Source organism: Ambystoma mexicanum, chromosome 2q, assembly GCF_040938575.1.
Source record: "Ambystoma mexicanum isolate Mex_15411 chromosome 2q, UKY_AmexF1_1, whole genome shotgun sequence".
Lineage (NCBI taxonomy): Eukaryota > Metazoa > Chordata > Amphibia > Caudata > Ambystomatidae > Ambystoma > Ambystoma mexicanum.
Window position 1 is genome coordinate 1,371,235,172 of NC_090924.1, and position 72,089 is coordinate 1,371,307,260.

A 72,089-nucleotide genomic window follows, 5' to 3' on the forward strand; every position below is an offset into this window, starting at 1 on the left:
GATGCTGATCATAAGTTGAGTGACGCTGATCATAATTTACAGAAGGCATGCTATTTACAAGTGCACGTAACTTGAGTGCACTCCTGTAATTGTATGTATTAGCACCTGCATGATCAGCGTTTTGCGCTTGTTGTTTCCTATGAGCCTTTGAACTTTACGCCTGCTACCATGTGGCGTATGGGTTCTGGGGTTTGCGTGTGATTTGTTTCATGTGACGTTCCAAGTTCAAATCCATGAACATGGTTGTATTTGCGTTGGTATAGGCGTGTGATTGCTTGGCTATGTACTGTCCCTCAACACGCCAACATTTTCACATTTTCTCCCTCCTTCTGCATGTTCCGCCCCCTAGTTGGGTTGCTGCGTAGCATACACTCTGCTTGTAGTCTCGCGCAAGGCTCTCGTCCACTTGCAGAGACGTGACGGGACTAAACGGAATCCGCGCAAGTCCCGGAAAAGTCCAGTGCATTCGGTTCTATGACTCACCGAAGGGGGCTTTGCATGCATATTAGCACACAAAGCTACGATTTTCCATGCAAATATTTCCATGAATCAGGGCCTTAGTCCACATTGAAGGTCCCAGATATTCTCTGGCCTGTTAACTTGGACTGCTGTGGATTGTTGCGAAAGTTGTTTTTTAAAATATTCTTCCTCAAAACTAATGTGACCCTGAGCTGCATGCCTTTGCACCGTTTTTGGAACCCGTCTATAACCTCTACCCCTACCCAGCATAGGCAATGGTAGAGGTAGCTGAAGCTGTAATATAAAACCTCTGGAGATCGAAAGATTGCAGAATCCCGCTGTATTGTTGTAGATTCATGTGTGCAAGACCAACTTTCTATGGTTATTCTTCCATTATTTACAAAGCTTGAAAATGCAGGTTGAGGCGACCTGAGAGTGCAATCCATTCAGCACGGCCGCCATTTAGAGATAACTTCCAGGCTGTTCACTTCATGTTCTGTATGTAAAGGTGAGGCCATTGCACATTAGGTAAATACACTGAAAATGTCTTGATATGAAACATTTGAATTCATTATCCACGTGTAGCATCACCTTTGCTGGCTACCACGTTAGTGCTTTGACGGATAAAGGGATCCGATAGTAGCAACAGGAAATACTAATATTCCCAGATAAAAGCTCAGAAACCTAAGAGGCAAAAGGAACTCCAAGCCTCCAGTAAAACCCTGGTGGACACCCAGTTCCTTCCATACCTCCGCTTTTAACTTTGTTGTGCATAGCTGCCCGCGTACCTCTGCCTACTGATTGATGCCACTAACCTCTCTCAGATCAAACTGACTAGAGCACAAACCCCCATGGCTATTGTCTTGTGTTTACTAACATTCAAACAGAAATGTTTAATATGTGGTTTGTTATTGCTAATGTTTAAATGGGCCTCTTTGGCCTAGTCTCCCCCATTCATTTGAAGTTAGGGTTAGCCTAATGGTTTAGTACTGCCTTCAGAACAACACATCTTTATCCCTTTAAAAGTGGACCCATTGCTTTAGACACCTCATGAGCTTATGTGTTGAGTGGAGTAATGACTAGCATGCAGGGGTGTTGCTAGGTCTGGAAAAGACCTGGGGCTAGGCTAACGTCGGGGCTCGGGCTAGCTAGCCTTTTGGTTGTAGCCCCTGAGCTTCTATCGGGGGCTACAACCAAAAGACCCGGGGCTTTAGCCCCTTTGGCCCCCCCAGCAACGCCTCTGCTAGCAGGTTTTAAACGTACGACACCCCATATGTTCTGTTTCTACTTATGTTCTACTCGGCTCTCCTTTAAAGATAGTGGACAACGCTGTTGCTACTTTCACCTCCTTAGCTTATCCTTTCCTGCCTCTTAGTTCGCTTATTTTCTTCAATTATTGTCTGAAGAAAAACATGTATTTAGAATTTGATTGTTCACTGACTTTGGGCAGCCACCCCATGTAGATCTTTTAAATGATGTTTACAACAGGTTATTCCCCAATATCCTGTTGCGGGGGGCGGGGTTTAGTGGTATACTAGGGACCAATATATTCAATATTCACAGAAAACCACAGACTCCCCCCTCCTTCTGTCTATCCGATTCGTAGCCTATCGATGCCCTACCCAGCAGCCAATTGGCTTACTCAGTTGCAATTTCCAACTCTTTTGATACAAACGATTTAAGACTGCTTTTTACTTCTGATGGCCTATATTCATCTTTTTATTTCAAAATATTTAAAAACTTGTTTCTGTTAAGAACCTTTTATGTAAAAAAAAACTTTTGTAAAAACCATATATCACATGTCTTATTTTAAAATGCAATGCGTGCAAATGTGCAATGAAGGGGTTAGTTAAAGTGCCACATACCGTTGTGCAAATATGCAAAAAGAGAATTCAAAACATTGTTAAACCATTCTATGAACATTGAATTCAGGGAGTACAGAGGGTTTTAAAAAGCATAATACTTTTCTATATTCTCAAAACAGGGTAGTGGGGTCCCGGAAGACAAATTGGTCCATGTTGTTTCTATTTTCACCAGACTCCCACTGTTTGTTATAACATCCATTAAATCCCTGTGGGATTCTGGTTATACACTATCCCTTGTTTTTCGATTGCAAGGTGGGGAAATGACACTCAACGTTTTGGCCTTTCTTCGGGGATTCGCCTATCCGTAATGAATCCCAGGAAAAATGTGATAGACCTTTGTCAGGACAATAAAATGTAATTTAAAAGAGATCAAGAGGCTTCTCTAACCCCAAGGAGTCAATGTTGTCTTATTCTGTAGTTAGACAGAGGGGAGACCTTTCATTTCTTCTAGCTGCTTACTAATTCCACTGCGTCATCTTTCAACCGTCACCAAATTCTGCCAGGTAGACTACATCTCTTCTCAGTCACCGTGTATCCGTAAGAGTATATGATCTGATTGTTTATTTATATAGCGCCTATACACAATGTGTTTCAAAGCGCTTCAAGGCAAGGGAGGGAACAAGGGACAATACAACCACATTCTGACAGGCCATGAACAGTAAGGATGCGAAATTAACTATCGTACTCGGCCTGACGACATTTCAGATAGTGCAAGAGCTAGGACATAGATAAGGAAGGGAGGAGGAGAGTGGGAAGGAAATGGAAACAGACAGGCGACTACCGTACTAGGCCTGATGACATTTCTGGTAGAGCCAGAGAAAAACAAAAGGTGAGAGAGAGGGGTGCAGAAAGGGAGGGGAGGAACAAAACAAGCGACTATCATACTAGGCCTGACGACATTTCAGATAGTGCTGGAGAGGTGGTGGGGAGGAAAAAAACAGTAATGGGAGTTGGCAGATTATTTTCTGGCAGTGTGGGAAGAAATTGACAGTAACGGAATTATCTCCACTTTTCCAGCACCGCCATACTACAAGTAAGGGCCTGGAGTGGTGGATTTAACTACAGCATCATGCTGGAGGTAAATCCTCCCACTGTCCACCAAACAATCTGAAAAATCGTCAGAATTACTGTGGTGGTAATTCCGCCGGCGGTAACTCCACTGAAAAAGCCCCACAGAATCCAATAGACTCTGAAAAAATTGGAATTTACTCAGCCACCACCACTTGTATTCAAGCAGCAATTCCGATAGACCAAGTGTCAGTAACAGCAAATCAGTTGGACGGTATTCCAGTGAATTTACTGCCAGAATACCACCCAATGAGGCTCACGGTCTATGCAAGGGATGACCCGGTAAACCTTGCCCACAACATACTTAGGATAGTACAAGCACATCTCGAGCCCCTCATGCGTCCAGACTATATATATGTTACCAAACAATGGTAGGGTCTACAAATACCTAAAAGTCAAATACATACATTTTTCAGTGGGAGCATTTTGTAAACATTCCATTTACCTTTTACATACAAAGCAAATCACAAAAGTGAAATGCATTAATGCATCGAATCAGAACAAGATAATTATCATTTTAGTCATACGTCAAATTCCCTAAATTGGTGGAATTGCTACCCGTGTGTAGAGCCAAATGCAATTGAAAAACGTGTTTACAGCTTATTGAATCAGTAGAACACCATATGTTACGGATATACAGAGTTTTCCCTGCGGTCCCCGGGCGGGACTCAATGCGCCTTTACTCAGATAAGGTTGCGCGCTTTTAGACGACTACGGAACAAATGCCCCAATAATGCCGCCACAGCCTGTGGTAGTCACACTATGCCATCATCGTATGCTAAGTGCAGCCCTGAAAGCCCCAGTAATGATTGAATGTGCCTGCTAGGGTCCCACACGTCACTATTTGGCATTTGCTCGGTTTTTTGTTGATTTTCAGCTTTATATATTTGTGTTTTTAATGATTTGCCTCTATGCAATGGAAATATTGAGTTTTATCGTTATGTGTAAAAATCAAGTTTTTCTGTTGGCTAATGCACAATAAAAGTAAAATATATATATATTTGTTTATTTATTCGTCTTCCACCTTACATTTTTTGACATTATGCAGACTTTCTTATTCAAGCTTGTTATAATACAGTGGGGGTTATTTTATCATTAATTGCATGCATGGGATCCCCAAAGGTGAAATGTACATGATGCTGGTCCCCCTGTGTCGGATTTGAACCCTCTCAAAGCAGAGTATAAACGTAAAGATAGACTCGCCTTTACGCTTTACTTTTACTCTTCGCTTTTAGTGAAATAAAACACTGCCTATAATTACGCTTTGCCGGCCGCATTCTATGATGGATTCACAGGAATCCGCCTGCGCATTTGCAGGGGCTAGGGTGAAGCGTATTCCACTGCAAACTATTCGTTTTACACCTCCGTGAAAATCTCACGCCAGCGCAGAACGAGGGGCTCTCCTGAGACGGAGGAGGGGTGCCTCTGCTTTGCAGTTTTCTTGCGACGGCTGCAAATTAGGCGGGAGCTGAAATCGAAAGCCTAATCAAAATGGTAGGATTTCATGTTATTCGACGCTCACTGTAAAGTGACCGCACTTGGGCGCCGGCATGTTATGGTATGGCGTGTTCTGTTATGTCGTTTCCTATTAATGTTGTGGCTAGCAAAGTGGCATGCACCACTCCACAAAACAACCCAATAAATACATGGGAACATAAGCCCAGCACTCGATTCATGAAAAGGGACATAACCCCCAAAGTAGGCCTGCAGATGGAAAGTGCAGTACTTTTACCCAAAGAACAGAATAACTGCAGCCTCTCAGTGTGCTTAGGACTGTACATCAGGTGCCTCGTATAGTGGTGTAGCTTCCAGCACCTGCCGAATTTCAGGGGTTTAGTTGCATGAAGTTGGCTTCTTAATTCCACTTCTAGTGACGTTTATCTGCGGTATTTCAAGGGATTTGTGGCACTGCATTTATTCATCTTCAGTGTCCCTTAACTTAAGCTTTCCACTGAATTTCAAGGGCTTGGTGGCACTGCATTTATTCATCTTCAGTGCCCCTTAACTTAAGATTTCACTGAATTTCAAGGGTTTTGTGGCACTGAACTTATTCACCTTGTGTGTCCCTTAACTTAAGCTTTCACTGACTTTCAAGGGTTTTGTTATGCTCTACCTCCCACCACCTGTTAGTCTATCCCCCTTTCTTTCGATGACACAACTGATGTAATTTCCTTTGTTATCAATATGTGTTCATCAGTTAAGTTACATGGGGTTTACAAGTATTTCATCTTTTTCTGTCTTCTAGATTAGAATGGATTCTAATGGTGTATTGTGATAAGGAAGAGGGAGGTGGGGTAATTCAATGGATTACTAATGGGCATCAGGGGTGAGGAAATGGCAGTGGCGGTTATGCAACAAATAGCTAATGGTTTATTGTGATGAGCAAAAGTCAGGTGGGGTAATAGAGAAATGGACAGGGAAAAGAGAGGTGGGGTAATTGGGTACTGGGACAAGGAAGAGTGAGTTAGCGGTAATGCTATGGATTACTAATGGGGTATTGGTATGAGGAAGAGGGAGGCAGTATAAGGTCACGGGTTACTATTGGAGTATTGGGATGAAGAAGACTGGGGCAGGGTAATGCAATGGATTACTGATGTGCTACTTGGGTGAGAAAATTGCGGTGGGGCAATGCAAAGGATTACTATTGGGGTACTGGAACGAGGAAGAGTGAGGCGTGGATAATGGAGTACTGGGAGGAAGAAGAGAGAGGTGAGGGAAATGGGGTACTGGGACAAGGAAGATGCAATAAATGTAACAGATCTCAAATGGGGTACTAGGACGAGGAAGAGGGAGGTGGGGTAATGCAATACTATTGGGGTACTGGGACAAAGAAGAGGGAGGATGGGTAATTCAATGGATTATTAATGAGGTAAAGGGGACCAAAAGGATGAGTCTGGGGTTATGGATTAGTAAAACAAAGAAAAGAAAGGCAGAGTAATGGGCTACTGGGATGAGGAAGATGGCGGTGTTGGTAATACGCTGGATTTCTAACTGAGTACTTGGATGAGTAAGAGGTCACTGGGTAATGGAACAGATTACTAATGGGGTAATGGGACGACGAATAGGGAGGCGGGGTAATGCAACACATTACTAATGGGGTACTGTGATGAGCAGGTGGGAGGCACGTAATGGAGTACTAGTATGAGGAAGAGGAAAGTTTTGACAATGCAACAGATTACATTTGGGTATTGGGATGCAGAAAAGCGATGTGGAGTAATGCAACAGATTTCTAATGGGGACCTAGAACAAGGAAGAATGAGGTGGGGGCAATGCAATGGATTATGAATGGACTACTGGAACGAGGAAGAGGGAGGTGGTGGTAACATAATGAATATGGCAGTACTGGGACAAGGAATGAGAAGAAGTGTAGGTACTGTCATGGATTAATAATAAAGTATTGGGATTAGAAAGAGATACGAGGGTAATGCAACAGATTAATATTGGGGTGCTGGGATAAGGAAGTGGGATGTGGCAGTGATGTAATGGATTAATAATGGGCTACTTGGGGCTAACGCATCAGCCTACTATTGGGGTACCGGCACGAGAAAGGGAGATTTGAAGGTAATGCAATGGATTACTATTAGGATACTGAGACAAGGAGGCGGGAGGTGCCGGTAATGTAACAGATTAATAATGGGGTGCTGGGGTGAGGAAGAGGGAGGTGGAGGCAATGGAGTACTGGAGTGAGGAGGATGGAGGCAGGAGTAATAAAGTACTAGCATAGTATGAGGAAGAAGGAGGTGGCGATAAAGTAACAGATTACTAATGGGGTACTGATAGAAAGAAGAGGGATGTGGGGGGTAATATAACAAATTACTCATGTAGTAGTGGGACAAGAAATAGGGAGGTGCGGGTACTGCAACAGATTACGAATGGGGTACTGGGACGAGGAACAAGGAGGTGAAGAATTGTAATGGAATACTAATCGGGTACTGGGACAAGGAAGTGGGAGGTGGGGTAATGGAGTAATGGGAGAAGGAAGAGGGAGGCAATGATAAAGTTACACATTACTAATGGGATACTGGGACAAGGAAGATGGATTTGGGAGTACTGCAATATATTTCTCTTGGGGTACTGGGACAAGGAAGAGGAAGTTAGGGGGAATGAAGAGATCTTCACTGCTGATGTGCTGGGAATATCGAGATCTTCTTTGTTAAACCACATGAAACCCTTGTCCAATAAAAGCGAAGGCCAACGAGAACATGTATCAGCACCATTCACACTTCGGTTGCTGAAAGGTCAATACGCAAATTAAAGCTTTCAAAGCTAATCCAACATCTCCTAACAATAGTAACACCCCCCTAATGCCACCCTCTCCCACACCTTTTAGGTTAATTTAAGCAGCAAATCCCTGGACCTTTTAAATCATTCTGACATATATAAAGAGTAACTTGTGTTCTCCTAGAGCGCTTAATGCCAGATACCCCCACTTTTATGAGATGTAACAACATGTGTCTTTTATCACCCCAATTAATGGTACTCAATTACTAAACTCATATCGCCATTATTATTGGAGAGAGTTTTGCATCATCATGGTCTATATCAAGATTATGAGCTACACAATGGACTCGCACCTGGGCATCCATACAAGAAGGTCAAGTGCACTCCCATCTGTGCTGTGCCCTTTGAGACCCATGGGCGAGTAGCGCTATACAAGAATTACAAATAAATAAATAAATAAGGCACCTGGGGGTTAAGGAACATTTACGCACTTCATTAATTAAAACCCAATACAAAATACCAAGATATGTGGCTAAACTGGATGAAAATCTGTGTGCCGCTATAATGCCGGGCTCTTTCACCAGGCAAGTCGCCTGTTGGGCTAGAGCGAGGGAGTTAATAAATCAGATTTCTGACGCTGAACGGTATTTACGGACCTTTATGAGCTTTTCTTTGTCCGCTCCCAGTCTGGGAGGACGCTCCTGTTTTATGATTATGAGAATTGTCACTCCTAATCTGTACCTTTCGCAGGACCTGCTGCCAGACGAGGCATCTCAAGGTTGGAGATTCTATAAAGGAGAAATGACTGCGGCGATGCGAGCCCGATAGCCTCGAGAGTAGGCGCGGGCTGGCGGTAGAGTGAGACACGTACCGCTTATCGCAGCCCAATATGTGGCGTGGAACTGGGAGCCGGGGGGGGGGGTATTTCTGATTTGTCCCCGTGGGTTTTCACTTGTATCTTGACATTGCTATCCGTCAACACTCCAAGAGTTTGAGTTGATGCTTCTTTCTGCGGTGACCTCTGAATGCCATCGACTCAAGAAATCCCACTGCAGAGGAACCCTTCATGATCACATTCGCGAGGCACCCAAGCGCTTGTGTAAGAGCGCATTGATTGCGTCTTGGAGTGTTTCTGTGGTATAGCTTAGCAAGTAATAGCCGTTTAGTTTATCACCTACATTTCATTTTAGCTGGTCACATCCAAGTTGGCCACGACTGGTCCATGTAGCTTCGGACCGCGTTATTCACAGATTCGATTGGTCTGGCATAGTTAGCAGGTCTTTACCTGCCTAACCTTTAATCAGACCTAGGGTATTGTGCCCTACTATGGCCAGACAGGCATTTTGTTATGGAACTGAAGCTCTGAAAATCACTCTATGAAGTTCTGAACATCTCTCCCTGATGTTCTGAAAATCACTTTTGACAATTCTTAGGTGCAAATCAGGCTTTGTTCTGGTAGGTTGTCTCTAGAAGACACACGTGTTTAGTGTGGGCTCCACTGTGCACTTATAAATATCATAAACAGCTACTGATGAATGGTGTAGAGATTACCCCTATGGGGTGGGCGGACATTTTACATTAAAACGAAATATGATTACCCTCATCTTGTTTTCTCAAGTGGCGCGTTCCTTGTTTTCTCCGAATGTCTTTCTGATAGGTCTTTTACATCAGCTCATCTTAGGAGAGTTATTTCTCATTGTCTCCCTGCTACTATTTCTCATTGTCTCACTGCTACTTTTGCTCATTGCATTGTCTCACTGCTACTATTTCCCATTGTCCTCCTGCTACAATTTCTCATTGCATTGTCTCCCTGCTACTGTTTCTCAGGTTCTCCCTGCTAGCAATGGCTGCAACAATGAATATTTCACAAGGTCTCCCTCATAAACAACAGCTTCCTGCTCATTTCCCCGTGGACCCTCTGTCAGCCTCCCCCCTTGTTTAATTTAGTGTGGGGTAATGGGGCACATAAGTGAACCACCTGTCCTCCTGCTCTCTCCCACAGCTGACCAGCCCCTGCTATGCAAGCAATGTGTGCATATATAGTGGAACAGGTAATCACTTCAGCTGCCTCCTTGGCACAGCCAAGAGTTTTCGCCAGAGTGTGCAGGGAAGCCCACACAGACCTGATAGCTGCAGCCAATGCCAAGGCGCTTGTGCCAGGGAACGTCCTGCATCTCCAGAATTGCCGGCAGTTGCGTCCTCCGCAGTACCGAATGAGGGTACCATCGAGACTGGCAGGTGGATGGCACATTGGTGTTTAAGGCCATTTCATGACACCACCAAATGTGGTTACGCATTGCATTTGTGCCCAAAGCATAATGATCAGTATGCTTGCCATGCAACACATGATAATTGCAAAATTAGTACACAACCGTGCCATCCTCTCCCTGCAGGGGGAAGAACTCCTGTGGAAAGTGATGGGGCAGTACCCTGTTGTTTGTCCCTTCCTCTGCCCTGCCCTGCTCCCTCCATAGGACAGGAGTCATCACCTTAGTCAGCCTCTTCCTCCACCTTCCCATCCTGTGGCTGCCACTCCTCTTTCTGCTTCACATGCATGTTCTTTCCTCAATTCACCTGCCATGCTTCCGCCTTATGTTCGACCCCCAGGTCACTCTCCTCCGAATGCCCCGTATGCACCCTTTGATGTTCCCCTTCCTCCTCGTGTTCCACCTGCCACCACACTTTCACCTACTTGTGTTCTGCCTCAATTCTATTGGCACCTGCTGTCTCACATACACCGTCTCATATTCTACTGACACATATCCACCTCCTTGAGTTTCACTTCAGCCTTGTGTTCTAACTTCTGCCCACACACATCTCCTCCCGTTAAACCTGCTGCTCTACATCCGCTTCCTCGTGATCCTCCTCTTCCTGTCCTGCATCCACCTTTTCATTCGCCCCATCCTGCTTCACCTCCATCTCTTTCTTTCCGTCTCACTTCCTGCTTCCCCTCATCTTTTTCTTTGCGTCTCACTTCCTGCTTCCCCTTCAGCTCCTTTTTTTGTGTCTCACTTCCTGCTTCCCCTCCATCTCTTTGTTTGCGTCTCACTTCCAGCTTCCCCTCCATCTCTTTCTTTGCGTCTCATTTTGTGCTTCCCCTCCATCTCTCTTTTTGCATCTCATTCCCTGCTTCCCCTCCATCTCTTTCTTTGTGTCTCACTTCCTGCTTCCCCTCCATCTTTCTTTGCGTCTCACTTCCTGCCTCCCCTCCATCTCTTTCTTTCTGTGTCGCTTACTGCTTCCACTCCATCTCTTTCTTTGCATCTCACTCCATGCTTCCCTCCATCTCTTTCTTTGCATCTCACTCCATGCTTCCCTCCATCTCTTTCTTTGCATCTCACTTCCTGCTCCCCGCGATATCTTTCTTTACATCTTCCCTCCTGCTTCCCCTCCATCTCTTTATTTGCGTCTTCCTCCTGCTTCCCCTCCATCTCTTTTTTAGCATCTCACTTTCTGCTTCCCCTCCATCTCTTTCTTTACATCTTCCCTCCTGCTTCCCCTCCATCTCTTTCTTTGCGTCTGACTTCCTGCTTTCCCTCCATCTCTTCCTCTGCGCCTCACTTCCTGCTTCCCCTCCATTGCTTTCTTTGTGTCTCATTCCCTGCTTCCCCTCCATCTCTCTCTTTGCGTCTCACTTCCTGCTTCCCCTCCATCTCTTTCTTTGCGTCTCACTTCCTGCTTTCCCTCCATCTCTTCCTCTGCGCCTCACTTCCTGCTTCCCCTCCATCTCTTTCTTTGTGTCTCATACCCTGCTTCCCCTCCATCTCTTTCTTTGCATCTCACTTCCTGCTTCCCCTCCATCTCTTCCTCTGCGCCTCACTTCCTGCTTCCCCTCCATCTCTTTCTTTGTGTCTCATTCCCTGCTTCCCCTCCATCTCTCTCTTTGCGTCTCACTTCCTGCTTCCCCTCCATCTCTTCCTTTGCGCCTCACTTCCTGCTTCTCTTCCATCTCTTTCGTTGCGTTTTGCTTCCTGCGGACCATCCATTTCTGCTTCCTGGTGTTTCACCTCCTGCCTCTCCATCCCCTCCTTTTCTTGTCCCACATCCACCTCACTATCTTCCTTCCCCTTCTGCCTCCATTATTAGCCTCCCACTGCAACATCTCGTCAGTTACGGCTACTACCTTTTTCTCCCCACAACTACCATCTCCTCTATGAGAAACTCAGACTCTGACACCACATCTCCCCACATCGACTGTGTGCTCCTGTTCTATGCCGGCAACCTTTCCACTGCCTCCTCTCGCAGTTTGTGCCGACCTTGAACCTCCGCCAAGGCTTCCACATCGATGATCTCGCTCTAGGCGCTGATAAGAGCTCGGAGGATTTCGAAGAGTATTAGGATTTTCTTGATCATCTACTGGGAGATACATTGTTTCCTAGTGCTATAGAGACTGGACGGAATTAGCCCCCATGATGGACCACCGTCCGAAATGCATTGGCCGGGGTCTCTGCCTCTGTAAAAAGAGAACAGAAAGCACCATAAAATGGAATGTTTGAAGAAACCCATTGGGCCTCATTCCGAGTCCGGCAGTAACCGTACCGGAAATTCTGGCAGGTTACCGCCGGACTCGTATTACCATTACCAACCCCGGTGACCCGGTAATTCTGGAGGCGGAATTCTGTTCATCCCCATTCCCATGGAGTCCCATAGGACTCCATGGGAATGGGGAAGTGGAAACACCGGCACCATGCTGTAATGGTGCCAGTGTTTCCATGTCCGCCTGCAGGCGGGTGGTGTTAAACCCAGCAGGTCAGACACCTCCCGCGTGCAGGACTCTTAATGAGCCAGTCCGGAAAGATCGGTGGTGGCGGATTTACCACCACCGTTCTTTCCGGACCAGCTGACTTGTAATGAGGCCCATTGGATTTATATGAACTGATAGCAGCAAACATGTGTATACTTTGCAGTAGTACAACCTGGTGTCCCCAGATCTGATGATAGTTTCTCCAGATTTTTTGCATTATGCTACCAAAGACATACAGTAATTCCTTTTCTTAATTCATCGTACCATCTGGGGGAGGGGCTAAGAGAAATGGTGTCAGAAAGCTTATTTCAATGTTTTTTTTCAGTTGAAACGAAAAGCGTTTTAGAAATAAATCACAAAGGGGGTGTCACACAATGATCACACAATGGTCTGTGGGCACCTTCCTATTTTCCAGCCCTTTTTTCCTACTTAAGCAGCCCTCCAGCCTCTTTGCAGTTGGTGAGCAAGTGCAGGAGGATCTAAGTCCCCTGACCTATGCCCCGCCCACCTGTCAATCACCTTAAACTGTTGCTGCCTTCCTGTTTCCCCACCCTTTATTCCCTAATTAAGCAGCCCGCCAGCCTCTTTCCTTTGCAGTGGGTGAGCAAGGGGAGCTAGGTCATCTGGCCTAAACCACACCCACCTTCTTAGCCATGCCTCTTCCTTTCTGCTGTTAACTCTTAGATCAAGGACGTCCACAGCAAAGGGCACATGAAGAAAGGGGTAAATCCTGTGTGGACCAGGCGGACCGGCAGGACCCAGGGCCCGAACCACTGCTCAGACAACACATTCTGCTCTGCTTTCCTTGTGTGCTGGTGAGTGCCTTCCTGCAGTGAGCCTTGCTCACGTTCTGAATTAGTGAAACCCAATTTAAACTGTTGATTTGCCAATTACAGGGACCCTTGGTCACATTCTAAATTGTTGATTAGCCAATTGCAATGAGGCTGGCTCATGCTCTAAATTAGTGTAACGTAGTAAATTTTATTTGCCTAATTTGCATTGAGCGATGCTCACATTCTAAAATATTGAAACATTTATACGTATATTGTGGGATTGCCGCTCCGCAGTGTGTTGAGCCTTCCAGCCTGTTGTCTATTTCTACTCCCCGCCTCCCTCTCCTCCCCTGCGCCCTGATTGGGCTGGCTGCCTGAAACCAAGGAGAGTGTATTCACCCTGTCTGCGTACATCGCAGCATTCTACTCTGCTTTCCTTGTGTGCCAGTGAGTGCCTTCCTGCAGTGAGCCTTGAACACGTTCTAAATTAGTGAAATCCAATGCAAACTGTTGATTTGCCAATTGCATTGAGCCTTGCTCACGCTCTAAATTAGTGTAACGTAATTAAAAAAAAAGTAAATAGTTTTATTTGGCTAATTTGCAGTGAGCCATGCTCACATTCTAAAATAGTGAAGCTTTTATAAGAAAATTGTGGGATTGCCACTCTGCGGCGTGTTGAGACCTCCAGCCCATTGTCGCTCTGCGGCGTGTTGAGCCTTCCAGCCCGTTGTCTCTACCTGCTCCCAGCCTCCCTCTCCTCCCCTGCCCCTGCGCCCTGATCGGCTGGCTGCCGCTCTTTAGTCAGATACGCAGGGCAGCCCATCTTCCCGTTCAGCCCCTTCTAGCTAAGGGCCCAGAGGCAAAGGGCAGCTCCCACAGTAGAAGCTCCAGAGGGTGTTAGCCGGTGTTCGCTGTGGGAGCATGCAGCGCAGCCATCAACCAGCAGCAACTGGCAAGGTAAGAAAGGTGCGGCCAGTGGGAACAGCCATTACTGCTCCCGATTTATCTGTCTCTCCTCTCTTATTACTCCAATTAGCTAAGTTTATGTTATCCATTTCTGGCACTAGGTGATTTGTGTTAGCCATTGGGGGCTTACCCCTTTTCAGGAAAGTCAAATCTGTATGTTTTTACAGTGCTGTTGTGTTTAAATATTAGGCTTTTTCCCTCTTACTAGGAAAGTTGAACCTGTGTGTTTTTATAGTGCTGCTGTGATTAAAAAGTAGGTTTTACCCTTTACCCTCTATATATGATGTTCCCTCTATCCTGTTATCTTGCTTTGGGTTGCCTTTCTTTCTATTGTATGATGTAACCTAGGCCTTTTGTTCCCCTTTCCTGGACACTTGATTCCCGAATGGTGTCTTCCGTCTCTCATCAACTTCCTCCCTTCTCCTGCCACTCCTTCTTTGGTCACCCCTCTGGCCCCTCTGCCACCTCCGACGGGTGTATCACACTCCTGTACCCATTCTCGGAAGGCCTTCAAAAGTGCCAACCTGCTCCACTTAGCTACCCTCAACTCTCGCTCTGCGTCAAACACTCCTCTGACATATGCCACCTCCTTGAAGACCTTGACCATGACATCCTTGCTCTCACCAAAACATGGTTCACCGCCAGCTCTGTCACAAGTTTTGACACTCTCCTCCCTGAGTGCTTCAAGCTCCTCTCTAAGCCCAGGCCTAACCCGTCCGAGGACCGAGTGGCTCTGATCTTTCCTCAGTGGGTCCCTGCTACTATCATATCCACTCAGGCCTACTCCTCTTCCGAATTCCTCGTCTGCAGACTGGGTGTTTTTTTCTGTCGTCTCTCTGATCTGGCCAGCTTCTACAGGCCCCCTGGCCAGGTCTCCCCCTTCCTCTCATAGTGGGCTGATCTCACTTCCTCTCTCCTGCCATCTACCCCCAGGCTTCTTCTCCTCGGAGACTACAATATTCACCTTGACTCCCCTGATGCAGCCTCTGGACTCTACTGCAACCTCTGTGACTCCCCCTTTCCATTTTCCCTCTGGTCCAACCCACTCAGCCGGACACACCTTGGATGCTCTAATCTCTGCAAACATCCCCATCTCCAACCCTCTCCTTACACCTCTCATTCTCTTCTTTCCTCTCACCTGGACCTTCTAGGTACCCCGACTAAGCCCCTGCCCGCACTGCCAGTCTCCTTCTCTGTCATTCAACCAATGAAGCGATTCTCACTTGCTACTTTTGATGCCACCTTCACTTCCCCTCCTACTCCTGCCACTGACTCTCACTCTGACACAGCCCTTACTAACCTTCAACTCTCCATCTCCAACACTCTGGACATCCTTGTCCCTGTCATGAGGATCTGCATGAAACCTGCCTCCTCTAAATATCCTTGTTAGCTATGTTATTTATGTAAGTATTCTTGTAACATGTAAGAATGTAAACATCCTTGTAACCTATGCCGTGATACCTCAGGGTTTGGGCGTATAACTAATTACAATAAATAAATAAATAAGTGAAACTCCTGGTATAACTCCGACCTGGCCTCTCTGAAGCGCAAGTGCAGAGCAGCTGAGCGGAAGTGGCAGACTTCAAGCAGATTCTCTGGCAAACTGGCCTGCAGCTTATTCCAACGACAATACAGACTCTCCATCTGCTCAAAGAAGAGGGCTTATATCCACGCCCACATCTCTGGGGCCACTACCAACACGGCTGAACTTTTCGAAATCGGCAAGGAGCTCGCCAATCCTACTGCAGTCTCCATTTCTCCTCTGCCTTTCCTGGCCCTCTGCACTACTCTGGCCTCTCACTTCATACTAAAACTCAGGACAACCTGTCCTCTATCTCCTCTTCACCCCACCCTTCTTCGTCACCCACTCTTAGGCCTCCCTTGGCCCCCTCCCTCTTTCCTGCCTACTCTCCTCTTTCCCTCCCATATCACCTGATGAGGTTTCTATGCAAGTCTGTTCTAATGATATGATATATGATATGATATGATATTATATGATATGATCCGATTTAATATGGCATTTATAACGGGCCTATACACAAGTGTTTCAAGGCGCGACGAGGCAAGGGAGGTGGAACAGAGGGAGGACAAAAAACAACAATCTTACTAGGCCTAGGGACATTGAGATTGCACAAGTGCAGAGGAGCAGGGAGGAGTGAAGTGCCGGGGCATGGGGGAGATGGGCAAGTGCATGTCCTGGAATCAATATAACAAGTAGTGCAGCCAACAGGTGGCAAGTGTGAGAGTTAAAATTGCAGGAAGGGCACTGTAGGGTTACAGATACAGACCACATTGCAGGGGATGCCAGGAGGTAACTGGATGGGCAGGGACCTGGGCCCAAGTTCAGAGGGTAGTCAGGTGACCACTGCAGTATCAGACAAGAGATCAGCAGGGTAGAGGAAGAGAGAAGGCAGAAGCAAAGAGGACGGTCTTGAGATGCTTCCGGAACCGGAGATGGTTCTGCTCAAGTTTCAGAGAGGCAGGGAGGCTGTTCCAGAGGGAAGTGCCAGCCGAAGAAAGAGGTCTGCCCCCAACTCATTGCTTGGATAAGCGACTGACCCTCAAGGAGTTAGAGGTGGAGGAGCAAAGAGCTTTAGTAGGAAGATATTTCCGAAGAAAGAGTTGGAGGTATTGTCATCCCAGGCCCCAGAAGACCTTGTGGACAATGCAGAGGATATCAAACTTGACCCTTGCCGCCACTGGGAGCCAGTGGAGAGATTTCAGAGGTGGAGAGATGCAATCCCTGGGCTTGAGGCCAAGGACAAGTCTTGCAGTCCTGTTCTGGATGAGTTGTAGAGGACTGAGAGTAGAGGCAGGTAGATTTAGAAAGAGGCTGGTGCAGTAGTCCAGCCTAGAGAGAACCAGAGCTCTGGAGACAGTGAGCTTCTGGGTGAAGGCGAGGAAAGGAAGAATACCTCTTAGGAGGTGCAGCTGGTAGCTTGACTTCTTAGAGATGTCAGAGATGTGAGGAGAGAAGGAGAGTGTGAAGTCAAAGATGACCCTGATGTTCTAGCCTCACAGGTGGGAGCAGGAAGAGGCTGGAGATTGACAGGGTGGGCGGCCAGAGAGTGATAGGAAAGGAAGTTGAAGGTGAGCCGATGAGGAGGATCTCTGTCTTATTGGCACTAAGGCAGAGATCATTGGCAGCACACCACTCCTGGATTACAGACAGACGCAGCACACTCTCTGGCATCTCTAGCACAAGGATGCAGTTCAAGACTTCAACATCAGGGCCTTCTGTGTCAAAGTCTCTTAGCCATTCAAAGTCTCTTATTTCAGAGGGCCTGATGTAAAACCGACAAAACATTCAAGTTCCTTTCCTCTCAGGATTTTTACCTATACAAGTTCTCGGGCGATTTACTGTTCACCCCAGGCCCACCTCTGCCGGGCACAGAACCACTTTAACACAAAACCGTCAATTGGTCTTCCTCTGCCTGGCTTGGACCAAATTCATGTACTTTTTGTTTTGCTGCTTGCAACCTTGGCTTCAACACAGACCTGTCTTGTATCGGTCTCCCCAACTCACCGGCTGTGTTGCTTTCACTGTAGCGGTTTTGTTCTAGCGCCAAAGACGGTACCACAGGGGCTGGGGATTCTCCACGCCTATCAAAGTCTCACCCAACAGGTGCTCCCCTGCCCCTCCAGAACTATCAAGGACAACATTGTCTCCCTTGCTCCAGCCTTGGGTGATTTCAGCAATCACTCCTTTGCCTCTGGAACGTTCCTGTCACTCCTCAAGCACTCCCTTGTGCACCCTCTCCTCAAAAAACCTTCTGCCGAACATTCCTGTCTGGCTAACTCTCTATCCCTAAATACCCCTCCCTGCTAGATCCCTTCAGTCTTCTAGCCCCAACTCTCTGCAGATCATAAGCTTCTGCAAGCAGTGAGTGGGGGGTAGATCTCTATTCTACGCAGGTGCCTCCCTCTGGAATGGCCTGGAATGGCCTGCCCGCCCCTCTCAGACTTGAGTCAGATCTCCTTAAGTTCCCGGAGCTTCTCAAGACCGTCCTTTTCTCTTCCTTCTTCCCTCTCCCTCTCCCCTTCTAATCTATCCCCCTCTGCCTCTTGACTGGCTGCCTGGTTCCTTCAGATTCTCACAGGGCACCATGCCCTCCCCTACCAGTCTACCCCTGCACTTGGTCTCCTCTGACCCAGCCTCCAAACTGCATTTACCATGCTGGGCTCCCTTCCCCTGCGCTAGCCTGGCTAGGCCTGCCCCCACTTAGCCCTTCCAGCATGTTATCTGCACTTAGCACGTGGACCTTCTACCCCTGAACCCTCTTCTTCCTGGGCTCTGTCCACCTGGCCACTCGCTTAACCCTGCAGCACCCCCCCACCCCTGCACTTCTATTACTGCACTTGCATGATCTGAATATCACAAGGCCTAGTAGGACCGCTTCTGTTTTATCATCCCTGCCCCCCCTTGTCTTGTTGCGCCTTGAAACACATTGTGTATAGATGCATTATAAAAACCCAATACATAAACAAATAAATAAGCACACGCTGCCTGTGTTTTCTCTCTCCTTCCCTGTAGGCCATCCCCACCATCACCAGGCAACGCCAGCGACATCACCCCTCCTCTTAGCATGGACTTCTCAATGCAGCAACCTCACACACATCAGCCTCAAGCCCATCAACCCTGCTCACCATCTATAACACAGAGGTTGATGCTCGCCAACGTCCACTAAGCTATCCCCCATGTAGCAGACATCGCCGACCTCATCACTCCACATGAGCTTGACGCCATCTTCATCAACGAGACCTGGATGACACCCATTTCCACCCACGTCCTTGTCCCTGACGGCTACAGCATCCAACACAGAGACCGGCCGAACAAGAAAGGCAAGACATTCTGGCCTTGCATGTTACGCTCACCTGGCTCCCACAGGGGCGTCGATCTGAACTGGACAGCTGCGGTCTCCACTAATGTGACGCGTAGTGCCGAGATGACGGACTGGACTGGCCCACCCAGCTTCGTTTGCTTGGCCCGTAGGAATATTCTTCTGCAAATGGAGAAAGGGAATTAACCACCCGTGGAGTTGAGCGTTAACCCCCCCCCCACTCCTGCTGTTCTCCCCACTGATCACCTTTGGTGTCTCCTCTTATAGTCTCACCTGATGGTTTGAAAAGATGAGTTCTCCATCCGGCCTTGAGTGCAGGGGCACGTAGATAACCAGTTGCTTCACTGGTTCAAAAGAATTGGTGAGTTCCAGAACAATATTGACTATGTAGTTCGTAAGAGTTCAAATGTCTGACTTTCACTCATGTCCGATTCCTTGCAGGTTGCAGCTTGACCCTAGCGAAGAGTTCCTCGTGGCAACCGGTAATATTCAGGTAAGGATTTGTATTACCCAACACAGTTCGATAAAATAATGTCAATATGTAATCTGTTGCTTTCTCCCTTATTCAGGCGCTGAGAGAAAGTATGAAGTTTCGGGGAATAAGGCCTCCGTCGGTAAAATCAGGTAAGTCTATTGTGGTGAGGAGGTTTCCCCTTGTTTGTCCCTTTGTTTCACCTTGCTGTCCTTTTGTTTCCCCTTAGGGGCCGGGGTTCGGCGAGGATGCAGTGGAAGCTGCACCGACCCGTGAAGAGGAATAGTACCCCCGGTGGTAAAATCAGGTAAGTCTAGGGGGGGTAACTAATATTGCCTCTGTGTATTCCCTTGGCTCACCTTGCTGTTCTTGTTTTCCCCTTAGGTGCCGGAGTGCGGCGGGAGCATGCAAAAGGATGCGGTGGAATGTGAAGATGCTGCGAAGGCCGGTGAGTTCAGCGCAGCGCTGCTGCAGGCGAGGCGACGCGCATAAAATAACTTCTTTCTTCTAGCTCGAAGGCACGATGGATCGGGAATTCAGGTAAGGATCAAAGGTATTGCTCTTGTTCTAACCTTTTCTCCTTCTTTCCCCTTTTTCTAGGAGCTCCGGACTCGAGGCGGGCGTGGCAGAAGACTGGATGCAGACTTGCAGGCACGGTGAGCGTTACGCTGCTGGATGCAGAATAACGCGAAGCGTGTGCTGCTCTTCGGGCGTGGTTTAAATAGCCTCCAAAGTAGTCCCAGGTAAGTATTCCTCCCCAGCCCCGCCCGAGTGAAAAAATAGTCCCTTAGGTAAAGTAGTCCCTTCCAAGCCTCCTTGGGCTGGGAACTCTTGCAGCATGGTCTGCATCAGGTGAGTTTGCAGCATGGTCTGCATCAGGTAAGTTTTAATCTATGAGCCTGGCGCCTGTGGCGCCAGGACTGACTCTCCATATGAGCCTGGCGCCATAGGCGCCAGGACTGCACCCAAATAGCCCCTAGCAGGGGTTGTTGGGTTTGCTTAGTATAACTTGATGCCTGCTTCCGGGGTTGCTGGACTTGGTCTGGGTCCCCGGGGTAGGCATCATGACACTGCACTAGACTTGCCATCGACAGCATTAGCTCCTTTGAAGTCCTCTCCTGTCACTTCCCGCTCTCCCCGGCAGTCACAGTCACCTCCCATCTCCTCTACAGACCACCCAAATGCAACACCACCTTCATCAGAGACTTCACCGACCTGGTCACCACCATGCCCCTCACACACACAAACAACATCTCCCTAGGAGACTTAAACCTTCCAGGCAACAAGGCCACAAAACCGATGAAGGAAGCTCGCCTCAGCCTTCTTGGCACCCTCAGTCTCACAGAGCACATGAAAGACCCAACACACGAGAAAGGTAACATTCTCAACCTAATCATCACTGCACTGGCTTCCATTCACTACAGCTCTCCTCTCCTGCTTGACTGGTCTGACCACCTAGCCATGCCTTTCAACATCCTGCACACCGCCCCAGGCAAGGACTACCAGAAGAAACCCAGCAGACAAACCTTCAGGACCTTCAAGAACTTCCCAGTGGAAGCCCTTACAGAAGACCTCACCAACCTACATCTTTCATGGACTGAACACCCCAATCGAACTGCAACTCTCTACGGGAAGCATTCAATGCCACCCTACCACCCGCCACTGACCAACCTGCACCTCTGAAACAATGCACCCGCAAACTGAAACCGTCAGCACCCTACTACATGCAAGAACTCAACTTCAGCAAAAGAGTCATAAGGAAACAAGAGAAAACCTGGTATCGCTCCAGGACTTCATCGACCTGGTGCTCCTCAAGGAACTCTGAGCAACCCGCCGACAACTAATCAACACAGCCAAGGCCTCCTATTAACAGAATACCATTGCAGAAGCTGACAACAAAAGCAGAGCCCTCTTCAAAGCGGTCAAGCAGTGCATCAACCCATTACCAAACCATGCCATACCACACTCGAAAAATCCACAGCCATCAATACCTTCTTCATCGACACAATCAGCAAGATTCACCAGCACATAGACGCCAGCTCTGCATCCACAGACCCACCTCACGTCCGTCATCGCAAAATCTCCACACCCTGGACACCATTCAAGACACTCTCTACAGAGGACCTGGTTGAAACCCTGGCTGCCTTCAAAGCCATATTATAAACAGACAACATCCTCCCAGAAGACATGGTTACAAGAAGACAGATAGTTCATAGTCCGTATTGAGGCCATGTGCGATTGTACGATATTGGCAGATGAGGCAGGCAATGCCCCAATTGGAAAAATACATATCACATGGGCCGCATATCCTTTTTCTAAAAAATTGCTTTACTTGTCACCATGCACTAATTTGCACAATCTTTATGACAACCCATGGTCTTATTGTTTTTTTTGTATTGGTCGAAATTAACCACCCAACTGCCTTGTTGTGTGTTTGGATATGTTATACGCATTATGTTTAACACTTGTTGCACTTTATTATTCATCTGTATATTTAATATGCAGACTCAGTAGAAGAGCTTGTTGCTCGAAACACGTGTCAGGCTGCACCATCCTTTGATTAAACTGCAAATCAATTAATCTCTATATTGTTTGTGTGCACAGTGTATTTGCAAACCACTTCTTCAAGGAGTCTCTCGTCCTCAACACCAAGGCCATCACATTGCCCTTGGCACTACCTGGCTCACTAGACGCCACTGGACCCTCTCCTCCCGACCACCCAGTATAGCTGGATGCCTCCTCGGTGCCCCTTTGTATCATACCCACCACTGTATATCTGTTCTGTTGTTACCACTGACAAGCACTCCGTTAAGCATCTGTAATGTTGTACACCTCTGTAAAGTGCCCCGTTATGTATCTGCATTGGTGTATAGCTCTGTAAAGCACAAAACTAGGACCGTGCTAAAGAAAATACCACACAAGTAATAATAATTATTTTTATTTAAGGATTTCTACAAAGGTTTTCACAAAGTGTTTCTTTTCATCATAATAGTTTCTTTTTAGTGCTAGCGGCCATGACCTTTGGGTATCATGAGAACAGCAAAGGGTATTTTTAGAGGAGCAGATGTATACATCCGCAGGAGATCCCGCCCCCTACATCTCCTGTATTGGTGATATGAAACCATGCCTTGCCCGACACCAGCTATCGTGCCAATAATGCAGCGAGTATTCGGAAGGCGGTACCCATTGAGACAACCCTATCGAATGTATCCTCGAAGTGATGACAGCCTACAGGAAGAACTCCCTGAAGTAATACAAGAAAGAGCTAAGCAAATGAACAGATGATGTCATAAGAAAGTGAGCACGACCTCTCGAGATACTGAGTACTGAAAATGTACGGATCCTAGAGGACAAATGACAAAGGAAAGAATTGAGCGAACTATCAACTTGGATAAGAAGAAAATTGCATGTTAACAAAGTGCTGCAGAAAACAGAAGTTCAATAAATGTACAGACGCTGAAACGCAAGGTAGATCAAGTCATCATATAGGCTAGCTATGAGTAGTGAATAGAATGCAGCCGAAGCCGCCATTGTACAGAAACTAGACATTAGTATCATGAAATATATAATCCAAAAACCATGAAGGGAGAATGGAAACCTTGTCACAGCAGAATAGTACGCTCGTGGAAGTCGTGTTTCAAGGCTGCCTGGCCTGATGTCAAGATTCTAGAAATCAAGGTCAGTTATATACTCTGAAGGGAATTAATCTTCTCAAGTTAAGGTGCAAGAAAGAACACAAAGGACACCAAGTTTTAATTCATTTAGAGCATTTAAAAACTGCAAAATGGACCAAATCGTAGTCTCCTGTCATGTGAGCCAAGGATGGGAATAGAGCTTTACTTGGAGTTCCAGGCACGATAGCGAGTGCCCTCAATCCTGTGCATTCCCAAGACAAGAACAATCTGAATGACTAAGTACAAAGACAATTTCATGGCAGAAGGCATGGGTGATGAGAGATGCTGGGCTAATTAGGTGGTGAGGCAGCTTCATGTCCTATCTGTCCCTGGACCTGAGTCTGGGTTTACGTGCTGCTAAATTAACCGAATGTTCCAGACATGGCACACGCGTGCCGACCAATTGTATTAGTCCATATAACGAAGCACCTTATAGCTTGTAAGACCAATGAGAAACTATCTACCTGATGTTTCTGAAATAACATGCTTTAAGAGGTAGACATAAGTTGTCCACCTGATATCGGACAGCCAATAACAAACCTAGATCCTATATGATTGTACATCTAGATGATTCCCTTAACCAATCCTGACCCTTGATAGGTTTTTCACTATTGCCACATAGTATGACGCCACTCTGACACATAACTGAGTATAAGAATCATATTTTTTGTGGAAATCATTGAGAGACTTTGCATACGTCCGTTGATGTACGTTCAAACCTCACTGTTTTAGATAATTGTTAATAAAACGGTAACTTGCCATCTTCTTGAGTTTGTCTGGTTATTTGGACTCAGAATTATTCTGGTGTAATCCCATCCATTACCATATGCACATTCCAAGGGCCATGAGCTCAAGTGGTAGCAGTGCAGATGGTTCCAGATCCAAACTAGTTTGACTTCAGAGTTACGGACGATCAGGCATCCTCCACCATTAGCTGGATGATCGTAGAATTTCCTGTGGAGAACGGCCCATAGAAATAAACTTGCAAGAAGAATCGAGATGGTGGGCAGGTCCCTCTTTGAAGAAATCCCTGCTCGGTTTCCACAGGCTCTGCGGACGAAAGACAAAATTGTCGAATTGGACGAGGAGTCAATACCGAAGGCTTGAGTTGATTAACGGAAAATGGCAAAATAAAGGGGTGGGATTGTGTTATTCTTTGGCAACAGGAAAGTTTGTGTAGATAAAGGAATGCCTAAGTAATCCTATTTCAAGGGAGATAGAAGAAGACCTCTCAAATTCCAGTCAGAATATTAAGAGAGAGAACACGCACAGACAGGACTATGCAAGGTAACATCTTAAACCCTGTACAGGCAAATACAATTGGAGGCGTGGGAAGTACACCTCTTACTATAAATGGTTATAGGAAAAGGGAAGGTGATCACAAGGGTTATTAATGTGTATTGTGTTATTGTTTTCGAGTGTCATTGTTGTGTAAAGTGTCAAGAGGTAATAAGCTGTGAAGGTTGGGAGTGACGTTAACAGATAAGGTGTAGTAAACGATTGGCGCCAATCAGAAGGCAGATAGGTTGTTGAAGTAAAAGAGGATTGAGCGGTGATTGATGGTGCTTTCTCATATTTGTTGTTTTTAGATTAAAACTGGTGAAGCAATAAGCCTTGAGATAGCTAGAGATTTATTAATGATCTGGTAAGTATCGACAGTCAATTGCGACTTGTCATTATGGAGGATACTCCTCTTATGCACCTTTGTAAAACATTACCATGGCATGCGCCCAAGCCCAAACAGCACAGTGCAGAATGGGCGAAGGGCACAGCCGATAAAATGTTCATTCCATGGCCACAAGGGGGATCATTGTCAAAAGCGGTAGTATAACACATGACCACATACATAAACGACGCGTACAGAGGAAAGAAGTTGGAGAAAAGACTGGCAGTTTTAGAACTTTGGAAAATGTACCAAGAGGAGAAACAGGACATGCCACCAGAGGAGTGGATGCTGAATCAGCATAAAGGGGAGGGAATTGAGCCCTCAGCTCCTCTTAGTTTGTCCGAGATGAAGAGTGTAGATACAGAAGAGGTAGGTGTTTGTCCTTTAAAGGAATTAAAAGCAGCGGCAGGGTATAGTAACCCAATTTATGAACTCCCTGCTTATGGTAGTGATGACAGTCCAGAAGTGAGTAAAAGGAAGAAAGATGCCTGTAGGTTCGTACGAGATAAAGAAGAAAGAGGCGAGAGATCGAATATATTGACAGATACAGACAGAGAAATTAAGAGATGGAAAGGAGAAACGGATAGGGCTGATTACACTCGTACAAAACAAATGGATGGGAGGACAGATATTATTCAAGTTAATGGGAAAAGCATTGAGGTGGAGCAAAGAGAAGACAAGGACGATCAAGAAAATAAGGATAGGGAACGAGAAAAGTGGTTAAGAAAGGATGAGCAAGGAAGAAAAAGCAGGGAACGACAGGAACAGATATATGGAGAAGAACAAGAAACAGAAGAAAAAACGGGCAGAGGAGCAAAGGAAGTATGACACTAGAAAGAAAGAGATAGAAGAAAGTGATAGGAGAGAAAGAGAGAGGAAGAAGAGGCACAACAAGTGAAGGACAAAAGATTACAGAGAAGGAGAGAAGAAGAAGAATGAAGACAGGAATTGAGAAGGGAAGAACGTTGCCTACCTCCAAGGAGCCAGGCCCAGCCCAGCAACCCCAGAGGCAGACATCATTTTCCCCAAGGACGTCTCAGCAGGCCCAAGTTGGGGCCTTTTGGACGCAGTCCTGGCGCCTTTGGCGCCAGGCTCATTCTGGACCCCAGTCCTGGCGCCTTAGGCGCCAGGCTCATAAAGCAAGACATGTGTGTAAGTGTTTTAATGTGCACTTACCTGAAGCAGACCGTGCTGCTACATCCAGGCCCTCTTGAGGACTGAATGGGACTACTTTATCTTTTGGACTACTTTATCACTCGGGTGGGGTCTGAGGAAGAATACATATCTGAGTGGAAGGATACATACCTGGAACTACTTTACAGGCTATTTAAACCACACCCGAAGAGCAGCACATGCTTCGCGTTGTTCTGCATCTAGCAGCTGGACGCTCACCGTGTTTGCTCCTGCATTCGGACTTCTGCCACGCCTGCCAGCATCCTGATCACCTACAAAGGAAGAGAAAGAGAGAATAGGAGAAGGAAAAGACTTTACCTGCAAGATCCGCATTCCGGAGTCAGCTCGCCGACGATCCTGCAAAGGAAGACACTTAATTTAAAAGCACATCGCATCGACCGCCGCAGCGCCGCATTCCACTCACCTTCACAGGGCGCCTCCATGTTCAGCAGCGATCACCCGGATTCGCAGCCACGCTTCCACGCCTAGGGAGAAAAAGACAAGAGCAAAGGTGAGAGAGAGAAGGGAATGAGGAAACCTAAACCTCCATGTTAAGACTTACCTGTTGGGTCATTCCCTTTTCATTTCGGGTCCGCGCCGCATCCAGGCGTTTCCGGACCCCGGCCCCTATGGGGAAAAAGACATTAGCGTCAATGAGCGAATGAAAAGACATTACCCAAAAACGCTCATCAAGACTTACCTGATTTCTACAGGGATTGCACCTCGCATCTCGGGTCGGTGCCTTTTCCCCGGCATTCCGTACCCCGGCCCCTATGGGGAAAAAGACATTGGGCCTCATTACGACCCTGGCGGAGTGGGTTTACGCCAGCGGTATTCGCGGCGGACCCGTCCGCCCTACTACGAGTTCCCGTAGCGCCATGGAGCGTTTTCCGCCTGGTTTTTCCGGGCGGAGAAATCCATGGCGCTACGGGACCTTGTTGTTAATTACGCCACCGTATTTTACGGTGGCGTAATTAACGCCTTCCCCACTCCCATTATACCCTATGGGGCAAAAATGGGAATGGGGAAGGGTAAAATGGGGGATGGGGATTTACCGCCCCGCCAAGGTCGGAATGGGGCGGAAAATCCGCCAACCCCCATGGCGCTATCGGCAGCTTTCCGCCGTGCTCCATGGTGCATTTTGCACCACGATTTCCGCCAGGGTCGTAATGAGGGCCATTGACATTAGCATATTGATGCAAGGACAAAAGGGGAAACTTTCAAGGAACTTACCTGGAAGCCAAGCAAGTTTGGTTCTCACAAAACCAAGAATCCAGTGAAGTAACTGGATACCAACGCGCCCCTGCATCAGAAGCAGGAAGGAGAGCTCGCCCTTCAAGACCCTAAGGTGAGACGCCACGGGAAGCACAGAAGGGTTTCGAGGAGGGTGAGAGAGGAAAGGGGGAGGCTGGTAGCATTCCCCGCAGACAGTTAATCCCTTATTCTCGCCTACAGAAGGATACTTTTGCAAGCCGGACAAGCAGGAGTTGGGAGTCCGGTCCAGTCCATCTTCTGAGCCCCGCGCAACACCTTAGAAGAGGTCACAGCAGCACGATCCTGGCCAGCGCCTCCGTGGGAGTCAGGTGAGCGTAACAGAACGCGAAGCCTACCCACAATTTCCCACCCGGGCGCTATGGAGACTTCTGAGACAGACCAGCTGGCCCAGCTGTTGGGGGAATTAATGGCAGAGGTACACTCAGCTCGCCAAGAGACTAATGCCCTCAAAAGAGAACTCATTCTCTCCAAGGAACAAACTGATGACCTGGCCAAACGATTGCTACAGAGTCAGGCTGGACAAATTCCTTTACCTAGTCCCGGGGGAATTTCCACTTCGTTGGGTTCGAGTAACCCTGTTCAGATCAATCTGCCGGGATCCATGCCTTTAGCACAGCCTGAACGTTTTGCGGGGGACCCAAAGAAATATGCCATTTTTATGAACCAATGTCGCTTACATTTTATATGCAGACCAGGAGCCTTCCCTGATGATAGGACCAAAGTGGCCTTCGTGTTATCGTACCTAAGTGGCTGTGCTGCCGATTGGTCTGTTCCCTTGGTGAACCAGAACGATCCAATTCTCCAGGATTTTCAGGGCTTTCAGGCCAGCATGGAAAGGTTGTTCGCTCGACACTCGCAGGGACAGGCCCTTGACAACGAACTGCTATCTCTACGACAAGGTAGTCAAGATCTTTTGTCTTATATAGCCTCCTTTAACAGACTAGTGGTGGAAACCGGATGGCCTGAAAATAAAAGGATCACTTTATTTCACCGGGGTCTGCGCCGAGAGCTAAAAGACATTCTGGACCAAGTAGTGAATCCACCCCAGGGCTGCGCAGAATATATTGACTTTGTGGTACAACTGGATCACAGACTTCAGAATAGGAAAGCAGATCGGTCCAAGTTTGAAACCCGAGTACCGATCAGAACCCTCGTAAACCCCAGGAATACCGAAGCTTCGGAACCTATGCAAATAGGGGGCCGTTAACTCAGAAGGAACGCGAGAGAAGGCGACAAAAGCAACTATGCCTCTATTGCGGGGCTTCCGGTCACTTTCTTCGTGATTGTCCGGTAAAACCACCTAGGAAGGTGGTTGGTGCCTCTGACAACAACTTAATGGAACCTGTTTCGGGAAATGACCTGGCTCGACAAGCGTAGAGGTCCGCTTGCCGAGCTTGAAAACGAACTCTCTGACCTCGCATTTTGTCTTGCCAATGGTGCTCGTGGATCCAAAAAAGCCCCAACGGTTGCATGCCATCAAAGCATACGTCGACAGCGGAGCTATCGGAAACTACGTGGACCGTGAATTGGCCTCCAGGATGAACCTTCCTCTGCATCCAAAAATAAACCAGGATGTCATTACTACGGTTGATGGTACCGAAATAGCCTCTGGGCCGGTAACGCATTCCACCACAGAAGTGACACTTGTGAGTCAGGATGGACATCGGGAAGCAATAGTGTTTGATATAATCAAGGCTCCACAATTTCAAGTAATCCTCGGAATTCCTTGGTTAGAAACACACAATCCTCGAATAGACTGGCGAGCAAAGAGAATAACTTTTCCAAATTGTGGTCCCACTTGTTATCCTAGAAATCCAGCTATTGGTTTAGCCACAGTAACCCCCGCCACTGTTCAACTACCGGCAGAATACCTTGAATACCAGGACGTTTTTCAGAAAGAACAGGCTAACACGCTACCCCCTCATCGTTCTTACGATTGCCAGATCGATCTAGTTCCCAATGCTCAACCACCGTGTAGTAGGATTTATGCTCTCACTGAACCTGAAAACCAGCATTTGCGTCAGTATTTGGATCAGTACCTTGCCAATGGCTTTATTCGCCCATCAAAGTCCCCGGTCTCTTCCGCTTTGTTCTTCGTGCCTAAAAAAGAAGGAGACCTTAGAACTTGTATTGACTACCGCACTTTAAAACAGATAACGATAAAGAATCGTTATCCCCTGCCTCTGATCCCTGAACTTCTTGATCAAGTAAAAGATGCTCGTATATACACCAAGTTAGATCTCCGGGGAGCTTATCACCTAGTGCGAATAAAAGAAGGTGACGAGTGGAAGACAGCTTTCCGCACCAAATACGGGCTCTTCGAATATCAGGTTATGCCCTTCGGTTTGTGCAACGCGCCTGCAGCTTTTCAATTCTTCATGAACGATGTTCTGCGAGAACTTATCGATGTTTGTGTCATCGTATACATCGACGACATCCTGGTGTACTCATCTTCTGAGTCAGATCATCGAAAACATGTTCGAGCAGTTCTAGAGAAATTGCGCCAGCACACACAAACTATTTGCAAAGCTGGAAAAGTGTGTCTTTGATACCACTGAGGTTGAATTCCTCGGATTTGTTCTGACTCCTAAAGGAATTCGAATGGATTCACGAAAGGTGGACGCCATCCTCAAATGGCCATCTCCGGTTCAGTGAAAGGGGTTCAGAGTATGCTTGGCTTTGCCAACTTCTATCGAAGATTCATCCCGGAGTTTTCACGAATAGTCCAACCCATTACTGCTCTTTTACGTAAGAATAAACATTTTGAATGGACTCCAGAGGCCGAACAAGCCTTTCAAGAGCTAAAGACCAAATTCACTTCCGCACCTGTGTTGAAGCACCCGCGTCCTGATCTCCCGTATATTGTTGAAACTGACGCATCCAGTTTAGCCATGGGAGCTGTCCTGTCGCAAAGGGATCCGAAAACTAACCAGCTACACCCTGTAGCCTTTTGGTCCAGGAAATTCTCAGCTCCTGAAATTAATTACGCAATTACCGACAAAGAGTTACTGGCCATTAAATCTGCTTTTAAGGCTTGGCGTCATTACCTCCTTGGTGCAAGACACACCATCACTGTAATTACGGATCACAGAAATTTGCAGTATTTAAAGACGGCCAAAGCCCAATCTTCACGACAACTCTGATGGGCTTTATTCTTTGCAGAATTTGATTTTATAATTACCTATCGCCCTGGCTGCAAGAATGGCAAAGTGGACGCCTTATCCCGGATTGGCATGGAAGAACCCAATTCGTGTTTAGAACCTGTGCCGATAATACCTGAACAAAGAATCTTAGGTTTCACTTCATTGCAAACCATCGAGGACGTTGAAACTCGAGTCAAACTACTTTTTGACCCTTCAGCCTTACTGGAATGGACTCAAAAGGGTCCCCACTTCACCGTTAAGGATAACTTACCATATTTCCAAGAGCGGTTATTTCTGCCAAGTAAGGAATTGCAAGAACTAGTTATTGCTCATTATCATGAATCGTTAATGGAAGGACACCCTGGTATCGCTAAAACGGAAGAAAAGATCAAACGCCAATTCTGGTGGCCTTCTTGGAGAAAAGACATTGGCCCTCATTACGACCCTGGCGGAAAGTGACTGACCGGACCGCCACAGCGTAAATAGCGTTTCCGCCATTGCACGAAGGAGCAAATTGCGGCCCATTCCGACCCATCGGGCACGAGCACCACGGCATGGCGGAAGTGCAAAGTCCGCGATGGCGGAAATGACCCCAAAACGGCCCACACCGCCGCCGTACGGCGCCCTAGGTGCAATACCGCCACCCATCACAGCGGGCACCGCAGAGTGCGCCTACCGGAAAGTACGGTGACCGGAAATATACGGAAACGGAAGTTAAAACATGGGCCCGGAACGGGAAACATCCCGCCGTGCACCCATAAAACCACTAAAACCACACAACCACTAAAATCACTACCCTGAGACACACCCCAACCCGTCATCCACCCTAGCGAAACCAAGAAAAATGGGAAAAGTAGCGAAGAAAGCGTGCGACCGCAAGCGGCAGGTCCACTTCTCCCGTGAGGAACTCACCGTGCTAACAGAGACCCTCCAGGAGAATGCCGCCGCCGTCTTCTCCACGCAAATGACCAGGACGGCACTTGCCAACAAGAAGGCCATATGGGCTCTGGTGGCACAGCGGGTAAGCGCGGTGGGGACCGCACCCCGCAACCCACAGCAATGCAGAAAGCGGTGGGACGACCTGCGGATACGCGTCCGCAGCATACTCTCTGCCAACCGCAACATTGCCACAGCCACCGGGGGAGGTCCTGAATCACCCATCAAGTTGACCCCCTGGGAAGAAATCTGTGCCTCCACCATCGGAATGGAGAGCATAGAGGGAGTCGGAGGGATGGAGAAAGGAGTGCAGACATCAGAAGAATCAGGTAGGTGGCCCAGATAAAACAATGCTAAATCCACAATGTCCAATCATGTGAAGTACCATGTGTCCACATAGTGCAACAGAAACACATGTCCAGGAGAACGTCCACACACATCGCCCTGATAGTGCACCTTAAAACCACAATAAATACATAAATAATTAAAAACCCCTAAAACACCCACCACACGTCCAGCAGGCACACCCTAACTGCAGGCTGCCAAACAACTGCACCCTCACCCCACACACAAATAAAAGCACCTCCAAGGCACCGACCCAAATCACCCTCATGTACCACCCCAATGCATGTGATACAATGCCATTCCAATACCCACAGACCCATTAATAACCCTCGCCCTCCTTTACTCCACCACAGGCTCCGATCCAAACGACGAGCATCAGGACACCCCTACCAGCACACCTGCAAAGAGGGCCAAGACCAACGGCCAAAGACCCTCCACCTCAGCTGCACGCATCAAGACACGGCAGCAGCACAAATCAGGTGGCAGCACAGAGGGGGGAACATCAACAGGCACCCCAGCAGCCAGCATGCCCACAACACCACCACCACAGGTCCCCCCAACGGATGCCACAGAAGGCACTGCCTCTGGTGGCAGCAGCACCATAGGTGACACCCCATTGATGGCAGCATGCTCCGACACAGAAGACGGGGATGTCGAAGTCAGATCCATCCATGACCTGTCCCATTCCCCCTGTCTGTCCCATCCCGTACAACATGAGGATACCACGCAGGGGCACCCACAAGACGACGACTGGCCATCCCCCCAAGCCCTGTGGCAAGGCAACATGAGGTCAACAGCCCCTCTGTGACACCCCCGCAAATGGCCATGGCCCAGCAGAGGCAACAGTCCCTCGACCAGTTAATCGTGCAACAGCAGCAACTGGCCACGCTCCTCAAGGACCATGCCGATGAATGTGGGGGCACTAAGGCAGACATAGAAACATCAACTGAGACACTCAGGGCACAAATGGAGAGTAGCACCGAGAGCCTGAGAGTCCAAATGGAGAGTAGCACCGAGAGCCTGAGAGTCCAAATGGAGAGAAGCACCGAGAGCCTGAGGGGGGAACTGCATGCGACGTCCAAAGACGTATGTGCCGAACTTGCCGCAGTGCACCGTGTGCTCACTGAGCTCTCACAAACCCTTAGGGACATGCATGGACGTGAGCAGGCAGAGACGTCATCCGTTGCAAGTTCCGTCCAGGGCAGCCCCCAACGTAGATCTGGGAGGAACCTGCGCTCCACAGGCAGGGGTGCCCCTGATACCCGCAGAGGGGGCTTGCAATAGCGACAGCCCACTGACAATGAGCTTCTTTGGACACTGGTGTTCGGGGGGGAGGTAGGAGGGTGGAGGGGGTGTGTTGGGCTCACTTGGGTGGCGGGTCGATAGGGTGTTCTACATGATATCACATATGCCATAAACAGTGCACGATCAACCAATGAGATGTGTGGACAATGATCTTTGTGTACTAGGCCATCATAGGCGTACAGTCCATATTGTGCATGTACCAGACACACACAGTGCCACGAGTCCCGTGTCCATGTATCAGCCACCAGGCGTGAGTGCTAGAAGCATGCATCAATGAGATGCTGACGAATGTCACGGCCCTCCGGTGCCTCGCAGACTCCTTGAGGTGCTGCCACATCCCCACCCTCATCATGACCATCATCAGGTGCTTGCAGTTCAGCGTCAGGGGGCATGGGCACATTTCTACGTACGCACATGTTGTGGAGCATGACACATGCCATGACCATCTTTGCAACCTTCTCATGGCGGTACAGGAGTGCCCCGCCAGACCTGCTGAGGCAGCGGAAACGAGTCTTCAGTAGGCCGAATGCCTGTTCAATGACTACACGGGTACGTGAGTGGGCATGGTTGTAGTCCTCCTCATGCTGGTCCCGTGGGTTCCGGACTGGTGTGAGGAGCCATCTCTTCAGTGGATACCCAGCATCACCTGTATGTGGACGAGAAACGTATGATGTGGAATGCCATTGCTACGTACGCACCCCCCCCTTCCTGGCAGTTCATTGCCGCATCACATACCCCACATCATCATGCATGAAATGAGACTCACCGAGTAGCCAGGATCTGTTCCCTGCGTGTCGCTCCATGTAGCGTGGTATAGTAGAGTTCCTCAAGACCATAGAATCATGGGTTGATCCAGGGAATCTGGCACAACAATGTGTAATGATCCTGTTGGAGTCACACACCATTTGTACATTCAGGGAATGAAATTGTTTTCGGTTGCGGTACTGGGCCTCCATGGCATGTGGAACGACCAATTCCACATGGGTGCAGTCGATGGCACCAATGCAACCCGGTATGCCGGCAAGTGCATGGAATCCCACTTTTGTGTTGGTAATTTCCTGCTCCGAGCGTGGTAGAGAGATGTAGTCATCTGCGTGCTGCAGGAGGGCATCGAGCACTTGCAATAGTGTCCGTGAGAACAGTGGCTGTGAAATGCCATGCAACTGTCCGACTGTGTGCTGGTAGGTGCCTGTGGCCAGGAAGTGTAGTACAGACACCACCTTCAGTAGGGGTGGGATGGCGGTTGGGCTATCTATCATGCTGACAAGGTCAGCCTGTGTCATGTCCACGATGGCGGCTATGGTGTCCCGGTCCAAACGGTAGAGGGTGTGGATCTGCTCATCAGTGAGGTTGAACGGATGTGCTCGGAGGCGTGGGATTGCGGGCTGCCTGCGTGGTGGTAGTGGCTGTGCTGGCGGCCCTTGCTGGCCCTGCCTTGCCCTCCTCCTCCTCCTCCTGCGTCTCCTCCGTGCGGCCGGTTGTAGTTGGTGTTCGTCTTCTTCTTGGAGTTGGAGCACTTGCAGTGCTATCAGGTCCCCCAGGGCCAACATCGCGAGTCCTGCCGGTAGCATTTCGGAGTGGGTGTGGTTGTGGGAGGAGACTGGGTGTGCAATTTATGTGTTTTCAGGCTGTATGGCCTCCACCTGTGGTGATTCATTCCACCTGTGCAAGCTGCTCTCCCCTTTGGCCGAGCACGTCCCGCACACAACGCTGCAATGTGACGCATGGCATCTTGCTCTTGCATTCATGTATTTGTACCCGATGGCCGTGTAACATTTGTTGATATGTACATTCGGCTATGGTCCCATTGTTTCACATACAATCTTTGCAGTCGCGAACAGACTTGTGATGGGTCAGTGGGACGTAGTACTCGAGTAACGGTGGGCCCTCATGCATCACTGTACCGAGTTGCAACGACGGGCGGGGCGTCCCATTCGTGGGTGAAGGCAGTTGCCATTTTCACACACAGCCGCACTCGATGGATTAATTAGTGATTTCAAACGGCCACAGATGCCTCTTCGACGTGATGTTGCAAATGAGGAATTCGAAGGCCGGCGCTTTCGGTTTTCAGCTAGCGCCGGGGAGATGCCCACAGGTCTGACTGCAAATATAACGTTCTTTTGTTCGATGTCCTTGAGACAGGGGCCATGGCGAGGAAGCAATGATTGATATGAATAGTTTTGGATGCGCAATAGTGACGTGGGCGATGAGGCCGGACGTTCCCAAATACATGTAACTTCACAACACTGGAATTACGGGCTGGGGCACTGTGGATTTTGCAGGCTGCATAACGCACAGACTCAATGGAAAGTTCGAATGTTTTGTGAGTAAATATTCAGGCGTTTTTATAACAGGATGAGGGAATGATGAATGGATGCATGGGCAGGTGATTTGATACAGGGTTTGCCATGTACAGGGCTTCTTGGAATCTATCCGCCTCCCCTGCGCTATGTGATGCAGGGCTGCCATAGTGGGACCATCGTCTATCTGGCCTTGTTGAGCCCTCCCTGTCTCGACGCGCCTTCAGACACTTGTGTCCATGCACGTTAACATTCCCATCTGATGGAATCTGTTCTGACAGACGCATGCACAGGTACACTCGTTTGTGATGGTGTTTACACCTCGATATAGATAGTTATGAGTCGCTAGTGGTTTCGGGGTGGTGATGATCCTTTGGAGTGGGCTAGCATGCATATGGCTGTGGATTTAGTGTGATCATTGAAGTGAGTTGTTCGAATGTAGTTCTGATGGCCATTCTGTTCTTTTTCTTTTCTTTTGGTTGACAGGTATCTCCTCCCCTTTTGCCACTGCCATCTGTATGCCACTCCTGCAGATGGCGTTTACTCCCGACACCTGCTGCTTCGTGTTAATCAGTGGAGCAGCATTACGATCTTATGGGACGATCGCCAATGGGCCACATGCCCTTACGCAGTACTAGTGGCTCGGAGCAACATTTCGGCCTTCAGCTGGACTAGTGCCTCCCCATTGGGACGGCCCTGCGGGTCTGTGCGCTTCCATGTTGCCTTTTCGTACGTGAATGTGGCTCTGTGTACCATGATGGAACAGGGCGTCACACAAGTAGTAGCTGGTCATTCCTTGCGGATGCAGCCCACAATGGTGATATGTGTTTTGGAGTTCATGGACTAATGGCTGTATGGGCTTGGTGATTTAGTTGTGCATTAAATTTCTATTCTGATATGGGCCGTGTAGCGTTCTTCTTTGCGAGTGATGTGGCATATTCCTATTTGGGGAGCGATGTATTGTGAGGAGATCTGCATTGGGTTCCAGCTTCGGAGTTTAGTCGCGTGGTACTGTGCTGGGCGCGTTTGCCTACGGAGCCCAGTGAGGTCAGGGATGGGGGCTGCCAATGTGACTGTTTGCATGTTGTCATGCTCAGGGGCGGGGGAATGGGTTTTGTGTAACAGATGCCGGTCAGCCAGGTGGACTGGTGGCATGTTGTGATTTTCGGAATATTGCTGGTCACAGGTGCCTGTGTTTGCGTGCGTTTCGGGGGGGGGACTGTGGTCATGTCCATTGGAATGGCTTCTGTATTCGTGCCATCTGTGCCCTGCAGCTCCCATTGGCCCCTCTTGTGTTTCTTTTGTTCGTTGGCATGCATGGGTGACTTGTACATTTCACTGGTTGCATTGTGACTTCATTGCACCTACGGGGAGTTGTACTTTGTGGGCAGGGAGCGGTGTACAGGCACTCAGTGGGGCCGTTTACGGTTGATTCGCGATGCCGTACTTCTCACCATGGCGGATTGGTGCTTTCCGCCATGCTTGATGGCGTTAGGTACATGTCCGCTAGGGTCGAAATTCGCGTACCCTTGCGCCATGGTGGTATTTACGGTTTGGCATGGCGCGCGCGCGCGTACTTGGTGCAGTTAGCGTTGGCGTTCACTACGGTGTCGCTAATGGCTTCGTACTTTGCGGTGACGGGTCATAGTCGCACCGAGCGGTATTCGATGGCGGTATTGCATTTCCGCCATCGTTTTTCGGATTCCGCCAGGGTCGTAATGAGGGCCATTAAGTCTTTTGTGATGTCTTGCGGAGTTTGCGCCCAAAATAAAGGTCAAAGGAACAGGCCAGCCGGCCTACTTCAACCCTTGGAGATTCCACCGGCACCTTGGCACACCTTGTCTATGGACTTCATTACGGACCTGCCTCCGTGTGGTGGTTACAACACTATCCTAGTAATCGTGGATCTGTTCTCCAAAATGGCCCACTTTATCCCTCTAAAAGGATTGCCTTCAGCTTCCATCCTGGCCAAGGAATTCCTGGAGAATATAGTTCGAATACATGGTTTCCCTTCCGTACTAGTCTCAGATCGTGGAAGTCAATTCATTTCCCATTTTTGGAGGAAGTGTTGCCAACTAGCACAAATAGATGTGCGATTATCCACCAGCCACCACCCCCAGACCGACGGACAAACCGAGAGGACAAATCAGACTCTCGAGCAATATCTTCGGTGCATGTTGCACCAATCCGAGTACAATTGGAAAGACATTCTTTGGATCGCAGAATATGCATACAACAATTCTATGCATTCCGGAACCGGTCAAACTCCTTTTTATACTTTGTATGGTCACCATCCTCGAACCTCTGACCTAGATCCACCTCTGACCCTGGAAATGCCCGCAGTAAATCATCTGCATTCCACAATAACCCGAGCCTTCAAAGAAGCTACAACTCATTTACAGCAAGCCAAGAAAAAGTACAAAGAAAACGCTGATTTGCACCGAAGTAAAACACCTCCTTACCAAGTAGGAGACCAGGTTTGGCTAGCAACTAGACATTTATCTCTCAAGGGCCCACGGACTTTCAATCCCAGATTCATTGGGCCTTACCCCATCAAAGCCATAATCAACCCAGTGGCCTTTAAATTGGATTTGCCTTCCAACATGCGTATTCATCCCGTTTTTCACGCATCACTTTTGAAACCGGTACAACCAGGAACCCGACTGTCCAAGCCTCCAGATCCTATTCAAATTGATGGGGAATTAGAATTCGAAGTGAAAGACATTTTAGACTCCAAAATGTTAAAGTCAAAGCTCTTCTATCTTGTTGACTGGAAGGGTTATGGACCTCATGAGAGATCGTGGGAGCCTAGTAACCATATTCACGCACCTCGATTAATACGAAGGTTCCACCGTAGATTCCCGAACAAGCCAAAACCCCCGGAGGAAACAACCTTGGGAGGGGCCTTGTGGGGGGGTACTGTCATGATGCCTACCTCCAAGGAGCCAGGCCCAGCCCAGCAACCCCAGAGGCAGACATCATTTTCCCCAAGGACGTCTCAGCAGGCCCAAGTTAGGGCCTTTTGGACGCAGTCCTGGCGCCTTTGGCGCCAGGCTCATTCTGGACCCCAGTCCTGGCGCCTTAGGCGCCAGGCTCATAAAGCAAGACATGTGTGTAAGTGTTTTAATGTGCACTTACCTGAAGCAGACCGTGCTGCTACATCCAGGCCCTCTTGAGGACTGAATGGGACTACTTTATCTTTTGGACTACTTTATCACTCGGGTGTGGTCTGAGGAAGAATACATATCTGAGTGGAAGGATACATACCTGGAACTACTTTACAGGTTATTTAAACCACACCCGAAGAGCAGCACATGCTTCGCGTTGTTCTGCATCTAGCAGCTGGACGCTCACCGTGTTTGCTCCTGCATTCGGACTTCTGCCACGCCTGCCAGCATCCTGATCACCTACAAAGGAAGAGAAAGAGAGAATAGGAGAAGGAAAAGACTTTACCTGCAAGATCCGCATTCCGGAGTCAGCTCGCCGACGATCCTGCAAAGGAAGACACTTAATTTAAAAGCACATCGCATCGACCGCCGCAGCGCCGCATTCCACTCACCTTCACAGGGCGCCTCCATGTTCAGCAGCGATCACCCGGATTCGCAGCCACGCTTCCACGCCTAGGGAGAAAAAGACAAGAGCAAAGGTGAGAGAGAGAAGGGGATGAGGAAACCTAAACCTCCATGTTAAGACTTACCTGTTGGGTCATTCCCTTTTCATTTCGGGTCCGCGCCGCATCCAGGCGTTTCCGGACCCTGGCCCCTATGGGGAAAAAGACATTAGCGTCAATGAGCGAATGAAAAGACATTACCCAAAAACGCTCATCAAGACTTACCTGATTTCTACAGGGATTGCACCTCGCATCTCGGGTCGGTGCCTTTTCCCTGGCATTCCGTACCCCGGCCCCTATGGGGAAAAAGACATTGACATTAGCATATTGATGCAAGGACAAAAGGGGAAACTTTCAAGGAACTTACCTGGAAGCCAAGCAAGTTTGGTTCTCATAAAACCAAGAATCCAGTGAAGTAACTGGATACCAATGCGCCCCTGCATCAGAAGCAGGAAGGAGAGCTCGCCCTTCAAGACCCTAAGGTGAGACGCCACGGGAAGCACAGAAGGGTTTCGAGGAGGGTGAGAGAGGAAAGGGGGAGGCTGGTAGCATTCCCCGCAGACAGTTAATCCCTTATTCTCGCCTACAGAAGGATACTTTTGCAAGCCGGACAAGCAGGAGTTGGGAGTCCGGTCCAGTCCATCTTCTGAGCCCCGCGCAACACCTTAGAAGAGGTCACAGCAGCACGATCCTGGCCAGCGCCTCCGTGGGAGTCAGGTGAGCGTAACAAACATAGGCAAGAAGAAGATAGGGTAAGAAGGGATGGAAAAAAGCAAAGGGAAGTGGATGAAGAAATAAAACAGAATAGAAGGCAGCAATGTCTGGATGCCAGTCTCATTCTTAAAGAAAGAATGAGGCTGAGAGAGGAAATACGATGGGATAAAACAAAGAGAGATTCTCTATATAAAAGAGGTAGCGCCAGAAACACTTAGAGTAGCACTAGAAGAGGAAAGATATGATGCAGAAAATATTGGAGAAAGGATCGATAAGATATACCAGCAAATGAGACAGGATAACGACTATGGAACTCGAAGAGGTGGTAACCAATCCCTGATACATAAACCATGGGATGAGGAGGAAAACATGTGTAGTGATGAATGCAGAGCATTGTCCTTAAGCAGATTAAATTTAGATAGGTCGAGAGTGCTAATCACACCAGTTGGGGTCTTGCAATGTCAGATGAGGAAAGAGAGTCAGGTTGTCAGACAGTCAGAGAGGGCATATGCATCCCTCTGGGAAGTCAACAGATGGATAAAGAGGTAAGATGGTCAGATCTGGAACACCCTAAGGAATGGACAACAGACCCTATACCATATCCTGAGCTTCCCTGAAGATGATTGTGTAGTGAGAGAGGAGAATCTCTGCCTTATGTGAATACGTTAAAGTTGTTACCAGCACAAAGACGAATAGGGATCATCACCCATACATTAAGTAAATGAATAGGGGATCCAACTATGGGATGAGGTTCTCACAGTTCCACTTGCTTGAGAAGGGGTGGGGGTGCAAGGCCAAAATATATTCCATGGCCCCAGATGGTTAAGGGTAACTTAAAATGGAAGCTAGCTAGTTTGACTTTGAGGGCTGGGAAATGGATATATCAATTAGAAAAGATGACAGGGGGAAATACGCTGGCCATAGGAGACATAAAAGCTCAACTGGCAGCTATTGTTGGAGGGAGAGCTGATGACATTTAGAGGCGAGCGGGATATGCGGGCCTGACAGCACAAAACACAGCGCATGATGGAGCACCATTTAATAATTGCAGGACAGATGTTTGGAGAGCTCTCAGGGTACAGTATCCCAACACATCAGAAATGGGTGCAATTATGACACGTAAAATGAAAGAAGATGAAGACCCTTTTGCGTATATTCAGGATATTCAAGGGAAATGGCAGCTTAAAACGTGTGAACCATGGGAAAGAACAGCAGAACTATTTTATCATATTTTGTGTCAGGAATTGCCAGAACCGGTACAGAGACAAATGAAAAAACAAGTAGGGATGGAATCGAAGCCATGGGCTGAGATACAGTTAACTATTGTGCATCATTGTCGGTTATTACAAGAGAAGAACAAAAAGAAAGATGAGAACAAAAAGATTGAGGAAGCCAAGTTAGTTCAGAAGAAATTGTCAAGGTTTACAATTGAAGGGGCAGTATTGACAAGCAGAGAATGAGTAAGAACACAGGAAATAATGAGCGCATCACAGGTGAATAATATACACCCAGTGGATCAAAGTGGGTATGGGTTTTGGCCATGAGGTAGAGGTGTAGGCTTCAGAGGAAGGGGAGGTGGATTTCAGAACATTTCAAAATGCTCAAAATGGAAGTCAGAATATTGAAGGAGGTTATAATGGAGGGTCACGCCCTTTATGTTGGAATTGTGGGATGACAGGGCATATTGTGTGTATATGTAGAAGCCAAGGAAACGTGCAACAAAATGGACAACCTTTAAGAGGGGGGACAGCTTATCCACCACCATACAGTACACAAACATGAGAGGGCTTTGCCATGGATCATACATCCTATCAGACACAGGTGCCTCAAGCACAACAGGTGCAGCAACAGAGGTCAATACAAATGCGCCCACCACAAGGGCAGTCACAATAAGCACCTATGCACCTATGCAAACACAACAGAATGCGAATATAGGGCAGAAATTAACACCTAGGATATGGGGTGTTACTGTGGTAGGAGGAAATGCTTTTACAGGGATTCATGTATACCCTCAATAGGACAGATCACAGGATCCCTTGATGTGTTCAGTACTATCAGTAACACCAGACCCCCAAGTGGAACAAAGGGTCGATATGAGGATAGGAGGAAAATCATTTTCTTTTCTTGTAGACACTGGGGCGACTCGCTCTTGTATACGGAAGGGAAAATATCCAATGTCAGGTATTGCCATGAATGCTCAGGGGTTCTCTGGAGCTACAAATTTAGTTCCTATTACTGATAAATTACCTGTTTCTATAGGGGAATGTGACATGTCTGTCCCCTTGCTATATTCACGACAGATGCCAGTTAACACCTTGGGAAGAGATTTAATGATGAACCTTAACATGATAATTTCATTCACTGATCAGGGAATAGTGTGCTCTGCTCCAGGAATACATTATTTAAATGTAGGAGAGTGTATGCTACCATTTACAGGGCAAGTGGCTCTACAGGGAGTCTCAGTAGATCCGGAAGTCGTCATGTATGGGGTGAGCATTTTATTGAAATGGCTACCTGGATTAGTAGGGAAGAGTGTGAGGATACCTGATGATTTCTTATTCAGACCACAAGTACCTATGGATGAGTAAGAGGGACTGACTATTCCTATAGAATTGGAAGCAGCTATAGTATGAGGGGAAATAGCAATGCTTGAAGGAGTAGATGACGAAGGCAGAGCATGACGGACAGTGATAGCACTTGAGGAGGGATACGGATTGACTGACATAACAGATAAAGATATGTTCAGAGGTGAACATATAGACAATGAGTTTATGTTTTTATAAGCATTGCATATTGGATAAAGATCAAGAAGAGGGAAGTCCCACAGCGAATGAGGCTAATGTGTCAACAAACAGCATTCTTTCAGGAAGACCTAGAAAAGGTGCCAAGTGTCCTTTGGATTTAGGGCCCATATGATGTAGACATATTGAAGGGAATGGGAGAGATTAAAAGAAAACTCAAGAAAGGAGCAATTTTACCACAAGCAAAACAGTACCCTATGTCTCGAGACGCTGATGAAGGAATATTGAAGACTATTTCAGCATTGATGAATCAGGGAATCCTAGTGCAATTGGAATCCCTGTGCAATACTACAGTATATCCCATTAAGGAATCTAAAGGGGGGTCCTGGAGATTTATCCAGGACTTGCGCCCTCTTAACCAGATTGTAGCTTCTATTCGTTCCTAATCGTGTGACAATATAGTGTAGTATCCCAGTTGAAGCTGAGTATTTTACGGTGATCGATTTGAAAAATGAGTTTTTCTCAATCCCATTGCACAAGAACTCACAAGACCTTAGTTCCTTTACGTTCAGACAAAAGAGATTAAAACATACTTGTTTACCTCAAGGGTATTGTGAGTCCCCATCAATCTTTAACAGGGTCCTACAGATGGATCTAGGCAACATTGAACTCAAGAGTTTTGTAATTCAGTATGTAGATGACATACTAGTCTGCAGTGAAATTGAGGATGAATGTAGACAAGACTCTTTTCAGTTAATTTCTATATTGGCAGATGAGGTATACAAGGTAGACAAGGAGAAATTAGAGTATTGCCACGAAGTGGTAGTGTACATAGGCCAGTTAATTTCACATGAAGGAAAGGAAAGAAAGTGACACCTGAAAGAGCTGAGGCTATCATGAAGACACCAAAGTCAAATACAGTGAGGCCAATATAGCAGTTTCTAGGTTTATGCAATTATTGTAGGGCCTGGGTGTTCGATTACAGCACCTATACCAAACCGCTTTTACAAGCACTTAAGAAAGCACAAATTGGTAAGGATAAGATAGAATGGACTGAAGAAATGGAGGAAGGATTTGAGGAATTAAAAATAGCAATCTGTACAGCTCCAGTTCTAGGAAGGCCCAACTTTAACACACCAATGGGTCAGTAATGACAGCGGTACTCACACAAAGAACAACATTAGGTTATAAACCTTTGGCTTATTACAGTGGGATTCTAGAACCAGTTATGAGAGGACATTTTCCATGCGAACAATCTTTGGCTGCTGCCACCTTTGCAGTTGAGAAATCCACAAGTATTACAATGGGCTGTTCCATGACTCTTTACGTGGAGCATGCCTTATTTGACATTTTTGAGAAACTCAAGGGTACATTGATGTTGCAAAGAGCTTCAGTTTACGAGGTGATGATTTCTAATCCAGCAATTAAGGTAGTGAGGTGCAAAATAGTAAATCCAGCCACATTTGTAGGTGAACATGTAGAAGAAGGTGATCATGTGCATTACTGATCAAATTATGTCAAATTCCATGATGATAAACCCTGTGTGAAAGAAAATGCTCTAGTGGGAGAGGAGATTCTCTTTATCAATTGTTCTTCAAAAATTGATCTACCTAGTGGGGAGAGGCATTCAGACTTCGCAGTTGTAAAACACAGATTAAATGATGAATTTGAGGTAGTGGTGAGTGCTAGACTACTGTCTCATTTTTCAGCACAAGTGGCAGAATTGTTAGCACTTATTGTTGCGCTTGAGAACCACGACCTCCATGACATCAACCGTACTTGCAGGCTTGTCACACTGGAAAAGGAGGGGTTATCTCCAAGCAGAGGGCACTCAAGTGCAACATGTGTCTTTATTGGACAGACGTATTAAGGCACTAGAACTCCCAGTAGCCATAGCGGTCGTAAAATGTGCAGCACATACTAAACAAACTGACTTTATCTCTCACGGAAACAAAGCTGCAGATTTGGAAGCCAAAAGAGTTGCATATTCTTCAGAAATTTTGAATATACTAAAGAAGTATTGAATAGAAGCATGCTATTACAAGAGGGGTTTAATATGCTGTCAATTACACAACTAATAGAAATGCAGGATAGAGCCCCACAAGAAGAGCAAGAGCTATGAAAACATAGGGTGTGTTCTTTATCCCCCACAGAAGCATTATAGTGAAAGGAAAGCACTGAAGAGCCAGTAATGCCAGCTGCATTGTTGAAAGTTGTACTTGAGCAATTGCATTACCCCGCGCATATAACTAGAGAGTCTTGCTGCTACCATTGCAGAAGACTGGTTTGTTCCCAATTTATTGGAACATGTTGCACAGTTCATTGTGAATTGTATCGTGTATCAGATGTTTACTGCTGGGCATACACTGAGAACAATTAGAGGAGTAATATCTTAACCAAATGGTCCTTTTCAACATTTGCATATCGATAACTTTGATATGCTGCAGGCTGTAAGGAACTCATGGTGGCAACAGTAAAGACAGACACAAGTGATCACAGTTTAAGGGTGTTTATTGAACTTTAAAATGGGTCAGATAAATGCCTAATTAAACCTAAATCTAAGATGGGAGCAAGCTACGACCATCAAATATAATAAGGCAGTCCTAGTGGTATCTTGTCAAATAAAAAAGGGCCTATAAGCAAAAACAAACTATTGCCAATCCTTACTGCTAAATTACAAAAAGAGTGTAGGATAATGTTCACCAGAAAGGAAAGAAGTGTTCACCAAACGAAAAGTCAGTATGGCATGGCTGTGTCTCCCTTCCCCACGTTTTAAGCACGGGAAAAGGCTAAACTTCTGAGCACAGCACACTCCTGGTCCTTGCCAGCACGAGGTTCTTTCCAGTTCAACGATATCAAAACCTTCAGAGGCTGTCTCTTTCCTGACAAAGTCTCTTGCCTTAGAAGTCCTGCTTATTCACAACAACAAACAAACAAAAGTTCTCTCTCTGATCTTGCACCATGGGCAATTGCTCTTTACCTCTAGGATCTCCCTCTGCTGGGCTTGGATACTCTTTGCAGTTTGGGCCTCCCTCCATCAGGTTCACTATGGTCTTTCTTTAACACAGTTCATGTATTGTTCCTTTTCATCAGAAAGCAGGGTTTTCCTTCTCCTAGCTTTCTTTTGGCATCCCTCTGTCAGGTTAACACTTGCCTCATTCCACAGTTCACAATCTTATAGGAAAGCAGGGTTCCCTTCCCCTATCTTTCCTCTGGCAACAGGTCAGAGACATTCGATTGTACAAGGGATGTGACGTGACCCTTGTAGGACCACTCTGATGCCTCTCGCCACCCCTTTCTAGGGTCTTCTGGTTCTTGTAGTTTCAAAACAGGAATCGTCAGAGTCTTTCGAAAGAGCGCCGACGTGGCACTCTGCACCTAAACCTAAACTGGGTTTTCTTTAAAGTTCAAACACACACACAAGTTCTTTCTATTTCAAATTCCTTGCATTAAAAATATTGCTACTTGCAACCTTGGGCTCAATACAGTTTCGGTTTTCTATCAGCGTCCTCCGACTCACTGGCTGTGCTTTACCGGTTGGTTTCTTTTATCTTTTTATCTCTGGATTCAAGGATAGTATCACAGTAGCTAGTTTGCCTCTCTGCCTGCGTTATCATTGCAGGAGGCCCCCCGAGTACTGTTGACATCTGCTGCTCCACATGCCAGCTGTAACTCCTGGTCTTACAATTTCCCTTTCGGAGGTTTCGCAGGTTTCAGTTGAAAAGGGCAAGGGTAATCCCCCATTCGTCATCCTTCCATGTCTCGCCACCTTTCTTCTCCATTTGAACTGCCGGTTTGGTGTAGCTTTCTGCTCGTGCTTTCGGCCTTGCTTTCGTGCTCTGCCTTTTATCCCTGTGGGGAAGGTAAAGGGGCGTCAGGTGTGCGTTGTTACTGTCAATTGCCTGACTCTGCCTGACCCATGTGTTGGGACATGTCAGGTAAACAGCTCTGGTGTTAGTCCATTGTCTGTTACTGTGTAAGAAAGTGTTTGTGTGGGAAAAGGGGGGTAGAGCTTCTAAATATCTTACAGGGTAGGATCAGAGAGGTGTTACAGGGAATGGGATACTGCGTCTTAAACCTCAGTGTCCCACTTCCACTCCTCGAAGACCCCATCGCCCAGGTGATCCTCCCCCACTGGTCAATGCCCAGGACCTGGATCCAATAGCGATGGCCGTGTCCTGGCCACCTGGTTGACAGATCTCCAGGGACTAGCGGATGAGACACCTTCAGGTTTCTCACAATACAGGTATCTATTAGTCGTGGTGTGTCCCTTCTCTAGGTGGATCGAAGCCGGTCCATGTACACACCCTGATTCCATTTGCGCAGCAAAGTTTCTAGTGTGCAAAGTATTTCTAAGATGGGATGTGTGCAAAGCAGTAAGATCCGATAATGGGCCACATTTTGTTAATGAGCTAGTTGAACATATATGACTTCTATTAAGTATAAAACTTATGTTTACTTCTGCTTATCATTCATACACAAGCAAACAAGATATGTGAGCTACTCAACAGCCTCTTAAAGGAGAGGACAGCCAAGATCAAATTAACTCTGAAGAAGGGAGGGCTATATTGCCTACCCTTAGCCTTATATGCCCTTCGAAATCAGCCAGGTTATGACCACCTTTTTACGCCCCACGAGTTAGTAACAGGGCGTCACATGAGGACATCTCTTACGCCCCCATCTGGAGTCAGCAGTGATACCCAGAGTGTAGTGAATGCTCTAAGTGATTAAATGCACGATTATTTGACATGTATGACTACCAGTGTTTCTTTCATTGCAGATCAAGTCAAGCATCGGCGGGAGGGGTCACGGAACATGGAAGAGGAAGGCCAAGTAACTAACCAGGGCAAATTATTGCCCCCCCCAAAATGTTATATGTTGGTGACCAAATCCTTATTAATAATTTCACCCAGAGATGGCACAAACCTAGGTTTAATGGTCCCTTTTGTGTTTAGGGATTTTCCCCTACTGCAGTTAAGGTATCAGGAACAAGAACATGGTTACATTCGGGAGATGTAAAAATCTACAAAGGAAAGACCCTCCCTCCAGCACTCATTGACCAAGAAGCAAGACAAGAAGAAAAATGTACAAGTGTGCAGACTTGATGGATAACCAAGAAGGACGATAAAACAGCGTGTGGTTAGCACACAGTTCTTTTGGATTGGAATTCAGTGGACACTCCTTAAAAGCTTTTAGCAGAAAGTGCATGGATTTTCAGAGAATTCCAGTGGCTAATATGTACTTTCTAGAAATTCTTTGAAGGAATGCATATTGCATCAGTACTATATCTGTTTCAAGGATAAATATATGATACCCATCGACAGTGACACACATCAGCTTGTAGTTGCTATCTTTGTGTTTATATTTCGGTCATACCCTGCCCTTGTTAGGAGAGATGTTAATATTCACACCTTTCGTCATACTCGAACAGTCGTCTTGTCATAAGAAGACTCCTGATTACGATAATTGAGCAGATTGTGCAACTACGGATGTAAATTGAATACCTGTATTAAAATGATTCGTTAAGAGGATAATGTCATTATAGATAGAGCACAAGTGCAACAAGTATTGGGATGGCACACCAAATATTTCTCCAGACTTCTATGCCTGATATATATATGCTTGTGTATTTTCTTCATCTTTCTGTACCTTACATTTCAAAGTCTTTATTTTCCTAATGGTCCCATTGAAAAAACTGCTCTCATGATTTTTCCTAGTAAGAGTACAAATGATGATAATTTCTTTAACCTCTATGGGCATGTCAGGCAACATAGGAGGGATGCAGAGGAAGATAACCAGGGGATACATACTTATCTTGATAATTCAACTCACCTGGGGAATAATATGTGGTACCAACACATGAAAAAAGTGGGGGAGAGAGCATCTGATGAGAATGGCTATGTCTGCTCTCTCATCCCCTATGCCCCCTTGCGATTGAGATCAAGACAGTAATTTCCATATCATGCTGATTATATCAAAACCACACAAATGGAGAAAGAGCCTGGATGGACAGACAGGATGCTTGTGCATTCTGCTGCAGGACAGGGAAAGGTGGTCATTGAAGAAATGAAGAGGAAGAACTGTTCTGACATGACGGAAAAGTATGAAATCCCTGGACGCTGGGAACGGTCATAGCTGCTAATCTATGGATGAGCAAGTACAACCAAAGGATGGGCAGATGGACTGATGTCCTGTGCATCTCATCTGCTGAGGAAGGAAACAGTGCAAGAGGTACAGAAGGTGAATGATGACTGCCTTCATTCATGGGCAAAGTATTCTAAACTTCTGACATGGGTGGAAGATGAAGCAGGACCAGTAGCTGTAGTCCCATTGGTTAATGCAACACTATGCGTTCGGAGCAAGGGAAGAAATCACGTCCGGCATAGTAAAGGGTGCGAGAACACAATTGACATTCCAGGAATGAGGAGAGGGACGTCTGTCTTAATGGATCGATATTAGGCTTGCAGATCTAGAGTTCTAGTGTTCTTCCCAACCAACTGGGGACCGGAAGGCTTGTAGCCGGCCCCCTCATCCTGGTTACTGCCTTGCTGTATGCATCCTTCTTCTGACACACGGAGCGCGAGGTTCCAGCCCTCCATTCTTCCTTCTAACAGCTGTTCTGTCACACCTGAGTCCATGTCTGCCATCTGAGGTTCCCTCTTGAGGTATACGCACTGATTTCCACCAATTGCACCTCATGGGGAATTATGAAATCAAGATTGGAGGATAAAAGAAACATTTTGAAAACTTTTTTAAAAAGTTTAATTTTGCCAAAAATCAACGTGACTTTGTGCGCATTTTACTGCGCCGCCCTGCATATGTTTGCTGCAACTTCAAAGTGAATGCCTAGCAGCATATAGGCTTTTTGTGTTCCTGCTGCCTACTTTCTCTGTGTTTTCTTGGGTGAATTCCAAGATGGCGTCCGTTTTCCCTTTGTGCTGAAGGCATTGTGGCTGGCCTCACAGGTTTCCACCTGTACTCCATTGGGCACCGGAGTGCCAGTTCTTCCCAACCAACTGGGGACCGGAAGGCTTGTAGCCGGCCCCCTCATCCTGGTTACTGTCTTGCTGTATGCATCCCTCTTCTGCCTCACGAAGCGCGAGGTTCCAGCCCTCCATTCTTCCGCTTAACAGCTGTTCTGTCGGACCTGAGTCCTTGTCTGCCATCTGAGGTTCCCTCTTGAGGTATGTGCAGTGATTTCCACCATTTGCACGTCATGGGGAATTATGGAATCAAGATTGGAGGAAAAAAGAAACATTTAGAATTTTTTTTTGAAAAGTTTAATTTTGCCAAAAATAAACTTGACTTTCTGCGCCTTCGAACGTGCCACCCTGCATATGTATGCTGCAACTACAAAGTGAGTGCCTAGCAGCACATAGGCATTTTGTGTTCCTGATGCCTACTTTCTCTGTGTTTTATTGGGTGAATTCCAAGATGGCGTCCGTTTTCCCTGTGTGCTGAAGGCATTGTTTCTGGCCTCCCAGGTTTCCACCTGTACTCCCATTGGGCACAGGAGTGTTCTTCCCAACCAACTGGGGACCGGAAGGCTTTTAGCCGGCCACCTCATCCAAGGACCACTTCTAAGGGCCCTGTCAGCTTCCCGGGACGCATGATGCCGCTACTACACCAGCCTGACCCTTTCCCGATGCCGCCATCTCTTTCAGCTATGTAACTGGACTACCAAGACACTCCTACTTTCCTCTCCTGGGTTCAGCTCCCTCTTCCTTCTGCCTACCCTTTCTCTTCACTTCCTGAACCTTCACTCTCCCCTCAGCCTATTCCAACCTTTATATCTGCTCTGCTCTTTCATGTTCTCACTCCAACACTCTCCTCTACTCCTACATCATTTCACTTACCTTTGTTACCCCAGCCTATGAATGTCAAATTTGGGTGTGTAAAAAGTCAAATCTGGGTGTGTTTTTGTAAGCATATTTGGGTGTTTTAAAAAGTCAAATCTGGGTGAGTTTTTGTGAGAAAAATTGGGTGTATTTTTGTGAGCAAATTTGGGTGTGTTTAAAAAGTCAAATCTGGGTGTGTTTTTGTGAGCAAATTTGGGTGTGTTTAAAAAGTAAAATCTGGGTGTGTTTTTGTGAGCATTTTTGAGTGTGTTTGAAAAGTCAAATCTGGGTGTGTTTTTGTAAGAAAATATGGATGTGTTTAAAAAGTCAAATATGGGTGTGTTTTTGTAAGCAAATTTGGTGTGTGTTTTCATTTTTGTTTCATCTCATTTTGGTCCTTAACTTTAACCTGCTAGCCCATTGATTGTTCCCTATCGTTGTACTTGAATTTTTCTCCCACTCCAAAAAGGTTGGCATCAAAATCTCTGTATTTCACACACAGATCGTAATCTGTGATCCAATCCCAGTAGTAAAACTTTTTTTTTGCACGAACCGGATTTTCAATAAGAAACTGTAAAGAGATGTTGGTTTCGACTAGGGTGTCCAAAACAAGATTTCGCCATTTTGAAGGAAAAACAGCAGTGGAAACAGACAGATGGCGAGCTACCGTGCTCAGAATGTTATTGTTGGACAGTCCAAGGAGGCTTTTGCGAAAAAAGGAGCACATTCTCCATTTGACTCTGCTATGCAGAGAGTTCAAACCCAGCTCGAACCGTAATATGGGCAGGGGCGAACAGTTCGGAAGACGCAAGACCCTTTTCCAACAGGTGGCCTCAAATCTATTCCATGTGCTGTCATTCGAATATAACTTAGATTCAGCACCATAGAGTATAATGGGAACAACCTTTTGCTCATAAAACATCAGAATATGTTTTATGGGTGTTTTTTGTGGCGACATTATTGCATGGAACATGCGGGGGACACCCCCGCAACTCCGAAACTTTTTTTTCTTTTTTTTTAAAAACATTTTTTTTTTTGCCCCTGTCCACATATATATGGTCACCCATATAATATTGCTGCGACCTTTTCCCGGCGATATTATTTACGGCGACCATATATATGGGGATAATATTACCTGATACCCTTCCTCTCATATCCTGCTGTACCCGACTCCTCTCCCTTGGCTACCTTGCTCTTTTCTCCTTCCTCCGCTGCCTCATCTCATACTCCTTCCACACCTCTGAAGGGCATACCTCTAATATGTACCCCTCCCTGGTTCTTTAAGGCTGGCAACCTTCCTCATCTTGCCTCCCTCAATCCTTGCTACGCTGTCAAACACTCCTCTGACATCTGCCACCTCCTTGAAGAACTTGACCGCGATGTCCTCGGTCTTACCGGGACATGGTTCACGGCCAGCTCTGTCACGAGTTTTGACACTCTCCTCCCTGATGGCTACAAGATCCTCTCTGCCCCCAGATCCACCCAGCCTGGAGGTGGTGTAGCCCTGATCTTCCCTGAGTGGATTCCTGCCTCTATCATCCCCACTCAGACTTACTCCTCTTTCGAATGCCTTGTCTGTAGGCTCTCCCTCTCTTTGAGCCACTCCCTTACTGTTGCTACACTTTACCAGTCATCTGGTCAATTCACCTCTTTTCTCTCTGAGTGGGCAGATCTCTCCTCCGCCCTCCTTGCCTCTACCTCTCAACTCCTCATCCTTGGTGACCTTAACATCCATCTTGATTCTCCCTGTTCCTCATCTGTGCTCTTTCACGACCTCTGCGATTCACTCTCCCTTTCTATCCTCCCCTCCGGCCCGACTCACTCTGCTGGCCACACACTTGATGTCTTGATCTCCTCTGGTCTCCCCCTATCTACTCCCCTCACCACTCCCCTTTCCTGGAGCGATCACTGTCTCCTCTCCTCTCATCTTCCCATCTCCTCCCCTCAAGCCAAGCCTACCCCAAGACTGCCACCCACCTTCTTGGACATCCGACCCATGAAACGTGTGTCAGTTGAGGCTTTCACTGCAACCTTCTCACCCCCTCCAACACTCCTGGCTGACTCACACCCTGACACAGCCCTATCTCTCCTCTACTCCTCTATTTCTGATACTATTGATGCTCTTGCCCCTGTCATGAGGATCCGTTTGAAGCCCAAAACCAAGTGTAATTCTTGGTTTGACTCCGACCTTGCTAAACTCAAACGTAAGTGTAGGTTGGCTGAGAGGAAATGGAGGGCCTCTTGCTCATCCTCTGACAAACTGGCCTACCGCCTACTCCAACGGCAATACCGTCTTTCTGTACGTACCGGGAAGCGAGTCCATATTCAAGCCCGTGTCTCTGTGGCATCTAACAACTCGGCATAAATCTGAGGCAGAAGGGCTGTGTGATTCTGTTTAGCTGTGGCGGCTGGACAGGCAACTGTTCTCTCGTGGATTGTTTTGGCTGATTTGAGGAGAAGCTGAACTTCTTTTCCCCTCCGCATCCAGCCGTCTGACAGACTGAAGGAAAAAGCGAAAAGCGAACGGTGAAAAGGATGCCGTCGCTTTAATCCTCTTTGTGACTACGAGGATTCCCCCTGCAGTGACGCGCTAGTCACGTGACCCTCTGCCGGGCTTAGCAGCGTACCCGATCCGCCCTTGCGGCATAAACCCTGAGGCAGAAGGGCTGTGTGATTCTGTTTAGCTGTTTGGCGGCTTTGGCGTGTGGTGTGTCTTCTGAGCCTTGAACAGAGAAACAGCGCAGCAGGTAAGAAGTATGGCTATGGCGGAGGCTGGCCCTCTGACTCGTTCAAAACTTAAGTCCTGTACTCAGGCATTAGACAAAACTATTTCTAATGAGGGAAACTTGCATACTGGCAAGTGTGACCTTGAGGGTTATAACTGGTCGAGTCTCAAGCAAAAGAACCTGATAGATGACGAGAGAAAAACTGGCCTCACGGCGCAACCATTGCAACCAGTCAGCAATGAATTAGTTACTTTTCCTTCTTTGTCACTACTTGTAAGCAAATATCTTGCTGGACTGACGGCAGCTACTGCTCCAATGCCTTACATCGGAGTCCAGGAGACAAGTGTGTTAGTAGATGCACCAACAGGAGAAAAACAAAGCCTTGCCAGCAGCAAGGGAAAATTGGATACAGCAGCGACAGAGTTTGAGAGCGAACCGAAAATTGCACCATGCAATGAACAGTCTAAGATAATCAGTGCTTGTTGCTTACTTACAAATTCAAACGAAAACACCAATGACGGAACAAGTGGCAAAGAGATCGAAATAAACACGGCGGTCTTTGACTCGCCTTTTGACGTAGCAGACATCGAGCTTTTGCAAGTAGAAGTTCCTACTCTATTGTGTGAAGAAATTTCATTGAGATTAACATTTCCGCCTGAAGTAGGGAAAATAACTGATTTGAATATGGGTAAGAATTTGAAAAAAACAAACGAAACCCATGGACAAAAAAACAAGGTAAATTTTGGTGCATCAATAAACAAAGATCTGACAGACGAAACAAACAAAAATGCGGCAAACACAGGATCAAAGTTGGTGAATGAACGTCAAAGCTTGAGGAAAAGTTATGATGGTCAAAACAACAGTGCATGTCTAGCACCATCTGATTGCACGCCCACTAGCGGCTTTGATTATGCAGGCCGCGAGGCGCGACTAACAGAACGCTTAAAAGCTGACTTTGATGCGCTGAAGAACAAATTAGCGGAAAGCTTTACAACATCCAATAAGTCTAAAAATAGACATCCACGAGACGATCTCCTGCGAAATAACGCAAGGAATAATGTTCCTCTAAACTTACAAACAAGTCCTGAATTATACGGAAGTTTAGAGTTTCATGCACTTAACATGACATGGATAATCAAGTGCGTAGAAACCTAAGTCAGGTCACTCCTAGTAACATGCCAAAAGACAAAACATCTGAATTCCTAGAAGAAAGACACGGCTCAAGGAAATTAACGCAGCAGATGGTAAGCTGTTCAACCCCAGTCCCGGAGAACACTTCAGTTGTCGTTAGTCCACTGCAGCAGAAGGCAAAAGGAGTGCCTAAGCTAGATGGAAGAGACTTGGCAATAGAGATCAGTGACACAAAACACAATGACTTTGAAAATGAGCAATCTTTTAAATCAAATTTGTCAACTGCGGCTGCAATACAGATTCACAATAATGTATTGGCCGCCACGTCCTTAGCATTGATTCCATTTGTTAAACTGTATGAATCACTTCATGAGGAACTGCAAAACAACAGCGCACAAATCAGTCACTTAATTCAAAAAATCAACAAAATGGAATGTGCTAATACATTACATAAACAACAATACGAAAACAAAGCCTCCAACACTGCGTCTTGGCAAATTGAGCTAAAAGAATACATCAAAAAAGATCTCCAAGATAAAAATTCCTTTTTAGAATTTCTGAATGGAAGTTCGACGAAAGGGCGATTGGAGCTAAACAGCACGTCATTAAACTGTTTGTCCATGCAGGGACTTAATAAAAATGCTAATACACAGGTTGTGGAAGGAAACAAAGGTGAAACAATGGCAAAAACACTTGAAAGAGACGAAGCCACAGTACGCTCGAGCTACCTCCCTGAGACTCAAGGCCACAGTTCAAATGAGAATGAAACTCAGTCTACTTGGGCAAATTTGACGGGGCAGGTAGCGGACAGTGCTACACCTCATGCCGACATAAATCATACTGAGGCAGCGCCTAACCCAAGTCTACCAAAAAATGCGACAACTGGCGTAGAAAATGTCGAAAAATCATTGGAAAAACCACAGTGCTCGACTGACAAATTGACCTATGGAATTTTTGGAGGCGCAGCAAAAAACATTGTAAGTGAGTCCAAAATGGGTTCAGAAAAAACAGACAAGCAGTGCACAGCAAGAAAAAAAACGGAGAAAAAGAGAAATCCGGCAGCTGCAAAAAAACACTCAAGTGGCTCGCGAAAATTCATACAAAACCTGCCAACTCCACTCAAACAAAGCCTCTTTGTAAGAGATAAAGAAGATCAACATAAAGGCTTGGAAAAAGTAAAAGCACTCATAAACATTGCTGGAGTAACAGTCAAAACAGGCATAAAAAATCCCAAAAAAAGAATGAGATTAGACTCGGACAACAACTCCATCCAAACAGAAATATCTTTGGTAGATCTTTGTGATCTGTCAACATACTCCGATGATTTTGGAGAAGAAAAGTCATCCGAATCCCTAGAGATGGATGAAACGAGTCAGATGATCGAGAAGGATTCCAACGAAAGGGTTGTGAAACAATCTCTAGCACAACCAGCAAAAAAAATAGAATTTGGAAAAAAAACGATTCCGAAAGACAGCAGGAAACTTCTAGAAAGCAGCATTGCCCTCCTGATACTAAAGAAAGTCCCAAGAGGGAAACAGCGATGAAACAGCATGTGACATTAAATCCGAAACTCACTCGAGCACAATCCCAGAAATAAATTCTTGCTGCGGAAAAGAGTAATTTGATTAACACAAAAACACAGCAAGGAAAAATACGGATTGAAACATATTCCACGAGGAAAATGACATAAACTTAAACAGAGGCAACGTAATTCGACTACTGCATTCAGAGCCTATACTAATAACAGTGACAACACGAGACATTGGAATAGAGGAATATGTCTCAGAAGAACGCGCAGACCAAGTATTACTGCATATAAACTCAAATGCAGTACGAAAAACCATCATGGTCGCAAAAGATGAACTTCTGTTCTTGGGTTTCGAGATTTCGGAAGAAGAACAACCGATCACAAAAAGTCCTAGAGGCCAAAACAAGAACTCAGATGATAAAGAATCTCTTGAACAGCGCCAAGAGTCTTTAAGGAATCAGCTAAAATCTGGTAGGTCCACTCCATTAGTAACAAGCACCATGGAAACAAAAAAGAGAAAACATTAGCTAGGCAATCTTAACCATGAAGGACTCGTTACACTAATATCCTGGAATAAGAGAGGGTTTCAACACCTATTTGACGACTTCCCAGTAGACCTGACTGAAAACGTTCTAATTTGTTTACAAGAGACATGGCTCCGGACTCCACCGGTAAAAGATGGGTACTTAACATTGCTCAATCCAGCTGAGAAAAATGTCCTGGGCCGCCCTTGCTCAGGTCTAATCACCATGGTGAAAAACGGAACCACGTGGGAAGTATGTGAAAATAAAAATCCAAATAGCTTTGTTCAGGCAACCCTGATCCAAAAATTAAATGGAAAATTGTTGAAAAGTCAATACTTGTTATTAATCAACGTGTACTGGAATTCAGCGAAGATCACAACTGAGAAGTTCATTCAAGCAATAACAAACATAATTGATAAAAACCAAAAGAAACATGAAGACCTATCAATAATCATATGTGGAGACATGAACTTAACATGATTTGACAACGAGATGAAGCTCATATTATCAGCATCAAAGGAAACACAGAACACCATTGATAGGAGAGTTCGATGGGCTAACTAAATGGACTCAAGGGATTGTGACATGGTTAACGGCCAAGTAACTGGGGACATGCCACCCAAGTTTACCTGGCGAAATTTTGGTCATGAAAAGATCTCGACTATATCTGGACATCAAAAAATGTATGGAATAAGATCCAAAAGCTATGAATTGTCCAGACAGAACAAAGTGATCATGATGTCTTGGAAATGTCATGGCCATTAAGTCAAAAGCCAGTGGTATCGATTTGTAATCAAGCAGTGGAAGTAAATCAAGGGCGAAATCAGTTACGCCTAAAAGAGACACAAATAACAGGCCTAACAGAGGAGTATCGATTCTTATCTGACAAAACACCAAGCCTGATAAATTATGTCGCCTTATTGCCTTATCAAAAAATGTGCGATCCAAGGACTGCAAACAACAGGAAAATACATCGGCACGAATGGAGCCGACTAGTAAAAGACCAGAAGATACTGCTCAATAAAGACATGAGAGATAAAACGAAATCTGGGAGAGAACGCTGTACTATTTATCAAACAACGGCGAAAAAAATACCGTAATTGGCACAAATCATTTTCCTGCATGAGAAATCAAGAACGCAGAGAGATGATGCTATCCTTAATAAAAACTAATAAGTCAAGAGAGATATGGCGCAATTTTAAATAACGACAATGCCAATCAAACAGATATGTTAGCAAACAGAGTTTCAGAGGGAGCCTGGCAAAATCATTTTGAAAGAGTATTTGAACAAACTCACCCCGGTTTAAAGGAAGATTTGATCACAGAGAAAAAGCGATGGGACGTGTCGGAAACTGAGGACGACATTCACAAAGTAATTTCAAAATTAAAAAATTCCAGGGCGGCAGGGCCTGATGGAATTACAAATGTGATGCTAAAAACACATAAAAATTAATGGTCAATTTTCATAGCTTTGCTATTTGACAAAATCGCCAAACAAAAATCACTACCAAAATCCTGGACTGAGGCGATTGTTGTGCCAGTCTTCAAAAAGGGCGATCATGCTGACCCTGCCAACTACAGGCCGATCGCCCTTCTTGATACTATCGGGAAGATAATGGCGACCTTTCTTCAACAAAAATTAGCAAATTGGGCAATCAACAAAGGAATCCCTGATTGCCGGCAGACAGGCTTCACGAAAGGTGTGGGGACGGAAATTAACTTGACGATAATGAATTTGTTGAAATTGGATGCCCTAATGAAGAGCTCAAATTTATTCCTTGCATTTGTGGACATGCAACAGGCTTTCGACACAGTAAATCGAGAATTATGATGGAGGAAACTCAGAAATTGGCGTTGCCCAGAAAACATTCTACATCCTATAATGGCCTTCCACTGCAAAACATTGATTCGTGTAAGGATAAATGGAAATGGAGAGTTAACTGATCCAATAGTCACAAACAAAGGAGTAAAACAAGGCTGCCCCCTAGCTGCAGTTCTGTTTAAGATATTCATCGCTGACATTCCAAACGACCTAACTAGTATACAACGCTTCTCGCCGAAAATAAATGGCCATCAAATTTGATGCGTAACCTACGCCGATGATCTGGTTCTGATCGATAAAACCCAAATAGGGCTACAGCGACTTCTTTCAAGATTACAAAAATGCATGGTTAAAAATGACCTGAAAATTAATGTAAAAAAGACCAAAATCATGAAATTTGTCCCGACTAAAGGAAAATTAAATCGAAACTTCAAATGGAAGATAGATAATGAGGACATTGAAGCAGTGGATGAAATACGTTATCTGGGAATCCTGATAAACAGGTCTATCAGAGAAAGAAACTGAGTATCAAATGTGTTCCTACGAATGAAAACATTCTCCTTACAAGGTGGGCGGATCCATTCCCTGTTTGGAAAGTTTAGCCTAATTCCTGTTCCACAGTTTTACGCACAAAAAGTAGTCCCAGGAATTACATTTGGAGCAGAAACAGGCTGGGACTTAGATCACAAAATTTGGGCACAACTAGAGGGAATTTTCTGGTGGCCAGTACTAAAATTACCCAAATATATATCCATCATTATAATTCGGCATGAACTTGCACTTGAAGAATTATAGGGTTCCGTCGTCTGGAAATCGCTGGTGATCTTACGTAAAATGTCAATCGCTAATCCAGAACCTGCATACAAAATACTAGCACCAAGAGACAATATTGGATACACTGGACTACTTAAGATCTGGACGCAAAAGCTGGTGGCAGTCCTAAATGCGTCTGACACCGAGATGGCAATGCTGTTAGATCAGCCTCAAATTGCAAAGAAAAAAATAAAACAATGGTTCTGGATTTAAAACTTGCTAAAATATAAAAATCCTTCAACAGCACTCGATTTTGAACCAGTAATGAACAAGCTAGATAATATGCCAAAATATTTGCAGAGATTCCCATCTCGACACCATTGCAATGGATTCCTAAAACTGCGGGTAAATGCGCTAAGAACGAAGCAAATGCTAGTGGCACGCCATATAGAAACATCTGATGACAACAGTTGTAGATTCTGTATGGCTGAAATAGAATCAGCAAAACACTTAACAACAGAATGCACAGAGCTAAAGATCCAAAGATCAACTCACCTGAAACAGTTTGCGCCAGTTGATAGAAACTTGGACGAATGGCGGCTTAGGATTTTAGGTGGAAGCTCAGTATACTTGGTAAACAAATGGTGTGAGCACACAAGATTCCTCAATTTTTTGTAAAGGGGGCTGTGGTATATGAGGAAGGATACATCAAACAAGCGAGTACATTAACCACTAGCTACCCACCTCTAACACACCCAAGGGGAAGGCTACTTATCAGAAATTATCCTCACAGTGGAATTATCATACAATTCTGTCTACCACCACGGTCAAAAAGTTATCTTAAACATATTTTAATCAATATTTACTCCAAACATAACAGTAAAAACAACATAAAAAGCCATACACAGTGTTCATCATTTACGAAAGCCGTAAAATGGAGAGAAAACAACACTTCACACTTATGGCTGTAGTTCACATCACAATGTTTACAATCTATCAACATTGGTTATTTAGCGTGATGTTAGTAATAGTGTGACTGAATCACATAACTATTATACACAAATACACCATATTTCTACCCATGCCCATTAGACAGCATTCACGGTATTGGCAGTGGGTATTATGGGGTGTGTGTGTGTGGCATTGTGAAATGGAAGGTGGCAAGGTAAGTCAATGCATTGCATTAATGATGCAAGACGATTGTGGAATCTTTGTTGATGTGATTGGTGAAGTCATGTGTGATATCATCATCAAAGCCACCTTTAATGTCCCCTTTGATGTTGTATGTTATGCTTTTAGCAGAGCAAGGGGGGAGCGAGAATTATTGTTGCATTGCCAATTTTTGGTGAATATAAATTGTTTTCCGTTTTCCTATCCCCAGCAGTAGGTGTTATGTTTGACCCTGCCATGTGTATTGCCCCTTTAAGGGGATGTGTTTCCCCCTCATGTGTATGCCCCTTTAAGAAGGGCCTTGACTGTGTCATGGCCCAAGCTAATAAAAGGAGCCCCTGCAGGCACGTGCAGCAGAACAGCTGCATAGAACATCTGTGTCCGTCTCTCATTGTGGGCCCGCAGCCCTACACCGTGTGATCATGGTCCTGCGGCCCTGGCCTGCAGGCCCTGCGCTGTGTGACCTCAGCCCTGCAGGTCATAGCTGGTCTGGACCCCCAGACCAGCCTGGTGCCCTGGGTTAAGCCCAGGCACCCACCACCATGGATGCTCCAGGCATCCATGGTGCTCTGGCACCCAGGCCGTGCCCCACAGCCTCTCAGGGCCCTGCCCTGCACCACCCCTGTAAGACCGAGACAAGGGGCAGATGGCCTAATGAACAAAAGTGTGACGTCTGCCTGTACCCAGTAGCCTAGCACCCAGGGCAGAGCCATTATCAGGTTCAGCAAACAAAGCCTCATATCACTCAAGGAGTGAGTCCCAGTCTTGACTTTGAAGGTCACCAGCACTCCCCATCACGATGAGTGATGTACTGCAGCGTAGGCTCGTACTGCGCGCGCCATGCTCCCATCAGAAATTACATCCCTTAATTGCCTGTCTCCCGGGGATGGATGACAGTCAGAAGGTACCGCCAAACTTGAGCAACAAAAAAAAAAGATGATTTAGCAACATGGAGCTGACAGGCTGGAGCTCACGACAAGGGGTGGAACATCAACATCAAAGGATAAATACAGCTGAAAAGTCATAAAACGGGACGGGCGATAAATCCCACAGTGCGAGACCTCGACGGCGGAATCAGGACAGATCATCTTACCAAGCATTCCACGGGTTTGCCACGCACGCACTGCACCTGTGTTGTGAATCGACGTGTCACATGACTTGGCTTGAGCCAGCCGGCTCACCCAAAGAGGTAACATGGAAAGTGTGATGGTGTTTGTTCCGGTCTCTGGTAGCATACAGGGAGGACGCGATGGCGCACACACACGCATACTTGCCAACCGTACAGATTTAGGCAGTAGGCTACTGCTTTTGAAGCAGCCCTACCGCCTACAGATTTCAGTGACAGATCCTACTGCTTTTTACAGTGGCAGGTAATGTATGTGATTCTAAGGCAGGCTCCTGGACAGAGCATGCAACACATGAATTAGTCTGTCTATACAGTGGACTGGTAGCTGATTACTTTGATTGCACTCAGACCAATCCACTGACCTGACAGCTGCGGCTGCGTTACTCTGTCCCGCACTCTTGCCGGTAGAACACTTAGGTGAACCAGCAGTGAAAGGAAGTGGCAGAGTGTAACACCATTACACAGCATCTGCCGACAATTTAGTGTTAGCATTCACAGTTATAAATTTTTAACATTTCAACATCTTTCCATGTTGTGCTGTTTGTATGTTTTGTATTTTCCTGTGGTGTCATTGTTATGGGAATTATTATTTTCCAAATTTGAAAAATCCTACATCTTTTTGGTCACAGAATGTTAACAAGTATGCTCACGCTCGTACTGTTTTGCAGAGCTTAATGAAACGCACAACCAATCAGTATTTGTATTTTTGTATTTTATTTATTTATAACGCGCGAACCAACAGGCCCGGAGGCATCAGGGCGCAATTTGTACAAGGTTACAGATATGCAGGTATAACAGAGAATCATTACACATGGGTTCCGATATGCAAGTCTAACAAAGAATCATTATATACATTTGCAAGAGGATATTATATACATATGTACAGTAGTTTCAGTGCCGATAGGTGATAGTAGCGGTCGGCAAGTCAGGGTAGGTCGGGAAGAGGCGCGAAGCCGGCCTTAAAGCTGGTTGAAAAGCCAAGATCTAGTATTGGCTTTGAAGGTATTGAAAGAGTCTTCCGCTCTAATTGAAACAGGGAGGGAGTTCCATAACTTGGAAGCTAAGACGGGGAAACTTGAGCCCCCTGCTTTTTGCAATTTAAATCTGGGGATCGCTAGACAGTGGGATTGGGCTGTTCTTAGAGGTCGTGAGGTAGAGTGGCGCGATAGTCGACTACCAAGGTAGATCGGGGCTTTGTTGGCTAGGCATTTGTGCGTAAGGGCGAGTGTTTTGAGTGAGATTCTCTGTTTGACAGGTAGCCAATTTAACTTACTTCTGGTTTCTGTGATGTGGTGGTGTCGGGGAATGTTTAAAGCAGCACGAATGGCGTTGTTTTGTGTCGTTTGAAGTCTGTTCAGGTTCTCTTGGCTGGTGCCAAGATAAAGAGCACTGCAATAATCAATTTTAGCCATAATGAGGGTTCTCGCTAGCGTAACGCTGTTAGACGTAGTGAGGAATGGTCTGCAGGCTGCGATAAGTTTGCATGTGTATGCAGACGCAGATCTGACAGCATTAGTTTGTCGGGTTAATGAGAGTGTGGCATCAAGGTAGAAACCTAGCGTTTTGGTATCTTTTGAGACACGAATGATATTACCATCTATGTTGAATGACTGATAGGACGGCTCTAGTCTGCTCAGGCGTTGTGCAGTGCCCAAGATCAGGAGCTCCGTCTTGTCATCATTCAAGCACAACTGATGTTGGGCCATCCAGGCTTGGATGACCAAGTAGACGTCGTTAAGGGCCTTGGTGTCACCTAGATAATCACCAGTGATGGGGATGAGTATCTGGGTGTCGTCCGCATAGTTGGTATAGGAGACACCCAGATAGTCAAGCACATCAAAGAGTGGTTTCGTGAAAATGTTGTAAAGTGTAGGTGACACACAAGATCCCTGAGGAACGCCGCAGTGAATCGGGGAAGGGTCCGCGGCTGCGGATGGGGCAAAGACTCTCATGGATCTGTTGCTCAGGAAAGATTTGATCCAAGCCGCAGCTGAGGAAGAGAAGTTGGCAGCTGAATGGAGGTGCTCGCACAGGATCTGATGGTTGACCAGATCGAATGCGGCTGAAAGGTCGAGAAGTAGTAGCAATGCTAGTTTGCCTTGATCCTTTAGAACCTCGATTTGAGTTTTAAGGTCTAATAATGCGGTCTCTGTCCCGTGTCTGGGGCGGAAACCAGATTGTCATAGACCTAGCAAGTTATTAGTTTCCAAGTAATTTTGGATCTGAAAGTATGCGGCACGGTCTAGGATCTTGAGCAGAAATGGTACAGTGGTGATAGGTCGGAAGTTAGTGGGAATGTTAGGGTCTAGGGAAGGTTTTTTAAGCAGTGGGATAACCCAAGCGTCCTTCAGATTGTCTGGGACAATACCTGTTTGAAAGGAGGAGTTGATGAAGGCCGTGATGAATGGGGCCAACTCATGCGCTGAGTCCTTGATAGTAGGGGCTGGGCACGGGTCACCTTGGCAGTTAGTTGGCTTAATTCTAAGAATTATATTTTCTACCTCTGCCACGGTAAGTGGAGAGAATGCGAATGGTGTGATATTAGTAGAGTCTGGCAAGGGGGCCTTAGTGAGGGAATGAACGTGGTTGTCGCGCTTCAGGCTGTCCTGTTTATCTTTGATTTTGTCTTGTAGTGTGGAGATTTTATTTAGTAAGGCTGCTTGGATGTTGGCACACCATTTACTATCTTTCACGCATGTGACAGGGGGGGCGACTGGAGTTTCAAGCTCTCTTAGGATTTTAAAGAGTTCCTTGGTGTTCGAGTCGGCTTGAATAATGCGGTTGTTGAAGGATTCCTTTTTAGCCGTGATGATGGCATCTTTGTAGGAGAGTGAGGCTAGAAGGAAACTGTCTTTATGCTCGTCTGAGGGGTGGCTTTTCCATCGATTTTCGGCACAGCGTTCGGAGTCGGTAGTCCAGGAGTCGGTATCGCTGGATTATCCCCTTTCGAGCATTGTCCTCTTTGATTGACCTCATCCTGTCCCTTGTCACGTGAGGTGGTGACTTGGGCCATCCACTGGCATCCCATTCTTCCCAAACTTAGATCTTTAGAACACAAATGTATTATCCTCTCATGGGAGTGTCTGTATGTCTTTCACACCCTGGATGGGATCTCACTTCCTCGTGTTCTTCAGTGATATATCGCGTGAAGGACATACCCTCGTAGTCGGGTCGATGGTTGAGCCTTTTCTCTCAGTCTATATCTGGTGTTTGCTCTCCCCTGAGGGTCTGCATCGTTCTGGCTTTCGATGTGGTCGTCGCCAGAGGCTGGCGGCGTTGGCCGTTCCAGGGTGTCCTCCCAGTGAGTCTGGTGTTCAGTTATTTCTGTCTCAAGTACAGGCTGTTCTTTCCAGAGCTCTGAGGGTACCTTGCGGAAGAGGGATAAGTTCTGTGTTACCACTTCATGCCCTTGGGTGGTGGTCACCATGCTGTGGTTGGAATTAAGCACTGTCCAGAGGCATGATTCATAGGACAGCGTCATCTTCTTTGGGGGTGTTCTCTGGGATGTCATTTCATCAAAATGCCAGGGGTAGCGGAAGTGACATCATACGACAGGAAGTGATGTCATTAGGCCCCACCCCGAAGTGACATCACAGGAAGCGATGGAACACAACCTTTCACATAGCATTGTTCCTAAGTACACTACGGAAAATATGGTTACGGTATCACAGTAATGTGATATACATTGCATACAAGAATGGATCACCATATGTATTGTAAATATCAGTGTATATTGGCCCATATTACCAAATTACTGTGAATGCAAGCAGACATTCAAGGCCAAATGATAATGATGTGTTAATATCTAGCACTTATGCTTAAGCGCTTTAGTTTATATAGAACAAATGTTCATACCCTTGCAGGACAAGGCATCGGTGTTGAGCGACGCAGGTGCACAGGAGACTCTGCCCGACGACACATAGCACTTTTGCTACGTCCACGCTTCCGAGCCTAAAAAATCTGAGGTTCGGACCACCATGGCAAAGCTGTTGCAGGACAAGGCCTCAGTGTTGAGCGATGCAGGTGTGAAGGAGACTCTGCCTGATCACACGTAGCATGTTTGCTACTTCCACGCTTCCGAGCCTATAAAATCCGAGGTTCGGACCCTCAAGCCCTCACTGTTGAGTGACGTAGGTGTTTGATGGCAATGATTTTGCGGCGTGGACAGTAAATGCGGATGACCTCACCCCCCTGTCTACAGCCGCCATGTAAGGAGCAGGGGGGAGGATTTAGCTTGCTCACTCCACGTAGCCCTCTGACCTGGTGCCTCTCGCACCCCTGACCTGCGTTCCCCCTCTCCCCCTGGTCTGGTCCCTTTGCCCTCCCCCAGCCCTCTCGTGCTTCTAACCCGTCTGGCCTTGTGCTTTCCCAATCTCATCTGCGCCCCAGGTTGCTTTCCGTCCCGCGCATCCCTCACTCGCATGGTTCCTCGCTACCCTCGCTCGCTGTGCTCGCTTCCTCTCTGGTTGCTTGCCCTTCCTCGCACACTGTGATCACGCGGTCCCCTAGTTTTCCTTGAATTTGTGCGGCTCGCTTACCCCTCGGGTTGCATCTTTGACCCGTACATTACTCGATCACTTTGCTCCCTCGCTATCCCTGATTGCGTGCGCTCACACACCTCCTAGGCTGTGTGTTCTCCTGCGCATTCCCTTGAACGTTCGGTTCCCTCGCTTTCCTTGATCATGTGTGCCCGCTCCCTCCCTATGCTGCATGTGCTCCTGTGTATTCCTAGATCACATGGTTCCCTCACTCTTGATTGCGTGCGCCCACTCGACCTCCTTGGCTGCATGCCCCCCACGCACCCTGTGATCGCGTGGCTCCCTCATTTTCCTTGAATTTGCTTGGCTCACTGGCCACTTTTTGCACACATGCCCATGCATTCCTCGAACATGTGGCTCCCTTGCATCCCTTGATCATGTGGTTCCCTCGTTATCCTTGATTGCTTGCACTCGCTCGCCCCCCTAGGCTGCGTGCACTCCCTCACATCATCGATTACTTGGTTCTCTCGCTTCCTTGATCATGGGTGCTCTCGCCGCTTGGCCTGCTTGTGCTCCAGCGCATCCCTTGATTGTGTGCGCTAGCTTGCAATCCTACACTAGCCGTGCATCCTTGCTCCCCTGCGGGCCCATAGCCTCGCCTTCCCCTGCCCTGTCCCTCCTCCCAGCCGTTTCCCTGCCCTTTTGTCTATTGCTCTATGTTCTTCTGTGCTCTTCCTTCTTCTAGTTTTCTTTATATCGACTGCTCTGTTTTTGACACCCTGTTATCCTGATTGTTGTTTACCTCATACTGCCCTGTGCTCTGTCTTCTTCTAGGTCTCCCTTTCTGTCGACAGTTCTCCTGATTACTGTTCACATTGAATTGCCTGCATTTTTGTTGTACTCCCTCTTTTCCCTAGGTCCCCTCGTTTGGTTGTTCTTTAACTTGGAGTTCTACCTCCTAGTGGTCTCAGCACATTGTACTGCCTGCATCAATTTCAGTGCATTTCTTTCTTCTAGGTTCCCTTGGTCGTTTGCTCTGTTAATTAGTTTTTTCGTTATTGATTGCTGTTTCCACTCCTCCTTCTAGGTCCCACGTGAACGTAATTGTCTATTATTTCTTCTGAGTTGTCATTGGTTGTCTGATTGACCCCATGCGCCTTGTGTCTCATCCCTAGGGTTTCCTCCCCCCACTTTCCACACCACTCTTCCATCCCCCCACCCTCTCTCTTGCATCCTCTATGGTGCTCTCTGTCTCACCTATCTTCTCTAACTGCTTTTCTATCGACTATCCTGTCCTTCTCACTAAGTCTGGGAGGAAGAAGTTCAAAAGGGATATTCTGGACTCCAAACCAGGCCTACCCATCGCCGATACCTACACCAGCGCTTCCTCCAGATAGACCCTCATCGTAACCCACTTTGTTGTTCCCTCTCCAGGCCTACGGACCCTCCATATGGTCTCTGTACCCTCTCCTTTTTCCTCTTCCCCAAATTAATGGTGGCACCCGGTGGGAGGCCCTCCTGGCCCCCTTCCACACCTCCAAGACCATCATAAATGTTTACATAAATGGCACCGTCTTGGTCCAAGGCCCTCAGGCCAACCTCCTCCTTTCGATAGATGCTTCCTGCACCTGATCAACTTTCTTTCTTATCCTGCTATCCCTTCTTTCCCTTCTCTGGCTCCTCTGCCTGCGCCATCCTCTGCCACCTTCTTGGCACCCACTACTGCTTCTCTGGCTGTCCTTTTGCCTCCCTCTCCCGCCACCTCTCTGGCATCCTCCTTCTCCTCCTTGGCTACCTTGCCCTCTCCTCCTTCCTCCTCTGGCCATCCTCAGCTCTTTCCACACTTCCTCAGGGCGTACCCCAGACCTGTCCCCTTCCAGGGAAGTCTTTCAAAGATGGTAACCTGGATGTTCTCGGTCTGACCAAGATGTGGTTCACGGCCAGATCTGTCACGAGTTTTGACACTCTCCTCTCTGATGGCTACAAGATCCTCTCAGTGCCCAGAACCAACCGTGCTGTTGGGGGTGTAGCCTTGAACTCCCCGGAGTGGATCCCTGCCTCTCAGCTTCTCCTTCTCTGAGACCTCAACGTCCTCCTGGATGCTTCCTGTCCTTCTTCTAGACTCTTTCCCAACCACTGTGACTCTCCCTCTCTATCTAATCACCCCTCTGGCCCGACGCACTCTGCCGGGTACATCTTAGAGGTTCTGATTTCCTCAGACCTCCCCCTCTCTAACCCTCTCACCACTCCTCCTGGAGTGATCACTTTCTTCTTTCCTCTCATCTCTCTCTCTCTACCCCTCAGGCCAAGCACGCTCCAGCTATGCCCACCACCGTCTCATTCCTCCAACCCATGAAGCGTGTGTCAGTTAAGGCAGTTGCTGCCTCTTTCTCTCCTCCTTCTGCACCTTTGCTGACTCACACCCTGAGACAGCCCTTTCTAACCTTCACTGCTCTATCTCTGACACTCTTGATGTACTTGCCCCTGTCATGAAGATCCGCCTGAAGCCCAAATCCAAGTACAACTTGTCACCCTTAAACGCAAGTGAGGAAGGGGAGGACAACAGGTACACCCTCTGACAAACTGGCCTGCTGCCTTCTCCAAAGGCAATACAGACTCTCTGTCCTTGCTAAGAAGAGAGTGCACATCCATGCCCGAGTCTATGCTGTATCTAACAACTCGGCTGAACTCTTCAAAATCTACAAGAAGCTGACCAATCCTGCTGCAGTCTCTACTTCTCTTGTCCCCTCCCAGGCCCTTTGTACGGCCCTTGCTTCTCATTACATCACTAAAACCCAGGTCATCTTGTCCCCCCTCTCCTCCTCTCTATCCTCCTCCTCCTTTCCTGGCCCATCTGCGGCTGCCTCTCCTCCTCCGTTCTCCTCCTTTCCTTTGTTCACCCTTGACGACGTTTCTAGACAAGTCTGATCCATGAAAGTCTTGTCAAAACAGGTTCTTCCCAGTTCTTCCCAAACCATCAAGGGCCACATTGACACCCTCATTCCAGTCTTGGCCGTTTTCTGCAATCACTCTTTCGCCACTGGAAGCTTTGCCTCCCCTCTGAAGCACTCCCTTGTGCACCCCCCTCTTAAGAAACCTTCTGCTGATCCCTCCTGTCCTGCCACCTATCGCCCGATCTCCATTACTCCTTTCCTGGGCAAACTCCTGGAAAAGCTGCCCATCTCTCATCTTAGCCTTCACACTGAATCTGTTGGTTGTCTCCATGACCATCAGTCTGGCTTCAGAAGCACGGACACTGCTCTCCTGAACATCGGTGAAGACCTGCTCCCTCGATTCTCACCTTCCTTCTATCCTCATTCTCCTTGATCTTTCCTCTGCTTTCGATATGGTCAACCATGCCATCCTGCTCAACCGGCTCTGTGATGACCTGGGTATCACTGATCTGGCCCTGGCTTTCCTGACCTTTCTCACTGATTGACCATGCCAAGTCCAACTGGGGCCCTTCCTCTCCTCTATCTCTCTCTCTCTACCTCTGGTGTACCCCAGAGGTCTAATTGTTCTCCCAGGCTTTTCAACCAATACTTGGCATCTCTTGCCCACCGCATAGCCACCCTCTGTTCCAACTTCCAGTGCTATGCGGATGACACTCAGGTCTCCTTCAGGGTCCCCTTAGCCATCTCTACACCTTCTCTAATTCCTGACTGTCTTTCTGAAATTCAGGAGTGGTGTGCCACCAATGGTCTCTGCGTTAAAGCCAGTAAGACTGAGATCATTCTCATCGGAACACCAGCTCCCTCCTTTCCTCTCACTCTCTGGCCGCCCTGGGCCCTCTTCCTTCTCCTACCTGTGAGGCTATGAACCTCAGGGCCATCTTCAACTCCACATTCTCCTTCTCACCTCACGTCTCTGATGTCTCTAAGAAATAAAACTACAAGCTGCACCTGCTCAGAGGTATTCTTCCCTTCCTCACTTTCCCCCAGAAGCTCACTGTCTCCAGGGCTCTGGTTCTCTATAGGCTGTATTACTGCAACAACCTCTTTCTAAATCTTCCTGCCTCTACTCTCCATCCTCTACAACTCATCCAGAACAACACTGCGAGACTTGTCCTTTGCCTCAAGCCCAGGATCGTATCTCTCCAGCTCTGAAATCCCTTGATTAGCTCCCAGTGGCAGCAGGGTTCAAGTGCAAGACCCATTGCATTGTGCACAAGGCTTTCTGGGGCCTGGGACAACACTACCTCCAACTCTCTCTTCCTTTATATGTGCCTTCTCATGCATTCTGCTCTTCGACTTCCAACTCTCTGAGGATCAGTCGCTTTTCCATGCAAAGAGTTGGGGGCAGATCTCTTTCTTCGGCTGGGGACTCCCACTGGAACAGCCTCCTGCCTCTCTGAAATTTGAACAGAATCATCTCCGGTTACGGAAGCAACTCAAGACCTTTCTCTTTGCTTCTGCCTTCTCTCTTCCTCCCTTGCTGATCACTGCCTGTTCCATGGAGAGAGAGAGGCATGTATTACTACCTTTCAACCCTTAGTGCACTCCCAAGGGAATATAATCCCAAAACATGTAAATGTGGCAGGCACGAGAGCTCCGATAAAGCTTCCACTGCTTGCGATTTTGAGTTTAGCTAAAGGTGTCGATCTCTTTTATCTAGGGATCACAGTTGGTGGGGTAAATAGAGTGGTCAGATGTGTGATCGCTGCTACCCGATAAGGTTGCCAAGCAGTTGTGTTTACCTTTCGATGTTCACTTCACAGAGTTTTACAATAAGCATATTAATTCATTGATGTAAACCAATACAACTTTTGGGAAAGTAAAGAGACCCTTCATGGGTTGTTTTTAATCAAACCAAAACAATTTTTTTTCACTTTCAAAATTCGTCAAGATCCATAATTTGTACAGTTAACGACATCTTATTCATAAATACATAAGGTTTGTTTCTTTATGTACATAAATTCACAAAGACCCTTTAGGGTAACAACAAAAAATAACTAATTTTTTAGAGTAGCAACAAGAAAAGTAGTCAAACAGATTTCCTAGTTATAGTCAACAAAACAAAATAGTATCCAGATGTATCAATGTGTTGCCAACACGTTTCAGACTTTTCTGACAGTCCATCTTCAGGGCTAAATGATACTACTTCTTCCAAAATTCAATTCCTACGGTAAAAACATATATGTTCAAGATAAAACAGCTTAACAACACAGGATTGTAATTTATAATATTACATTTCTGATACCATAAAACAGGTTTACTCTAAACTTGTTCAAGATAAGACAGCTTAACAACACGGGATTGTAATTTATAATATTATATTACTGATACCATAAAACAGGCTTACTCTTAACGCACCTTTTTCTGATGCCACTGGCATCTGCTTTCTGATTTTTGGACAACCTCTTGTAGATAGGTATGGCTGCACCTAATCTGTTCTGTGTAAGGACACTCGTACTTCATGGAGTTTATTCTTCGTCAAAACAGTTTCTAAAGAAAATGGGAAGGAATAGTGGTCTGCTTAGTGTATCTGTCACTGGAAGGTGTTTCAAGATTTACAGGTTACACCAATATAGAACGGAAATGCCATTCCCCCCTATGGTGGATCTGGCTGTATTATCCCAATCAGGTAAATGGTCTGGTTGTAGTATTCGAGTCAGGCGAGAACCAGTCTAATCTCTTAGAATTTCAAGACGGTTACTGTAGTGCGGTTATTCTCAATCTAAGGCTACTGCCCAATAAGCCTTGCTGAATCATGCATTTTGTATAAATAGTTGTAGGGTGCTAGTCAGACCGAATCTAGTCTGGCCCCTTAAACCTTCCATAGAGTTTATCCAGTGGAGTGGTTCACAATCAAAGAGATTTTGCCTAATGGGATCGTATAGATTCTGTCTCTTACCCACACGTCAGGCATGCATGTATCCACGGAGGTCCTGAGGTCCACGGAGCATCGGATGCGGTGCTCCAGTCCCTAGCGTACTTACTGATTGTGGTTTTATGTGTTTGTCCCAGGGGTTATTGCGCATGTTCAACCGCGGGCTGGACCGCTAATCTATAGCGCATGCGCATCGTAGTGATCTCTACCCTACGTGTGTGCGCATGCGCGTGAGCGGGCTGGACCGCTAATCACTTGCGTGCGTGTAAACGTGGGGATTGGTAGAACTCTTATCATGCATGCGCGGTTGTGCAGTGCGCAGCAACTACTGCTGGTACACTGTTTCTTCGTGCCTGCGCAGATATGTTTCTAACAGTGCCTCGGGAGCGGACTGTGTATTATATCTAAGGGCTGATCAGAGCCACGAATGGTGACCTGTCGGTTCCAATACCAGTAAGAATGTCTGTCTAATTGGTAAGAACTGTTGGCTCGAAACTATAAAAATTACAAAAAAATCTTAATAAGGGATCTCTGGTGGTGGCCAAGCATGGGTGAGTGGGGAGTAGCGCAGATCGTGATCTGCTTGGGTCCCCATGGATTCCCTGCTTTGGCTGAAAACTGTAACTATGAAGATTGCGGTCAAATCCAGATAAGGAAATGTATTATAGAAGTTCATCATGTGTGAGTGGGGGGTAGCGCAGATCTGTGGTCTGCTTAGGTCCCCATGACCTCCATACTGTGGTTTGCAACTGTTAACTGTATACGTGGTACTACTTGACAAGTGGTTCTATACAGATTGGCATGATTAATTCCATTGAGTATTGCTTGATGTGATACATGGTTTAATATGTGCTACCCTGTAGCGAGAAATTC